Source organism: Oryctolagus cuniculus, chromosome 12 (genome assembly GCF_051225735.1).
Source record: "Oryctolagus cuniculus isolate XC-2025 breed Fujian yellow rabbit chromosome 12, ASM5122573v1, whole genome shotgun sequence".
NCBI classification, from domain to species: domain Eukaryota; kingdom Metazoa; phylum Chordata; class Mammalia; order Lagomorpha; family Leporidae; genus Oryctolagus; species Oryctolagus cuniculus.
In genome coordinates, this window is record NC_142878.1 from 41063001 (window position 1) to 41134507 (window position 71507).

Below are 71507 nucleotides of genomic sequence, written 5' to 3' on the forward strand. Positions count from 1 at the left end.
TCGGCCTGCACTACCGCGACGCAAGGCCGCAGAACCGGGACCCCAGCGGGCACCAACGGCCGGGCCCTGGCGCCCGCGCGGAGACCGTTCTCCGGGCTCGCGTGGGCGCGGCCCGGGGGGCCGCCGGGGAGGGGACCGGCAACGCGTGGCGGCGGCAGGGCCAATGAGCGCCGGCGGGCGGGGCTCGCGGCGGCGCCCGGGCGCGCGCGGGGCTGGGCGTGCCGCGGCTGACGCGCAGGGCCGGGAGGGCCAATGGGCGCGGGGTGGCGGGCGGGCGGGCCTGCAGGCCGGGGGCTGGAGGACGGCGAGCGGGCGGCGGGCCGGACAGACTGACGTGCGGCTGCATCGCGGAGGCGCATGGCGGGGATGGCGCTGGCGCGGGCCTGGAAGCAGATGTCCTGGTTCTACTACCAGTACCTGCTGGTCACGGCGCTCTACATGCTGGAGCCCTGGGAGCGCACTGTGTTCAGTATCCTGCCCGGGCAGCGGGCGCGGGGGGCCGGCGTGGGGGCGCGGGCCGCATCCTCAGGGCCCGGGGCCTGGGTCCGGGCGCGGCGGCGGCGGCGGCGGCGCTGCGGGGCACGGAGACTGCAGGTCTCGGGGCTGAGGACGGCGCTGGCGCGGTGAAGGGAGGCGAGGACCCTGGAGATCCGGGGTTGCTCGTGAAGTCACTGGACCCAAGGTAGAGGCGTCTTTATTTCTGGAGGAAATCCCCGAGGGCGATGTCTAACCGGGTGCGTCCTCGCCTCCACTGGGGCCGCGCCTGCCTTTGGTTCAGTCTCCGGTTCTGTGGGAGGCAGGGGCCGTGTTAAGTGGAGCAGATCGCTCCCGGCTTGGAAGCCTTTGACCTTTAACTGTCCCCGGTTTAGCTGGCTTTGGTCCCAAGGAGAATTCCAACCGGTTGGCCAGCTTTTTAACCACGTTGTGAATTTGTGGTCATGACACCGAAATCCAGTTTTGGAAAGCAGTCTTAAGTTATTGCACCGTTTGGGTCATCAAGATGGGTAGTTTAAAAAGTGTGTGTGTGTGTGTGTGTGTGTGTTTAATTTTCCCACGAAGTCTTTGCACCGTAGGTAGAAGCCATGCCTGAAAAGGAATTCGTGGTGAGCTGTGGATAGGGTTTGAAACTATTTGGGTGGGTAGTTAACAAATTCTTAGGAAGAACTCTTGAGTGATTACTATAAGCAAGGCAACTGTGCTAGGCACTTTGGCTGTACCTTACCTCCTCTAACTTTCACAACATTCCAGTTAATAACTCAAGGTTGTGGAGACTCCCTGAAGTCTGTGATTCCCCCCCTGCCCCGTCTCCAGTTGTTTTTATTGGCATCCTTTGATTGGCATCTTTTGAGGATATTGTTGTAGAATAAATGCTATTGATAAGATGTTACTTTTTTAAAAAAACTTCGGGTTCCAGCATGAAACAGATACTTCACACAGCCTGTTTCCCTCATCCAGGCTGTCTGCTTTCCCTTGTGGATTCCTTGGAGTAGCTTGCTTTAGAACAACTTGGTTAATGCACTGTTGCATTCCGGCGAATGAGTGAGTGGAGGTAGTTTTGTTCCTAGTCTATCAAGTGTGTTTGTGGTTAAATAGCAGAAGGTTGTACGCAAAGCTCTTTTTTGTTCCAGCACTTTTGAGGAATTTTGGCTGCTTACAAAGCAATTTATTTATTACTCTTGGTCTTTCTTCCCAAATCTGGAATTTAAGAACCAGAATACATGTTTTGGTTTTATGCTTTGAATATAAAATCTGCCTGATTTCCTGCAGTTTTTTTTTTTTTTTAAGCTAGAGTTTAGTCTCATTCTAGTGTCTATAGGTTAGGACTTGTGAGGTCAGGCCTTGTCAAATGTGTACTTTAATGGGTATGTGTTTGAAATTTCTCACTGGAAGCATGTAATCTTGACTCATTCAAAATCATCTTGAAGTTAATTTAAACAATGGAGGAATAAATTGAAACACTTTGAATCAGAGGTTGCATGTTGAGCCCACTTCTGGAGTCTCTGGTAGATTTTATACTTAGAAGCTTTTGTTGACATATGGATAAATGCTACAATGTCAGTCGTGTAAGAATTATTCCATATTATGGTGCAGTAATAAGAGTCTTATAAATACCAAGGCATTTTTGAGGTTGGAGAAATAAATTATGAAGTGAAATGTAGTACCTCTATTGATTTTTGCCTTTTTTAATGTCTCACTGTCTTATGTGACCAAGTGATTAAATTTTTTTAGGTTAGTGAGAAATGCAACCACTGGTATCTGGTGCTATAGAATATTATGATTTTTAAAAAATATTTATTTATTTATTTGAAAGAGTTACACAGAGAGAGGAGAGGCAGAGAGAGAAAGAGAGGGAGGGAGGGAGGTCTTCCATCCGATGGTTCACTCCCCGGATGGCCGCAACAGCCCCAGCTGTGCTGATCAGGAACCAGGAGCTTCTTCCAGGTCTCCCACGTGGGTGCAGGGGCCCAAGGACTTGGACCATCTTCTACTGCTTTCCCAGGCCATAGCAGAGAGCTGGACAGGAAGTGGAGCAGCTGGGTCTCGAACCGGCACCCATATGAGATGCTGGCGCTTCAGGCCAGGGTGTTAACCCACTGAGCCACAGCACTGGCCCCAGAATATGATTTTTAAAAATAGATTTATTTGCTTCTTTGAAGACAGAGTTAGAAGGAGAAGCAGAGAGATCCTCCATCTGTCATTTCACTCCCCAAAAGGCTGCAATAGCCAGGCTGGACCAGTCTAAGCCAGGAGCTTCTTCCCAGTCTCTGACTTGGGTGGCAGGGCCCCAAGCACTTGGACAATCTTCTGTTAATGTGGCTTTCAGAAAAGTCCTTTCACACAAGAGGCAGTTATCAGCTGGTGCACTGTGAGCAAAAGCTATGAAATCTAAAAAAACTGGAAATGAGTATTTCTACTCTTAGATTATTATCAACTGTTTATAGTATTTCACTTTGACTTCTAGTTATTTATTCATTTTTAGAAGATTTTATTTATTTATTTGAAAGGCAGAGTTATATATAAAGAGACACACAGAGAGATCTTCCATCTCTGGTTCACTCCCCAGATGGCTGCAATGGCCTGGATGGGGCCAGGCCAAAGCCAGGAGCCTGGAATTCCACAAGCACTTGCACCATCCTCTGCTGCTTTCCCAGGTGCATTAGCAGGGAGCTCAATTGGAAGTGGAGCAGCTGGGACCTGAATCAGCTCCCTTAAGGGAAGCTGGCATCATAGTGGCTAAACCTGCTACATCACAATACCAGCACCTAGTTATTTTTTTAATTTTTATTTTTAAATTAAATAATTTTTTAAAGATTTATTTTATTTATTTGAAAGGCAGAGAGAGAGAAAGAGAGAGAATGAGAGAGAATATCTTTCCTCTGCTGGTTTACTCCCCAAATGGCTGCAATGGCCAGTGCTGAAGCCAGGAGCCAGGAGCTTTTTTCCGAGTCTCCCATGTGGGTGCAGGGGCTCAAGCACTTGTGCTGTCTTCTGCTGCTTTCCTAGGCAATTAGCAGGGAGCTGGATGGGAATAGAGCAGCTGGGACTGGAACCAATGCCCATATAGGATGCTGGCATCACAGGCAGCAGCTTTACCCCCTTTGCCATAGTGCCAGCCCCAATTTTTAAAGTGTGTCATTTATCTATCCTGTAGTTTGGAACATCAGTTTGAGATTGAGTCCTTCTTCTAACTTGGAGGAAGAACTGGATGAGAAAGTTGCTTTTTTTTTTTTTTTTTTTAAATTATTTATCCGTTTGAAAGAGTTACAGAGAGGCAGAGGCGGAGGGAGGGAGGGAGGGAGAGAGGGAGAGAGAGAGAGAAGTCTTCTATCCACTGGTTCACTTCTCAGATGGCTGCAATGGCCTGAGCTGAGCTGAAGCCAGGAGCCAGGAGCTTCTTCTGGGTCTCCCACGCAGGTGCAGGGGCCCAAGCAGAGAGCTGGATTGGAAGTGGAGCAGGCAGGACTAGATGCTGGCACTGCAGGTGGTGACTTTACCTGCTACGCCACAGCGCCAGCCCCAAAGCTCCATTTTTTTTCCCTTGACTTATCAGATGCCTAACAGTGAAGTAATTTAGATTTTATAAGTTCATTAATAATTAATAAACTTTGCCCAGTACTGTTTTTGTGGCCAGTTATGTGGCTTTAGAAAGATACATACTTTCTCTAGCTTCAAAATTACATTGAATGTAATCAGCACTGCTGGAAACCTAAAATTTGGTGTAAGAGAAATTTGCGTCTTGTCATCTCAAAATTGGTCTGAGAACAGAGGAAGGCTTTATAGTAACATTAAATTTTTTAAAGCAGAAGGCAAGTGCTATAGATGTCATTTCACTTCTATCACTCCTTTAATCATTTGAAGTTTCTGTTTTCGGGAAGACTGATAGCCTGCTGTAACTATTTCTGCACATTTTCTCAGGACATCCTTGAACATGTACATGTATGTTTAGAGATTATTTGCTTCCTTGTTTCTTCCCAATTCAAATAGGTAGACATTAGTTAAAAACAGTTCTAAGTTGATGAATGTAAGTATTTTGAACTTGATAAAGAAATTGTTACTTAAAAATAGCATTTAAAATATTTCTAAGGAAATGCACCTGTTGTGTCAAGGCAGACAAGTTGTAAATAGTTCTTGAAATAGTAAGATTTACAAGTAGGTTTTTAAAATTCTTCCATGCTAGGGATTGTATCCTAATTTTTCTCTTATTTTCTGATATCTCATGTGAAATGATGTATTTGTTTTTGGTTTGTCAACCAGTATTTCAACTCCATGTGCAGACGTGATTTCTGTATTACAAAGCAAAGAAGGGGAATAGCACATTTGTTAAGACAGAAGGTAACAATAGAAAAATCTTTTATGTGTTAACTAGTATTACAATGTAAACAGAAGGAGGCCTACCATAGGATCTCTGGCCCTCTCTCAGGAAGGAAAGTTTTTCATTTTCAAACGTTTTAGTATGTTTCAAAGTCCCCCTTCCTCTCCTGGCAGCCAAGGATAGGAAAGGCAAAAACTTAGTTTTGTAACCAAGACAAGTTTTGTAACCAGTGAGACACTCCCCATAGTGCCTCACTGAATAACATTGTAACCATGCCTGTTGGGGAGAGGTGGACAAGTTAAAAATAGTTACTTAAAATAATTTGAATCCTAAGAATGTTATTTTAACTTTGTTAATTGAAAAATAAAGTCTGGTGAACATGTAATCACTGTGTTAAATTTGCCATCTCTCTGCTGCTGCTTATGTTTCCATGGCATTTTATATTTCAACTTATTTTAAGCAAAATGTGGGCAGTTTTTTGGTTTATATTAAGAATTAAATTCCCCTTAAAAGACAGTTCATGTTTCATCAAAAGATGTGTTTCTTCCTTCTAAGCCACAGTGCTGAGTACACACAGAATGCTTGAGAATATTTGTCTACATATTGTCATTTTAAAGTAATTGCAGAAGGATTTGGGGGTGGGAAAAGAGACATGGTAGCTTTGGAGCTTTGCTTTTTCTGATGAACAGAATTCAGTTCTCAAAAAAATTCAAATTTAAGGTAGTAGAAAATGCATAGATTGGATGAACTGCTTTAATTTGTCTTGGAGATGATAACAAAATTTATGTTGCCCTATTGTTTGTAAAATGTGCATGTTTGCTGAATTCTATATTCCATAAGTATTATGTCCCTTCCACATACCAGATACTAGCCTAGATACAGGGGCTATAACTTCTCATGCCACTAGATAAGTAGAACATACAAACTGTTGGATTGTTACAACTGTTATGGATAAAAATGAAACTGAAGTGGGTGGGAAGTGTTTTTCCAGTTTTAGCTGGAGTGGTCAGGAGGGTACATTTCGAAAGATTTAATCTGGGAGAGAATTCCAGAGGAATGAGCATTCCAGACAGAAGGCGCAGTGTGCAAATGCCCGTAGGCTGAGCAAGTCTGGCATGTTTCAGGAACAGCAGAGCGGCCAGTGCGGCTGGAGCCAAACGAAGAGAGGTTGTGAACAGTGCAAATGGCGGTCGGGGCCTCCTGGGCTGTTGGAGTGTGGAGTGTGGTTTGAGATGAAGGGAGGTGTTTGTACCTTTTGGATAGATTCAAGGGTTAAACTCCGTGTGCAATTCTCAAGGACATTTTAATGTTTAATAAAGTAAGACAGTCAGCCATAACAATATACAGTTGGCTCTTTGTGTCTGCGGGTTCTGCATTTGTGGATTCAACTGAGGATCAAAATACTAAAATTGTATCAATACTGAACATGCAGGAACTTTGTTCCCTGACAGTATTCCCTAAGCAGTATGCTATAGCAATGATTTTCATCATACTGGGGATTATAAATCATCTGGAGCTGATTTTTAGTATATGGCAGGATGTATGGTTACAGACCAATACTACACCATTTTATATAAGAGACTTGAACATCCACAGATTTTGGTATCTGGGAGCAGTCCTGGAATCAATCCTCCACAGATACTGGGCAACAACAGAACTGTTTTTTTCTTCATGGGATTCAAAGATATTTTCTTTTTTTTTAAACTTTTTTTTTTTTTTTAAGATTTATTTATCTATTTAAAAGGCAGAGTTACAGAGAAGCAGAGGCAGAGGCAGAGAGAGAGAGAGAGAGTCAGTCTTCCATCCACTATTCACTCCCCAAATGGCCACAATGGCTGGAGCTGGGCTGATCCAAAGCCAGGAGCTTCTTCCACATCTCCCACATGAATGCAGAGGCCCAAGGGCTTGGGCCATCTTCTACTACTTTCCTAGGCCATAGAAGAGAACTGGATTGGAAGTGGAGCAGCCAGGACTTGAACCAGTGCCCATATGGGATTCCAGCACTGCTGGTGGCAGCTTTACCTGCTATGCCACAGTGCTGGCCCCTGAACTTCTTATTTTAAATGAAGATTTATTTATTTGATAGGTGGAAGAGAGTCTTCCATCCACTGGTTCACTCCCTAAATGTCACAATAGCTGGAGTTGGAGCATCTGAAGCCAGGAACCAGGAGCTTCTTCTGGAACTCCCATGTGGGTTCAGGGGCCCAAGCACTTGGGCCATCCTCTGCTGTTTTCCCAGCCAATTGCAGAGAGCTGGATCAGAACAGGAGCAGCCAGAACCTGAACTGGAGCCCGTATGGGATTCTGGCACTGCAGGCAGAGGCTTAACTTATGCTACAGCACCAGCCCTGATAATTTCATTTTGAATGGAAAAAGATACAACCTCTGAGCTGGTGCTGTGGCATAGCGGATAAAGCCGCTGCCTGTGGTGCTGGCATCCCATATGGGCACCAGTTCTAGTCCTGGCTGTTCCATTTCCAATCCAGCTCTCTGCTGTGGCCTGGGAAAGCAGTAGAAGATGGCCCAAGTACTTGGGCCCCTGAACCCTTGTGGGAGACCCAGAGGAAGCTCCTAACTCCTGGCTTCGGATTGACTCAGCTTTGGCCATTGCAGCCATTTGGGGAGTGAACCAATGGATAGAAGACCTCTCTCTCTTTCTTCAAATAAATAATCTGCTGACACCGTGGCTCACTAGGCTAATCCTCCGCCTTGCGGCGCCGGCACACTGGGTTCTAGTCCCGGTCGGGGCGCTGGATTCTGTCCCAGTTGCCCCTCTTCCAGGCCAGCTCTCTGCTGTGGCCAGGGAGTGCAGTGGAGGATGGCCCAGGTGCTTGGGCCCTGCACCCGCATGGGAGACCAGGAGAAGCACCTGGCTCCTGCCATCGGATCAGCGCGGTGTGCCGACCGCAGCGGCCATTGGAGGGTGAACCAATGGCAAAAGGAAGACCTTTCTCTCTGTCTCTCTCTCACTGTCCACTCTGCCTGTCAAAAAATAAAAAAATTATAAAAAAATAAATATAAGGAAGACAGATAAAACCTTTGAACAGTATTTTCTCATGTTTTATGTAGTGTCTTAAGTTCCCAAGATGGTGGAGTTAATTCTGTCCTCAAAGAAACAAGAGACCAATTTGAAGGAGAGTTAGAATGTGCACAGGTTCTCAGCTGAGTTCCTCCCAAGTAGTTTCGGCTGAGGGAACATAGAGTGCCCTGGGAATTCTGAGTGTGGTGGACTGGGAGTGTGGAGAGGACTCTGGAAGTGGATTTGAATGGTTTTAAATTTCCCTCCCAGATAGAGAAGGTGCAGACCAGCATGTAAGGGTATTGAGATGGCAAGTGTGCAAATCTGGCAGGAACCACTCTTGAAGGCACACTAGGAGGAAAGTAAAGTTGAAAATGTAGCTTGAGGCCATCTACTCCCAGCCAAATACATTGGCCCTTCATGTCTAAGCGTTCTGCATCCTTGGCCTCACTGCATGTGGATCACAAAGGGTCATGGTGATGGTCTTCTTGCCCCCTGCCTGGGCCACCATGCTGACACCTGGGTCAGCAGTTTCTGTGTGTCTTTCCTGAGACACTCTGAATATGTGGTAAATATATCCTTAATTGATATTTTGATGTATATGGTTTGGTGGAATTAAAGTTTTTGGAAGCAAGAGATGTTTGAGGAATGTATTTGTTGTGCCACCTTAGCAGGTACTACTATTGATTGGCATGATTGTGTATGATTAGTGTCTCTGCCAGTATGTCATATATTTTATAAAGAGATCCAGCAAATAAAACACAGTTGCTGAAGAAAAACCCTGTATTTGGCTAGTGGGCACCTTCAGCTCATCTCTGTCCCTGTCTGGCGGAGGCTCCCCTGAACTAGTCTGTAAAGGAAATTATTTAAGCCTCTGTTCACTGGAGCCTGTTACTAGACCTTTTCCTTAATGAGCTTCCTTTTTGAAGAATGTGTGTGTGTGTGTGTGTGTATAATCTGAGACTTTAAATAGACTTCCAATAAAAATCTGTGATTTGATAATTAGGCAGAATTCTCAATGTCAGACAAAGTTGTTTCTCAAAGTATTCTCAGTAAGTAAGCCTAATGCCTTTTAGAAAGATTTCTACCAAGATACTTTGAAACAAAATGTAATTTCAGAATAACCTTGAAATAGCCTGAACATTTTGCACTACCTTCAAACTTATGTAGGAAAAGAACTCAGCAATCTTTAATCTTTCATCTGCATTTTCTGCTATTCCCTTTGACCTTCCCGTTGTAGAAATGAATGCAGGTTTCCATTACCACGGAGGGAAGTGGGAGAAATTGAGGCAGGGATAATTGTAACTGACAAATTCATAGATTGCAATCCTCCAGCCCAGTGGCCTTCAGACTTTGTGTACTCCCTGAGAGAAAGAGCAGCATGGTCTATGCAACCTTATGCTCATTTAGATTGATTGATATGTGAGTCTCTCAAAGTAAATTTAGATGGTTACAAAGGATTGAACTTCATGCTTTTTAGAATATACTTTAGTATGGTATATGTTTGTTGAAACTTAAAATTATGATTTTTTTTCTCATACAATCATGTTCATCTTATAACCTGACTGGCAAAGCCAATCTTCATTGTGAAGCCAAACAGGTAAAATCAGCCTGGATTGCTATCAGAAAAGGCTCAGTGCCATTTTTCTATTAAAAAATGTAATGTAAATACCTTTATTCCTGTCTTAATTCATTAGATGGATAGATGGATGAGGCTTGGTACTGTGCCAGAAGTTTGTTACCTGAATGAATTAAAGTATAACCCGAGTTAGTTATTATCCCTTTGTGTGGTATCCCAGAAGTTATTTTATACCCTAGAGAAATGCAAACTTGTAAGATTCAGGAAGTCACGTGGGAGACGAGATGGTCTGTGGGGGATGGGAAGGAGAACTAGCAGACCACATTCTTCATCTGGCTCAGCTTTAGAGAGTGCACAGTGGAGGCAGAGGATCTGTGAATGGCGTATCCTTAGACCATCCGGATCTCCCACAAAGCCCTCTTTACCTTCAGGACTCCTGCGTCCTAGTTTGCAGAGAGCTGCTCTCACTTGGTTTACACTGCCTTTATGGTTGGCTACATGAGAGTGTTAGAATACTCCTTATCTGTCCTCCTTGGAATATATAAATAAATAAATAAATAAATAAAATTCAGTAGCTTCCAGGAAAGGAAGAAGATACTGAAAACCATGCTTCCCAGGCACTGGGTCTGTACCAGGACAGGCAGGGAAAGGCATGGGTGGTTCGTGGCAGAAGAGGTCACACCACACATCAGTATTCTGCAGTGTTCCAGTGTGTGATACGGTGATGAGTCAGTACGGATGACCCTGGGTGTGTCTTTGTTGCTTCATTTGCTTAAACATTTTGATTCTTCCAGGCTTTGAGTATTGTAACTCACTCACTCACTTAGCTAAGCTAAGCTACATTCTTTTGATTTCTCATAAGAACAAGCCCCATATGCTCAAATTTAATAATTAAAACTATGTGTTCCAGAAGATCTACTTGATAGAGTGTATATACTTTTCATAAATTGGAATGCTTCAAAAATAGTAGTTATGGGATAGTAGAAAGTGAATGTTTATGATCAATATGAGAAGTAGAAGTTTTACTCTTTTTTAGAAATATATTTATTTATTTGAAAGGCAGAGATACAAGGAGAAAGAGATCTTCCATCCACTGGTTCACTCCTTGAATGGCTGCAATGGCTGGTGCTGGGCCAGGCTGAAGCCAGGAGCTTCATGTGAGTCTCTCATGTGGGTGCAGGGGCCCAAGCACTTGGGCCATTTTCCACTGCTTTTTCTGGTGTACTAGCAGGGAGCTAGATTGGAAGTGGAGCAACCGGGACTCAAACTGGCACCCATAGGGGATGCTGACACTAAAGGAGGAGGCTTAACTTTCTATGCCATGGTGCTGGCCCCAGAAGTTTTACTAGTACAAGAATTTTGACCAACTGTGTTGAAAATTTCCAGAATAATAGGGCTTATGGGGAAATAGTATGGAGGCAGACTGCTTAAAACTGATGCAACTTAATATGCAAGCACTAATAAAAACAGTAATTGGCATCTTGAGGCATGATTGGTACAACCTAGGTAGGCAGCTCTGCATGGCTGGAAGCTGCTCCAGGGGACATTAGCAATGCATGGACAAAGTGAATGGCTGTGCTGGCGGTAGGAGTTGATGTAATGCAGATAGCCAGAAGCTGAGAGCTCTGCCAGACTGGAGGTGTGCCTCTCTGGAAAAGGAGCTGGGGTGCACATGCTCATTTCTCATTTTAAAATAGAACCAAAAGAACTTCTGCCTATGCAGTGGCTGAGCTGAGAGATGTCTCCTGCTGAAGATTAAATTATTTTTTCACAAATCTGTCTCCCCTCATTGATGTAAAATCCTATATGAAACAAATAGCTCGTACCCTGTTTTGTCATATGTGAACTAACTGATGTTCCAGAAATGTGTGGGAGCAGAACAGATTATATTTGGGAGCACATTGTCCCCCCTTGACACCAGGACTTCAACTTTTCGTGAAGGTAATAGACACTGATGAACAGCGCTGCACATCCATTCATAACTATGGGGTCTTGAATCCTAGCTGCAAACCATTTCCAGGATTTCAGTTCCGACTGAAAAACTTCACAATTATTTCTGATTTCAGCAATGTGCTTTATTTTTATTGTATTCTTTAACATTTTTTAATTTATTTGAGGAAAGAGTATGAGAGAGTGAGCAAGAGAGAGAGAGCACGAAAACACTCCTGTCTGCTGGTTCAACCCCAAATTCCCACAGTGGCACTAGCTGGGCCAAAACTGGGAGCCAGGAATTTAATCCTGGTCTCCCATGTGTAGTTGAGCCATTACTACCAGGTTCTGCATTAGCAAGAACCTAGAATAAGGAACACAACTGGGCATTAAACCCAGGGACTCTGATATGGGATGTGGGCATCTAAACCAGAGTATTAACCACCAGGCCAAATGCCCAAACTGTTTATTTTTTTAAAAATGTATTTATTTGACAGGCAAAGTGAGAGAGAGAGAGACAGAGACAGAGACAGAAACAGATCATCTGTCTGCTGGGCCACAACAGCCAGGGTTGAGACAGGCTGGGACCAGAGCCCAGAACTCCATCCAGATCTCCCTGTGGGTGGCAAAGACCTAGGTACCTGGGCCTTCATGTGCCCCATTTGTAAGTGCATTTGCAAGAACCTGGGTCACAAGTGGAGTAGCTGGGACTCCAGACAGCACTCTGATATGGGATGTGGATGTCTCAAGTGGTGGCTTAAATCCTTGCACCACAAAGCCCACCCCAAGATTTTAGAGTTTGCCATGAAGTTAGTTTTTTTTTTTTTTTTAAGGTTTATTTATTTACTTGAAAGGCAGAATTACAGAGAGAGAGAGAGAGAGAGAGAGAGAGAGGAATTCCATCTCCTGTTTCACTCCAAATGGCCAAAATGGTTGGAGCTGGGCTGATCCAAAGCCAGGAGCCAGAAGCTTCTTCCAGGTTACCCATGTGGGTGCAGGGGCCCAAGCACTTGGGCCATCTTCTGCTTTCCCAGACCATAGCAGAGAGCTGGATCAGAAGTGGAGCAGCCGGGACTTGAACCAGTGCCCATATGGGATGCTGCCACCAAAAGTGATGGTCTTACCTGCTATACCACAGCACCAGCCCCTGAAAGTTATAGTTTTCTTTTTTTTATATATATATTTTTATTTTGTTTATTTTATTTTTTTTTGACAGGCAGAGTGGACAGTGAGAGAGAGAGACAGAGAGAAAGGTCTTCCTTTGCCGTTGGTTCACCCTCCAATGGCCGCCGCAGCCGGCGCTCTGGGGCCGGCGCACCGCGCTGATCCGATGGCAGGAGCCAGGTACTTCTCCTGGTCTCCCATGTGGTGCAGGGCCCAAGCACCTGGGCCATCCTCCACTGCACTCCCTGGCCACAGCAGAGAGCTGGCCTGGAAGAGGGGCAACCGGGACAGAATCTAGCGCCCCGACCAGGACTAGAACCCGATGTGCCGGCGCCACTAGGCGGAGGATTAGCCTAGTGAGCTGCGGCGCCGGCCTGAAAGTTATAGTTTTCTAAAAACAAATTTCCTTACCTAAGTATGTGTAATTGGCACACTGCAGAGAGCTCAGACATTGGATTTTGCTTGCTAAACAGTAACTTCTGATGCTCATGTGATACCCTGTGAAATGACTCAACAGTATCAGATTATTTAACTGTGACATTATCAGTATCCACTTGCTTTAATTTAAGGCAACTCGAAAAGTATCAAGAGATAGCTGATATATGAAGAAAATAAACTTTCTTGACATTTCTAATGGTGATAGTCTCCAGTTTTTAAATCAAGGGGAAAATACAACTATGGTAATAAAAATTTCTTGGGTCAGCCCTATGGTGTTGTAGACTAAGCCTCTACCTGTGGTGCCGGAATCTCATATGTTTGGTGGTTCAAGTCCCTGCTGCTCCTCTTCTGATCTATCTCTCTGCTATGGCCTGAGAAAGCAGTGGAGGATGGCCCAAGTGCTTGGGCCCCTGTGTGCCCTTGGGGGACCCAGAAGAAGCTTCTGGCTTCATATTGGCTCAGCTTTGGCCGTTATTGCCATCTGGGAAGTGAACCAGGGGATAGAGGACCTTTCTCTCTCTCCTCTGTAACTCTACCTCTCAAATAAATAAATAAAATCTTAAAAAAAAAATTCCTGTTCAGAGCTTCAATCATGAGCCAGCAACTGCTTTCACTTTGAGCTTTGATTGCTTTTCAGTGAATAGCCTCTGAAAGATTTTGTCAAATGCTGTTTTCTTTTTTGGTAATGTTCCTTTAAATAAACTAGACTTATTAAAACTTTTTGAGTATTTTTAAGGATGAATAGAATTTTATTTGTTGATTTTTAAAAAAAGACTTAAAAATTTATTTGAAAGACACACACACACCCAGAGCGAGAGAGCGAGAGCGAGAGAGAGAGAGATATCTTCTATCCACTGGTTCACTCCCCAAATGGCTGCAATAGCGAGGGCTAGGCAGGACTGATGCCAGGAGCCAGGAGCCTCTTCCAGGTCTCCCACATGGGTGCAGGGGCCCAAACACTTGGGCTGTCTTCCGCTGCTTTGCCAGGTGCACTGGGGAGCTGGATTGGAAATGGAGCAGCTGGGTCTTGAACTCGCGCCCATATAGGATGCCAGCATTGCTGGTGGAAGCTTTACATTCTATGCCAGAACTCTGGCCCCATGAGTAGCATTATAGAATTGATTTTATGAAAGGAAGCTGAAAAATATGAGATTGGATTGCTTTGAATGTCATTTTAGCTTTGCAAGTGACTGGTATGGAGACGTGAAGCATTGAACAGTGAGGAAGTTTAAGTTATATCCCCTGGAACAGAGGTTCCTGGCTTCTTCTTAGAGGCTCCAGGTTTTTTTTTTTTAATATCTTTTTATTTATTTATTTGAAAGTCAGAGTTACACAGAGAGAGGAGAGGCAGAGAGAGAGAGAGAGAGGTCTTCCATCCGATGGTTCACTCCCCAGATGGCCGCAACGGCCGGAGCTGCGCCGATCTGAAGCCAGGAGCCAGGAGCTTCCTCCAGGTCTCCCACATGGGTTCAGGGGCCCAAGCACTTGGGCCATCTTCTACTGCTATCCCAGGCCTTAGCAGAGAACTGGATGGGAAGTGGAACAGCCGGGACTAGAACTGGAGCCCATATGGGAGGCCGGCGCTTCAAGCCAGGGCATTAACCCGCTGCACCACAGCGCTGGCCCCGAGGCTCCAGTTGACCCTTGACCAACGTGGGTTTGAACTGTGCAGGTCTGCTTTATAGGAATGAGTCTTTGGAGATTTGTGACAATTTGAAAAACAAACAAACAAAACCTCACAATGAACCATGTAGCCTAGAATCACACACAAAAAAAGTAAGAAAAATGTATATCATGATAGTCTATCATTTACTAGTACATGATATACACAACTATTATATAAAATTTGTAATAGCCAAAATGAACACAAACACAGATTGTACACGGAGACCACTTGAGTAGACGGAAATGGAAAATCATAACTGTCTAAAATTAACTTGAGCACACATTCTGCTACCACAGTAATTCTGTTGCCACCTCCTTTTGGGGTTGCAGTGAGCTCAAGGGTTGTGAGTCTCCATGATGTCAATCATCTCCACCAAGCAGGTGTCTCCTGTAAATTGTATGTCACTGTAATAAAAGATCTTTTGAGGCTCTGCTGTATTTTCACTGTATAAAGTAATCCTCAAAAATGTGTTGTTCGATTGTGTGTTTGATGACTATGGCTTCTGGTCAACAGCAGACTGATTTGCTACATTTTGGGGAATCAAAAGTTACATGGGGATTTTTTGGCTGTACAGGAGTTAGTGCCCCTAACCCTTGTGTTGTTCAAGGGTCAACTGTACTTTGGAGTTTCCCGAAGACTTGTGAATTGGTTACTCAGGTGGCTGGTGAAGTGCAGAGGAGCTGCTGGGCAGGAAATGTTTGCTGCTATGGTCTTGTTTCTGAGGCAGTCTTCAAAGCATTTCCTCTGTTACAGGGATTTTTTTTTTTTTTTAAGTGGCTGGGATAGGGACAGAGATTGGGAATGGTGTCTATGGGGGAAAAGACAAAACACTTTCTTTTTATCTAGCTTGAAACTTATCAGCTCATGATTTGTTGGGAAACAGCAAACAAAACAAAGATCCCTGAGTGTATGGTTTCACCATCTGTTTGCTTTTACAGCCATTGAGCCCATAAAATATTTATGCTATGTCCTGGCTATAAACAACTTCTCATTGTTCATTCAGCCTTTGAACAAATGTTTATCTTCAGTGCCTGCACACATCCTGGCACATTATCTGCTCAGTTCTGGGATGATTTATGAAATACCTGCTTTATCAAACAGTGTGCTGCAGCTGGATACAAAGACGCTTGCTCACAAGTACTTAAAATTCCATGGTGGAGACAGGTCACACGCAGAACAGTCCATTTTTTTTTTTTAAACCTTATTTACTTGAAGAGTGGAGAGACTGAGAGAGAGAGAAAAGGGCAGATAGATAGATGCCTCACATCTACTGGTTCACTCCCCAGATACCCCCAGCAGCTGGGCTGGGCCAGGAACTCCATCTGGTTCTCCCATATGGGTAGCAGTGACCCAAGTATTTGGACCGTCAACTGCTGCTTTGCTGGGTGCATTAGCAGGGAGCTAGATCTCCAGTGGAGCAACTGGTCCTTGAATTGCCACACTGATATGGGATGCTGGCATTGGAGAGATGTGGCTTAACCTGCTGTGCCACAATACCCCACCCAGAACAGTTTTTTTAGTTTTGAGGTTTTTTTGATTACAGTCAACATGGAGCGCCCTCTAGAATATAGGTCTGATTAATTTGTATCCAGCTGCCCATACTTAATCAACATTAAGCATTGAGTAAGAAAATAGATTATTACTTTGCATTTTACTTCCCAATAGATGTGAATTGCATAATACTGATTGATTTTTTAAAACATTTTTCTTTCTATGTTTATGTGTGTCTCTAATACCAGCAGGGTACTTCATAAAATTCATGGGAAATGGAAATAAAACATATTTTTTGGTACAAAAATTTTTGAATCTGTGTAGTTTTTTTGGTAATACATATTTTCCATGACCTTTTTGGAGATCCCTTATATGTATGATTTCAAAATTTTTTGCCCCAAAATGAGCTTATCCTTTAATTCCATTTTCCCCTTGAACTATTTGAAGTGCCCACGTAGAGGATTGCTTTGAGGATGACTGAGAGGCGCTGCCTAAATGCCCTCTCCAAACAAATGGGACCCAAAAATCTCATGGTATGAAGAAACTCGGGCCCAAAGAAGTTGTAACATCCCAGGATTACATTACGAATTAAAAACAAATTAGTAGCCTGCCAGGTAATCTTGGGCGATTCCCAAACATCGGTCTGACTCAGAGTGTTAAATGCACAAACCCTCAAAGAATAGTTTTAATAAGGATTATATTACCATCTGTTGCAAAACAGACTTGATTCCAAATTTTCATGTCAATCTTGAAAGATAGGTGATTTGTGCCCATATTTTATAGATAAGGAGACTGGTGATCTGAGAGTTTCTGACACAGAGGGATGGTAGAGTTGATGACTCAAACCTAAGTCTCCAGTTCTGATCCGTGCTGTTTCTAGCGCCCAATCCTTGTGTGTCAAAGACACTTTAAACCTGGAGAGATGTGATACAGGATGAGATGGATTGAGAATTCCTCTTAAGGATGAGGTAGCAAATGGTAGCTGCAAACTCTAAGATGTAAATGTAGCTCTGTGAGAGTGCTTCTAGGGAGATAAAGATTGTATATTTTTGGGCCGGCGCTGTGGCATAGCAGATAAAGCTGCTGCCTGCAGGGCCAACATCCCATATGGGCGCTGGTTTGAGTCTTGGCTGCTCCACTTCCAATTCAGCTCTCTGCTTTAGCCTGGGAAAAGCAGTAGAATATAGCTCAAGTGCTTGGGCCCCTGCTCCCATGTGGGAGACCCAGATGAGGCTCTGGGCTCTTGGCTTCAGATCTACCCAGCTCTGGCTGTTGAGGGCATTTGGGGAATGAATCAGCAGATGGAAGACCTCTCTGTCTCTCTCTGCCTCAGCCTCTCTGTAACTCTGTCTTTCAAGTAAATAAATGAATCTTAAAAAAAAAAAAAAAAAAAAAAAAAAAGATTGCGTATTTCCCTCAGCCTTGGAACTCTTAAATGCCCAGGAATTTCAGTTAGAAATCACCTCTTCATGGAAAGCCAAGACACTGTGGCAAAAAATGGCCTACATGAAAGATCTCTGTGAGTGAGATCCTGGTGGAAAGAATGGGCCATCAAAGAAGGAGGTACCTTTCTCTGAAGGGAGGAGAGAACTTCTACTTTGCTTATGGCCTTGTCTAAATTATGATGGAGTTTGTGGGCTCAAAAGGCTTCCATAGCCTTGGCAGTTCATGACAAGAGCCTTGGGTGATTAGTGATATCATAAATAAGAGTGTTAATTGTTAAATCAATGACAGGAGTCACTGTGCACTTGCTCCCCGTGTAGGACCTCTGTCCTTAATGTGTTGTACTATGTGAATTAATGGTGAAACTAGTCTTCAAACAGTACTTTATACTTTGTGTGTCTGTGTGGGTACAAACTATTAAAAGCTTTACTTAGTATAGAGTTCATCTTTTGTATATAAAGGTAATTAAAAATGAATCTTAAGAAAGGGATGGGAGAGGGAGTAGGAGGTGGGACAGGAGTGAAGGTGGGAAAGTGGATATGGGGGGAAAAACCACTATATTCCAAAAGCTGCACCTATGAAATTTATATTTGTTAAATAATAAAAGCTTTCTAAAAAAAAAAAAAAAAAAGAAATCACCTCTTTACATGGTGCCAAGTGCTACCCCAGGGAGTTTTCAACTCAGTGCATTGGAGCTTTTTCAACTTCATGGATGAAATTGTATTAGTTGAATTTTCAGAAAGCTTCTTTTAAAAAAGTGCCTCCTTTTTGTATTTTCTTCAAGGGAGCCGTTCAACCTAGTAGAAGTTTCCCACTGCTCAGTTGTCTGCTTGTTCACTCAGTGGGCTTAGTGTGTAGTTAAATCAGCTTTAATATTTTCTATGCTTTAGAAGTTTAGGATGGCCGGCGCCGTGGCTCAGTAGGCTAATCCTCCGCCTTGCAGTGCCGGCATACCGAGTTCTAGTCCCGGTCGGGGCACCGGATTCTGTCCCGGTTGCCCCTCTTCCAGTCCAGCTCTCTGCTGTGGCCCGGGAGTGCAGTGGAGGATGGCCCAAGTGCTTGGGCCCTGCACCCCATGGGAGACCAGGAGAAGCACCTGGCTCCTGCCATTGGATCAGCGTGGTGTGCCGGCTGCGGCGGCCATTGGAGGGTGAACCAACGGCAAAAGGAAGACCTTTCTCTCTGTCTCTCTCTCACTGTCCACTCTGCCTGTAAAAAAAAAAAAAAAAAAAAAAAAATTTTAGGAAACATTTCTGGACTGTTTTAATTTTAATGTATAGAAAACTTGCTTTTTATCATAATTCTGGAAATAAGGGACAGGGGGTCAGAGTACAGAGGCATTTCTGGGTGGAGACATGGGGTAAAAGCTAACTCAGGGTGAAGTGTTAGGTTACAGTTGTTATTTTGTTTTCTTTTTAGCAGTTTATACTTGTAAGTTGGGATTTGCACCTAGGTCCAAGTTATTTTTGTAATTTTCTGCATAATTTGCTGGAATTGACATTTATTTTATTCCTGAGAGAAGATTTTCTATTTTTTTTTAAGAATGTTCTTTTTAAAAAATTTTTAAGAAATTTTATTTGAAAGGTAGGGTAACAGAGAGAGGGAGAGACATAGAAAGATCCTCTGTCCATTGGTTCACTCCCTAAATGGTGGCAACAGTTGGAAGCTGGGCCACGCTGAAGCCAGGAGCCAAGAACTCCACCTGGGTCTCCCATGGGGGTGGCAGGGATGCAAGTACTCGAGTCTCATCTGCTGCTTCCCAGGTACATCATCAGGGAGCTGGATCAAAAGTGGAGTAGCTGGATTGGGAGCAGGCTTTCTTATACAGGATGTGGGTGTCACAAGTGGTGGCCCCAAAGCTTTCTACTTATTCCTGGTAATGAATTAGGTACAGATATACTTAAATTTTGTAAAGGAGGCTCCTTCACACCAAACAATTTCTAGTCCAGGGTTATGTGCAGTTTTGTAAGGAATACAAAATTAATGCATTTCTTAAATACATACAGTTCTAATTTATGAAGAAAATAATTTATGTGTACAAAAAAGAGCTAAAATGAAAAATGTAATGAATGTACTGGGCTACCAAGCAGCTGAAGAAAAACACTGCAAATGGACCTGAAGCCTCCTTTGTTCCTCTTCTCGGCTGCTTCTCCCTCTCCCCATTCTGCTCCACCAAGTAACTACGGTCCTGAATTTACTGTGTAGTTCCCACTAGTTTTGCTTTGTATGTATGCATCCAAACACAATGCCATGAACAGTCTTGGAACTCTAGTATTCTGTATTTTAACCAAAAACCTTTTCAAGTTTTGATAAGTTCTTGTTTCACTTAGAAAAAAAATCATGATTTTATATCCATACACAAAATCCCAAAGCTTGAAAGTTTAGTTGTTCACACAATAGAACTTAAGTTTCAGATTTTTTAAAAGAGATTTATTTATTTATTTGAAAGTCAGAGTTACACAGAGAGAGAAGAAGCAGAGAGAGAGGTCTTCCATCCACTGGTTCACTCCCCAATTGGCTGCAATGACTGGAGTTGCACCGATCTGAAGCCAGGAGCTTCCTCAGGGTCTCCCATATGAGTGCAAGGTCCCAAGGACTTGGACCATCTTCTACTGCTTTCTCAGGCCATAGCAGAGAGCTGGATTGGAAGAAGAGCAGCCGGGACTTGAACCAGCACCCATATGGGATGTAGGCACAGCAGGTGGCGGCTTTACCCGCTATGCCACAGCACCAGCCCCAAGTTTCAGATTCTGACAGTAGCCTCTGTTAAGCTAATATATGCATGCTCTTTCACTGATATATTCTACATAATAAATTGAAAAATTATAGTGTCATAAAGGCTATAGAACATAGTTACTCAAATAACTGCAGTTACAGTGATCACTCCTCTCCTGAGTTGAACTTGAGCTAATGACATGAAGCTTATTACTATATCATTTTTATTTGCTTGGAATATATATAAAATTTTATGTAAAAGCCATGAAAAACCAAGAAGTGTTCTTCAGTGCAATATTGCGTGGTTTTGAAAATGACACTGACTTGTTTTTCTCTTTTGTTGTCCTTATCAAGTTTGTCTGTCACAATGATTTATGGAATACATAGAAAGTAATACAGTAAAGCTGGAATCAAATGAAATGTTTATTAATTAATTAATTTGAAAGAGAAATCTTACACCCACTGGTTCACTCCCCATATGGTTGCAATGGCTGAGACTGGGCCAGGCTGAAGCTGGGAGCCAGGAGCTCCATCCAGCTCTCCTACATGGGTGGCAAGCATCTTCCACTGCTTTCCCAGGTGCATTATCAGGGAGAAGGATTGGAAATGGAGCAGCTGGGACTCAGATTGGTACTCATAAGGGATGATGGCGTCACAGGTGACAGAACACTGGCTCTGAAGGTTTTTTCGAGGAAGTTCTCTCTATTCAGCAAATATCTATTGAACATATGCTGTGTCAGATGCTGGAGGTATAAAAATAATCAAACATTGTTCCCATGCTCAAGGAGTTGATCATGTGGGTGAGATAAATAAGTCCACACAAAGGTCAGGTCGGTCACAAGCATCATCTTCCGTGAATGAAGAGCTCTGTGAGTGTGAGGGGGTAATTATTTCTGCTGGAAGGTTGGAGTCAGATGGGAGAGAATGAGTGCTAGGAAGGCCTCAGACAAGAGGAGGTAGGTAACAAAACTCTAAGAATCACTAGGTTTTCTAGGGGAATAGGACTTTTCATGTATAGGGCCATGTTACCATATAGTGGTTAAGAACCTAGATGTTGGAGTTCAGCTGTCTCGGTCTGGGACTGGCTCCATTTGCATCCTTACTCTGACATTGAGGATGCTCCTTGAACCTGATTAAGTGTTTCATTAATGCAGTGCCAGGCACATTATTAGGCTTTCATAAAAGGAAAGCCAACGGTCCTTATTGTTCTACGTCACATTGCATTAAACTATGCAGAGCCAGAGCGGGACGAATGTCTAGAATGCTTTCTGAGACTTGGGCAGCACGCCTGCAGGCAGGATGTGCATCTACTGGGGGGATGGTTTGGAGTGTTGGGAAGTAGACAGTAGGTGAGTGGGTCCCACTTGGATCTGCCCTTTAGCTGACGTACCTGTCACTCGGCGCTGTGACCGCTGCTGCTAATGCCTCCTCCAGAGCAGTATTGCTCCCTGGCAAGGCATCTCTTACCCCATCCTGCAGCCAATTATTGATTGATAAGGGGATTCAGAAGGCCAGACCCCTTGTTTAAAAGCAGTGCCAACGGTGTGGAGCCAAGAAGCTTATTTCCCCTGCCCTGTTCTACTCATCCCCGCTCCATCTCCTAAAACTCCCTCAGGAAATAACGTGTACAAGAAACCTTGTCCCAGTCTCAATTCCTATCCACTTCTGTGGCCCCTGAGCTAAAACAGGTCTTGGAGCTGGATTGGAAAGATCTTTGGATGCTGGTCTTGGGATTCTAAGTGCTATCCTGTAGGCTTTGGAAAGCCTAATGTGTCCAAAAAGGGTCACAGTAGTCAAAAATAGCAGGGAAGTGGCTTTTACATGCTCTAAATAAGGAATGATAAATGCTCCAATCATTTGTCATTGATTAGGGTGGAAGAGATGAGACAAAGAGTTATTGTAGGAGCTGGGAAAGAACTGGGAAGTCTTAGATAATCACAGCCTGGGGAGAAGGAAATAAAGAAGCTTCCAGACTGGATGACTAGGCAATTAAGCATCCAAAGAATACTTTGTTAAGAAGAGGTAAAGTTAATGAGTTTAGTTTTGGCTTTGTTGTGGGTTTCTTGTGGAATATCATAGGTGGAAATGTTCAGTAAGTAGTAGGGAATATCCATCTGCAGGTACACTTATTTTTTTAAAAATTGATTTTATTTATTTGGAAGCCAGAGTGACAGAGACAAAGAGAAATGGATCTTCTGTCCACTGGTTCACTTCTGAAATGACCACAATGGCTGGGGCAAGCCAGGACAAAGCTAGGAGTCTAGATCTCCATCCGGGTCTCCCATGTGGATGGCAGGGGCCCAAGCATTTGGGCCATCTTTTGCTGCTTTCCCAAGTGCATTAGCAGGGAGCTAAATTAGAAGTAGAGCAGCTGGGGCTTGAACTGGCACTCATATGGGATGCTGGCATTGCAGGTGGAGGCTTAACCCACTGTGCTACAATGCTGGCCCAGTACAGATAAATATTTAAAATGTAAATTTAAAAAATGAGTAAGGGGGATTTTGCACCCGTGTTTGCCAAATGAGGTGAATGAATTTAGAGTTTGAATGAGACGCGCCTTAGTTTTACTTTCTCAAAGAAAGCTTCCTGCATGGCCCTTGACAAGCCTCTGAGTAGAAATAACCGTAATAAACATTTCATAGGAAACTATAAGCATAAAGCAAGATAATGGTATGTGAAAGAGATTTGCCACCTGAACTGTTGTACAAATATTGGTAGCACATTGTTTATTTAAGCCCTATCTTCTCGTAAAAGAATGTAAGATTATAGGAATAGTAGTATGTAGAGCTGAATGGCATGAAAGAGAGAGAGGGAGAGGGAGAGAGAGGGAGGGAGGGAGGGAGGGAGGAAGAAAAAGAGTGGTGGGGAGAGAGAATGTGAGTATAATGAGTTAATGAAACGTACCCTAGTTCAGAAGCATGTAGTTCTCTTAGCATGGTTATGTGACTCAGCAAAGTCAAAAGCCTTTAGATTTTATGTTAGCAGTGTTTTGTGTGGCCCTGTGTTTGGGGGGGTTCCTCTTGCATATAAGGGGACTTCAAGAAAGATTGTGGAAAAATGGAATTAAAAAATAAGTTTTTTTAAGACTTATTTATTTATTTGAAAGTCAGAGTTATGCAGAGAGAGAGAGAAAGAGGTCTTCCATCCAAAAGTTCACTCCCCAATTTGCCTCAATGGCCGGAGCTGCACCGATCCAAAGCCAGGAGCCAGGAGCTTCTTCCAGGTCTCCCACGTGGGTGCAGGGGCCCACTTTATGTACAGAAGACCAACTCTATACTTGGACCATACAAGGACTTGGACCATCTTCTACGACTTTCCTAGGCCATAGCAGAGAGCTGGATGGGAAGAGGAGCAGCTGGGTCTTGAACTGACGCCCATATGGGATGCTGGCGCTTCAGGCCAAGGGCGTTAACCCACTGCACCACAGCGCCAGCCCCTTATTTTGGTTTAAAACATTTTGAAGTCCATGTTTTTTTTTTTTTTTTTTTTTAAAGATTTATTTACTTATTTGAAAAGCAAAGTTAGGCAGAGAGAGAAAGAGAGAGGGAGGGAGGTAGGGAGGGAGGGAGGGAGAGAGAGAGAGAGAGAGATAGAGATATCTTGCATTCACTGGTTCATTCCCCAAACAGGGCTGAGCCAGGCCAAAGCCAGGAGCCAGGAGCCTCTTCTGGGGTTCCCATGTGTGTGCAGGGGCCAAAGAGCTTGGGTCATTTTCTGCTGCTTTCCCAGGCACGTTAGCAGGGAGCTGGATTGGAAGTGGAGTAGCTGGGACTTGAACTGGCACCCATGTAGGATGTTGGCATTGAAGGTAGTGGCTTTACCCACCATGCCACAGTACCAAGCCTCACATTTGCCTCGCCTCTCTTTTTCTTCCTTTCCCTCCCTCCCTCCCTCCCCCCTTTCTTCTGAGATTTATTTATCTGAAAGAGTTACACACAGAGAGAAGCAGAGGCAGAGAGAAGGGGGGGGGGAGAGAAGAGAGAGAGGTCTTCCATCCACTAGTTCACTCCCCAATTGGCTGCAATGGCCAGAGCTGTGCCAATCCAAAGCCAGGAGCCAGGAGCTTCTTCTGGGTCTCCCATGTAGGTTTAGGGACCCCAAGATTTGTGCTGTCTTCAACTGCTGTCCCAGGCCATAGCAGAGAGCTGAATTGGAAGTAGAGCAGTTGGTACTCAAACTGGCACCCATATGGGATTCTGGCACTGCAGGTGGCAGCTTTACCTTCTGTGCCACAGCGTCGGCCCCATATTTCTTTCATTATATGAATTTTCCATGAACTTTTGGAGGACCCTCAAATATAGTCCCTCCCTCCCTCCCTCCCTCCTCCCCTCCCTCCCTCCCTTCCTTCCAGAAAGCTTTTATTTAATGAATCTAATTTTCATAGGTACAGATTTAAGAATACAGTGGTTCTTCCTCCCACCCCCACTCTCGTCTCACCAGCTACTCCCTCTCCCATCCCATTCTTCATTAAGATTCATTTTTAATTAACTTTATGTACAAAAGACCAACTCTATACTAAGTAAAGATTTCAACAATTTGCACCCCCCACCCCACGCACACATACAAAGTATAAAGTACTGTTTGAAAACAAGTTTAGGGCCAGTGCTGTGGCGCAGCGGGTTAACGCCCTGGCCTGAAGTGCTAGTATCCCATATGGGCGTCCGTTTTAGTTATGGCTGCTCTTCTTCCAATCCAGCTCTCTGCTATGGCCTGGGATAGCAGTAGAAGATGGCCCAAGTGCTTGGGCCCCTGCACCCACATGGGAGACCCAGAAGAGGCTCCTGGCTCTTGGCTTCAGACCATCGCAGCTCTGGTCGTTGCGGCCATCTGGGGAGTGAATCAGCAGATGGAAGACCTCTTTCTCTGTATCTACCTCTCTCTGTAACTCTGTCTTTCAAATAAATAAAAAATAAATCTTAAAAAAAAAGATAACAAGTTTTACAATTTTCATAGTACAATTGATTAAGGACAGAGGTCCTACATGGGGAGTAAGTGCACACTGACTCTTGTTGATTTAACAATTAACACTCTTATTTATGATGTCAGTGATCACCCAAGGGTCTTGACATGAGTTGCCAAGGCTTTGGCAGCCTTTTGAGTCCACAAACTCATTATTTAGGCAGGGCCATAAGCAAAGTGGAAGTTCTCTCCTCCCTTTGGAGAAAAGTTCCTCCTTCTTTGATGGCCCCTTCTTTCCACTGGGGTTTCACTTATAGAGATCCTTCATGTGGAACATTTTTTGCCACAGTGTCTTGGCTTTCCATGCCTGAAATGCTCTCATAAGCTTTTTAGCCAGATTGAATGCCTTAAGGGCCAATTCTGAGGTCAGAGTACTGTTTAGGGTGTTTGTCATTCTATGAGTCTGCTGTGTGGACTGCTTCCCATGTTGGAACATTCTCTCCTTTTTAATTCTATCTGTTGTTATTACCAGACACTATGTCTTATTTATGTGATCCCTTTGAAACTTAATCCTATTTATATGATCAATTACACTCTTAATATGATAACTTTAACATGTAAGTTGGCATTCCTGCCAACTAGCTTAATGGGATTTGGAGTCCCATGACAAATTTTTAGCTTTACCCTTAGGAGTGAGTCTGTGGAAATTTGTGCTGAACTGTACAGTTCTTCCCTCTCTTATTCTCACTTTTATTTTTTACTGGGATCTATTTTTAAATTGGCTTTATACACCTATGATTAATTCTATGTTAAGTAAAGAGTTCAACCAATGGTATTAGGTAGAAAAAATATTAAAAAATTAAACTGTTTCTCTACAGTCAAGACAAGGGCTCTTCAAGTCGTTGCTTCTCATAGTGTCAATTTCGCTTCTACAGGTTTCCTTTTTTTTTTTTTTAAAGATTTATTTATTTATTTGAAAGAGTTACACAAAGAGAAGGAGAGGCAGAGAGAGAGAGAGAGAGAAGAGAGAGAGAGAGAGAGAGAGAGGTCTTCCATCCACTGGTTCACTCCCCTATTGGCTGCAATGGCCAGAGCTGCACCGATCTGAAGCCAGGAGCCAGGAGCTTCCTCAGGGTCTCCCATGTGGGTGCAGGGACCCAAGGACTTGGGCCATCTTTTACTGCTCTCCCAGGCCACAGCCAAGAGCTGGATTGGAAGTGGAGCAGCCGGGACTTGAACCAGTACCCATATGGGATGCCAGCACTGCAGGTGATGGCTTTACCCATTACGCAGTAGTGCCGGCCCCTACAGGTTTCCTTTTAGGTGCTCTGTTATTTGTTACAGATCAGGGAGAACAATGGTATTTGTCCCTTTGAAACTGGCTTGTTTCATTAAGTATGATGTTTTCCAGATACATCCATTTTGTTGCAAATGACTGGATTTTTTTTTTATTGCTGTGTAGTATTCCATAGAGTACATATCCCATAGTTTCTTTATCCAGTCTTCCATTGATGGGCTTTTAGATTTTTTTCTTTAAAGATTTATTTTATGTATTTGAAAGCCAGAGTTACAGAGACAGAGAGGTCTTCCATCCGCTGGTTCACTCCCCAGATGGCCGCCACGGCTGGAGCTGCACCGATCAGAAGCCAGGAGCTTCTCTATGAAAGTCAATCTGGCCGGCGCCGCGGCTCAGTAGGCTAATCCTCCGCCTTGCGGCGCTGGCACACCAGGTTCTAGTCCTGGTCGGGGCGCCGGATTCTGTCCCGGTTGCCCCTCTTCCAGGCCAGCTCTCTGCTGTGGCCAGGGAGTGCAGTGGAGGATGGCCCAAGTGCTTGGGCCCTGCACCCCATGGGAGACCAGGATAAATACCTGGCTCCTGCCATCGGATCAGCGCGGTGCTCCGGCTGCAGTGCGCTGGCCGCGGCGGCCATTGGATGGTGAACCAATGGCAAAGGAAGACCTTTCTGTCTCTCTCTCTCTCACTGTCCACTCTGCCAGTCAAAAAGAAAAAAAAAATGTCAATCTAACCAGAGTGAGGTGAAACCTCATTGTGATTTTGATTTGAATTTCCCTGACAGCTAGTGATCCTGAACATTTTTTTTTTTTTTAAATTTTTGGACAGGCAGAGTTATCAGTGAGAGAGAGAGAGACAGAGAGAAAGGTCTTCCTTTTCCGTTGGTTCACCCCCCAAATGGCTGCTATGGCCTGCGGGCTGCGCCTATCCGAAGCCAGGAGTCAGATGCTTCCTCCTGGTCTCCCACAGGTGCAGGGCCCAAGCACTTGGGCACTTGGGCCATCCTCCACTGCACTCCTGGGCCACAGCAGAGAGCTGGACTGGAAGAGGGGCAACCAGGACAGAATCTAGCTCCCCAACCGGGACTAGAACCCGGGGTTCCGGCGCCACAGGCAGAGGATTAGCCAAGTGAGCCGCGGTGCCAGCACTGAGCATTTTTTCGTATGTCTGTTGGCCATTTGGATTTCTTTTTTTGAAAAATGTCTGTTTAAGTCCTTGGTACATCTCTTAACTGGGTTCTTCGTTTTGTTGTTGTGGAGTTTCTTGATCTCTTTGTAGATTCTGTTTATTAATCCTTTATCAGTCGAATAATTTGCAAATAATTTCTCCCATTCTATGGATTGCCTCTTCACTTTCCTGTTTCTTTTGCCATACAGAAACTTCTCAATTTGAAGTAATCCCATTTGTTAATTTTGGCTTTGTCTGCCTGTGCCTCTGGGTTCTTTTCCAAGAATTCTTTTGCCTGTGCCAATGTCTTACAGGGTTTCCTCAATGTTCTCTAATAATTTTATGGTGTTGGATCATAGATTTAGATCTTTAATCCATGTTGAATAGATTTTTGGGTAAAGTGTAAGGTAGAGGTCTTGCTTCATACTTTTGTATGTGGAAATCCAGTTTTCCCAGCACCATTTGTTGAAGAGACTGTCCTTGCTCCAGGGTTTGGTTTTAGCTCTTTGATCAAATATAAGTTGGTTGTAGATGTTTGGATTGATTTCTGGTGTTTCTATTCTGTTCCATTGGTCTATCCTTCTATTTTTGTACCAGTACCAGGCTGTTTTGATTACAACTGCCTTGTAGTATGTCTTGAAATCTGGTATTGTGATGCCTCTGGCTTTGTTTTTGTTGTATAAGATTGCTTTAGCTATTCGAGGTCTTTTGTGACTCCATATGAATTTCAGCATCATTTTTTTGAGATCTAAGAATGTCTTTGGTATTTTGATTGGTATTGCATTGAATCTGTAAGTTGCTTTCAGAAGAATGGACATTTTGATGATATTGATTCTTCCAGTCCATGAACATGGAAGATTTTTCCATTTTCTTGTATCTTCTTCTATTTCTTTCTTTAATGTTTTGTAATTTTCATTGTAGAGATCTTTGACATCCTTGGTTAAATTTATTCCAAGGTATTTGATTGTTTTTGTAGTTATTGTGAATGGGATTGATTTTAGAAGTTCTTTCTCAGCCATGGCATTGTCTGTGTATACAAAGGCTGTTGATTTTTGTGTATTGATTTTGTATCCTGCTACTTTACCAAACTCTTTCATGAGTTCCAATAGTCTCTTAGTGGAGGCTTTTGGATTGCCTATATATAGAATCATCTCATCTGCAAATAGGGGTAGTTTGACTTCTTCCTCCCAAATTTGTATCTGTTTGATTTCTTTTCTTCTTTTTCTTGCCTAATGGCTCTGGTTAAAACCTCCAGCGCTATGCTGAATAGCAATGGTGAGAGTGGGTATCTCTGTCTGGTACCAGAATTCGGTGGGAATGTTTCCAACTTTTCCCCTTTCAATATGATGCTGGCCATGGATTTGTCATAAATTGCCTTGATTGTGTTGAGGAATGTTGCTTCTATACTTAATTTGCTTAGAGTTTTCATCATGAAAGAGTATTTTATCAAATGCTTTCTCTGCATCTATTGAGATAATCATATGATTTTTGTTCAGCAGTTTATTAATGTGATGTATCACATTGATTGATTTGTGAATGCTGAACCATCCTTGCATACAACGGATAAATCCCACTTGGTCTGGGTGGATGAGCTTGTTGGATTCTTTTTTTTTTTTTTTTTTTTTTTTTTTTTTTGACATGCAGAGTGGACAGTGAGAGAGAGAGACAGAGAGAAAGGTCTTCCTTTGCCGTTGGTTCACCCTCCAATGGCCGCCGCGGCTGGCGCGCTGCGGCTGGCGCACCACGCTGATCCGATGGCAGGAGCCAGGAGCCAGGTGCTTTTCCTGGTCTCCCATGGGGTGCAGGGCCCAAGCACCTGGGCCATCCTCCACTGCACTCCCTGGCCACAGCAGAGAGCTGGCCTGGAAGAGGGGCAACCGGGACAGAATCTGGCGCCCCAACTGGGATTAGAACCGGGTGTGCCGGCGCCGCTAGGCGGAGGATTAGCCTAGTGAGCCGTGGCGCCGGCCGAGCTTGTTGGATTCTAATGGCTAGAATTTTGTTGAGTATTTTTGCATCTATGTTCATCAGGGAAATTGGTCTGTAATTCTCTTTCTCTGTTGCATCTTTTTCAGGTTCAGGAATTAAGGTGATGCTATCATAGAAACAATTTGGGAGGATTCCCTCCCTTTCAATTGTTTTGAATAACTTGGGAAGAATTGGAGTTAGTTCATTTTTAATTGTCTGTTAGAATTCAGCAGTGAAGCCATCTGGTCGTGCCTTTTCTTTGTTGGGAGGGCCATTATAACTGATTCAATTTCCATCTTGGTTAATGGTATGTTTAGATTTTCTGTGTCTTATGGCTCAATTTAGGTAGGTTCTATGTGTCCAGGAATCTCTCCATTTCTTCAGGGTTCCCAGTTTGTTGGCATATAGCTGTTGTAGTAATTTCTGACGATTTTTTATTTCTGTGGTGTCTATTGTTACATTTCCTTTTTCATCTCTAATTTTATTGATTTGGGCTTTCTCTCCTTTTTTGTATAGTTGGGCCAATGCTGTGTCAATTTTGTTTATTTTTTCAAAAAACTAGCTCTTCCTTTTGCTGATCTTTTGTATTGCTTTTTTGAATTTAATTTTGTTGATTTATTCTTTAATTTTAATTATTCTTTTCTCCTACTTCTTTTGGGTTTGGTTTGCTCTTTTTTTTCTAGATCCTTGATGCATTGACAGCTCATTTATTTGGTGCCTTTACAATTTCTTGATGTAGACATCAGTTGCTATAAACTTTCTTCTTAACACTGCTTTTGCTATAGCCCATAAGTTTTGATGTGTTGTCATCTTCATTTGTTTCCAGAAAGTTTTTGATTTCTCTTTTGATTTCTTCTATGACCCACTGTTCATTTAGGAGCATGTTGTTTAGTCTCCATATGTTTGCATATGTTCTAGAGATTCCTCAGTTGCTGATTTCCAGCTTCATTCCACTGTGGTCCGAGAAGATGCATGGTATGATTTTGATTTTGTTGAATTTGCTGAGACTTGCTTTATGGCCTAGTATGTGGTCAATTCCAGAGAAAGTTCCATACACTGCTGAGAAGAATGTGTATTTTGCAACTGAAGGATGAAAAGTTCTGTAGACATCTGTTAGGTCCATTTGGTCTAATTTTTTTTTCTTTTTTAATTTTTTTTGACAGAGTGGACAGTGAAAGAGAGAGACAGAAAGAAAGGTCTTCCTTTTCCCGTTGGTTCATCCCCCAATTGCTGCTGCAGCCAGTGCGATGCAACCAGTGTACCACACTGATCTGAAGCCAGGAGCCAGGTGCTTCTCCTGGTCTCCCATGCTGGTGCAGGGCCCAAGGACCTGGGCCATCCTCCACTGCACTCCTGGGCCACAGCAGAGAGCTGGACTGGAAGAGGGGCAACCAGGACAGAATCTGGAGCCCTAACCAGGACTAGAACCAGGTGTGCTGGCGCCACAGGCAGAGGATTAGCCTAGTGAGCTGTGGCGCCAGCCCAGTTGGTCTATAGTGTCGATTAAATCTACTGTTTCCTTGCTGATTTTCTGTCTGGTTATTCTGTCTATTGCTGAATGTGTAGTATTGAAGTCCCCCATTACTATTGTATTGGAGTCTAAGTCTCCCTTTAAATCCCTTACCATTTTTTTAAAGATTATTTATTTTATTTATTTGAAAGAGTTACAGAGAGAGATAGAGACAGAGAGAGAGGTCTTCCATCCACTGGTGCACTCGCCAGATGGCCACAATGGCTGGAGCTGTGCTGATCTGAAGCCAGGAGCTTCTTCTCATCTCCCACATGGGTGCAGGGGCCCAAGAACTTGGCCATCTTCTACTGCTTTAGAGGAGCAGTGGGGACTTGAACCAGCACCCATATGGAATGCTGGCACTTCAGGCCAGGGCTTTAACCTGCTGCACCACAGCAGCGGCCCCTTACCATTTCTTTTAAATAGCTAGGTGCCCTGTAATTTGGTGCATATACATTTTTTTTTTTTTGACAGGCAGAGTTAGACAGTGAGAGAGAAAGAGACAGAGAGAAAGGTCTTCCTTTTTTCCATTGGTTCACTCCCCAAGTGGCCGCTATGGCCAGTGTGTTGCGTTTGGCATGCTGTGCCAATCTGAAGCCAGGAGCCAGGTGCTTCCTCCTGGTCTCCCATGCGGGTGCAGGGCCCAAGGACCTGGGCCATCCTCCACTGCCCTCCCGGGCCACAGCAGAGAGCTAGACTGGAAGAGGAGCAACTGGGACAGAATCCAGTGCCCCAACCGGGACTAGAACCTGGGGTGCCAGTGCTGCAGGCAGAGGATTAGCCTAGTGAGCTGTGGCACTGGCCTTGGTGAATGTGCATTTATAATAGTTACATCTTCCTGTTGAATTGATTCCTTAATCATTACATAGTGCCCTTCTTTGTTTATTTTAACAGTTTTTTTGTTAAAGTCTATTTTGTCTGATATTAGGATGGCTACACCAGCTCTTTTTTGATTTCTGTTGGCATGGAATATCTTCTTCCATCATTTCACTTTCAGTCTGCATGCATCTTTGTTGGTGAGATGTGATGTGTTTCTTGTAGGCAGCAAATAGTAGGTTTTTTTTTTTTTTTAATTTTTGACAGGCAGAGTGGACAGTGAGAGAGAGAGAGACAGAGAGGCCGCGGCCAGTGCATTGTGCTGATCCTAAGCCAGGAGCCAGGTATTTATCCTGGTCTCCCATGTGGGTGCAGGGCCCAAGCACTTTGGCCATCCTCCACTGCACTCCCTGGCCACAGCAGAGAGCTGGCCTGGAAGAGGGGCAACCAGGACAGAATCTGGCACCCCGACCGGGACTAGAACCCAGTGTGCCAGCACTGCAGGGCAGAGGATTAGCCTATTGAGCCATGGCGCCAGACTTAGGGTTTTGTTTTTTAATCCATTCAGCTAGTTTGTGTCTTTAACTCGGGAGTTGAGGCCATTTACATTCAAGGTGACTATTGATAAGTAATGCCTTTGCCCTGCCATTTTCCCAAAAATATTCCTATTTTTTTACTTTGAATTTCCTTTAAACTTTTGCTAAGAGTTTTTCTTCCTTTACGTTCTTTCATAGTGATGACCATGTTTCTGTGTTTCTGTGTACAACACATCCTTAAGCATCTTTTGTAGGGCTGATTGGGTGGTGACAAATTTTTTGAATTTCTGTTTGTTATGGGATGTCTTTATTTCACCTTCATTCATAAATATCTTTGCAAGGTATAATATTTTGGGGTAACAGTTTTTTTTCTCAGCCTGTAGGATTTCTGATGAGAAGTCTGCTGTGAGTCTAGTCAGGGATTCTGTGAAAGTAATCTGACATTTATCTCATGTACATTTCAGAATCTTCTCTGTATGTTTTACTGTGGTTAGTTTGAGTACAATGTGTTGTGGCGAGGATCTTTTCTGGTCATGTCTATTAGGAGTTCTGTGTGCTTCCTGTACTTGGATGTCCCTTTCTTTCTCCAAATTAGGGAAGTTTTCTGTTATTGTTTCACTAAAAAGGCCTTCTAATCCTTTCTGTCTTTCCATGCCTTCAGAATTCCTAGAACCTGTAACTTGGGTCATTTTATAGTATCCTGTAGATTCCCAACAGTGATTTTTAGTTTTCTAATTTCCTCTTCTTGCCTTTGGTTTGACTGTGTAATTTCCTATGCTTTGTCTTCTAAGTCTGATATTCTTTCTTTTGCTAAGGCTATCAACTGTAGTTTTTATTTGTTCTATTGAATTAATTTCTTTTTTTTTTTAAAGATTTATTTATTTATCTGAAAGAGTTACACAGAGAGAAGGAGAAGCAGAAAGAGAGGGAGGGAGGGAGGGAGGGAGGGAGAGAGAGAGAGAGGTCGGTCTTCTATCTGCTGGTTCACTCCTCAGCTGGCCACAACAGCTAGAACTGAGCTTTCCGAAGCCAGGAGCCAGGAGCTTCTTCCAGGTCTCCTGTGTAGGGGTGCAGGGGCCTAAAGAGTTGGACCATCTTCTGCTGCTTCTGCAAGGCCATAGCAAAGAGCTGGATTGTCGCTCCCCCTCTTCATGGAGGAACGACACTAAGCCCTGCCTAGGCTTCATATCCGAGTCATGGCACCATTATGTCGCTCCCCCTCTTCGCGGAGGAACGACACAGGACCCTGCGCTGTTCTTTCGTCTGCTCGGCCCTCCCCGGGTTTGCTGCTGGTTCTTCCCGGGTTGGCTACTATCCCTTCCACCTCCGTGGAAGGGCCGTTCCCCCTGGCCACATTCCCCACTTCCGCAGGGGAGTGGCACACCGCCGGCCGGCTCTCTGGGGGCTGCACAGGTGTTCCTTCAACTAGATGTTCCCCTTAGATGTTCCTCATAGATGTTCCCCGTGCATGCCGTCTCTCTCCTCCTTTATAGTCCTCCTCCGCCAATCCTAACTCGGCTGCCCACACGCCGAGTACGCTGCTCTCCTCCAATCAGGAGCAAGTCCTACAGTTTATTAGCTGAACTGGAGGCAGCTGTGCGGAAGCTGTTTACTTCTCTCCCAGCGCCATATTGTGGGAGAGCAGATGCATAGAATAAGTCTTAATTCCAGTAACTCAGTCTAGTCCGGTTTGCTCCCCACACTGGATCAGAAGTAGAGCAGCTGGGACTTGAACTGGCGCCCATATGGGATGCTGGCACTGTGAGCAGTGGCTTTACCTGCTATGCCCACAGTGCCAGCCCTTGATTTCATTTCATTTTGATTTCTCTCTAAGATCTCAATTTCGTGGGAGAAATTTATCTTTCATGTCCTATATGGATTTCAGTTGTTTGTGCATTTGCTTCTTATTACTTTTTTTTTTTTAAAGATTTATTTATTTATTTGAAATTCCAAGTTACACAGACAGAGAAGGAGAGGCAGAGAGAGATAGAGGTCTTCCATCTGCTGGTTCACTCCTCAATTGGCTGCAATGGCTGGAGCTGAGCTGATCTGAAGCCAAGAGCCTGGAACTTCTTCGAGTTCTCCCCTTGGGGTGCAGGGGCCCAAGGAGTTGAGCCGTCTTCTATTGTTTTCCCAGGCCATAGCAGAGAGCTGGATCAGAAGTAGAGCAGCTGGGACTTAAACCGGTGCCCATATGGGATGCCAGCACTGCAGGCGATGGTTTTACTCACTACGCAACAGCACCAGCCCCTCTGATTACTTCCGTGAAATCTTATGATCAATATTTTAAATTCCATGTCTTGCATTTCTTCCATCTCATCATCTTCACAATCTAATATTGAAGTGTTCTGCGCCGGCGCCGCGGCTCACTAGGCTAATCCTCCGCCTTGCGGCGCCGGCACACTGGGTTCTAGTCCCAGTTGGGGCGCCGGATTCTGTCCCGGTTGCCCCTCTTCCAGGCCAGCTCTCTGCTGTGGCCAGGGAGTGCAGTGGAGGATGGCCCAAGTACTTGGGCCCTGCACCCCATGGGAGACAGGATAAGTACCTGGCTCCTGCCATTGGATCAGCGCAGTGCACTGGCTGCAGTGCGCCGGCCGTGGCGGCCATTGGAGGGTGAACCAACGGCAAAAGGAAGACCTTTCTCTCTGTCTCTCTCTCTCAGTGTCCACTCTGCCAGTCAAAAAAAAAAATGTTCTTTTGGGGGCATCATGTTTTCTTCCTTATTCTTGTTTCTTGAATTTGTGCATTTGTTATTTGGCATTTGTGGAGATACTTGTTCCTCCCTCCCTCCCTTCCTCCCTTCTTCTCTCTCTCTCTCTCTCTCTCTTTCTTTCATTGTGGTGGCTTTTATCTTTGTACTGAGGCTCTATAGGTAAGTGGAACGTCTGCTTTCAGTGAATCTCTACAGGTTTGTAATGGGTGGGTGTGGCCAGGGAGCTCTGATCAGTTCTCCAAGGTTAAGGGCATGTTTGAGGTGACACACCCAGGTTTGGTGTGGTAAATCTTCCTCTCTCTTTTTTTTTAATCAGAAGTGAAATTTATTCTGCTCAGCTGAGCTCGTCTCCTCAAAGGAGACCAGTACCTGAATGCTACCCCGAGTGGGTATAATATTCATCCGCTCTGTCCCAAGGACCACACAAAGGATCTGTGCAGTCTATGGTGTAAGTTCAGAGTCCTCAGCAATGTCTTTCATCAGGTAACCAGGAAACCCTGAGCGTGTGGAGTCTCCCACTGTGGGTCCTCCCACACACCCTCAGTGTTTTTTTTTTTTTTTTTTTTTTTGACAGGCAGAGTGGAGAGTGAGAGAGAGAGACAGAGAGAAAGGTCTTCCTTTGCCGTTGGTTCACCCTCCAATGGCCGCCACGGCCGGTGCACTGCGGCCGGCGCACCGCGCTGATCCAATGGCAGGAGCCAGGTGCTTCTGGTCTCCCATGGGTGCAGGGCCCAAGCACTTGGGCCATCCTCCACTGCACTCCCTGGCCACAGCAGAGAACTGGCCTGGAAGAGGGGCAACCGGGACAGAATCTGGCGCCCCAACCGGGACTAGAACCCAGTGTGCCGGCGCCGCTAGGTGGAGGATTAGCCTATTGAGCCACGGCGCCGGAAGACTCACACTGTCATGAGCACCCAGCTCCCTGTTAGTTCTCCCTATCAAAGTCAGGAGTCTCCACTTGGCTGGTTGCTGGGCATGGACACGAGCTGGTGCAGCTGTTACGTATGTCCAAAGTGGTGCCTGCTCTATCGGCTTGTTGTAGGACATCATTGTAAAGCGATTGAAAAGAGAGAAATATGTCTGTCCTTTATTTAATTTAACTTAATTTAATTTAATTTTTTTCTTCTCTAGTTTGGCAGGTACACTATCTCCCACAGGACTCCAAGCTGGGTTCCCTCTAGGCTCTTCCTGCAACTTTATCGCCAGTGGCTGGGGATGCTGCAGTCTGGTCTCACCTCACTTTCCAGCACTGGTGCGTAGGCTCTCAGCTGCTGGGTAGGCTCTTGGCTGCTAGAATCCCAAGTTGTGGGTGTCCATGCCCTCCACATAGGCCCAACATGTCCCTCTAATTTTGGTAGAGTTTCCTCTGCCATTTTCTTTCTAACGCTTCTCTGAGATTACACTCTCTCCACTTTTTTAAAACTATCTTCTCCTAGACTAGAGCAGTAAGCTCCCTCCCTACTCCACCCTCTTGGAGTAAACTCCTAAATACAGTTTCAATTCCTTTTGGAAAGAAAAGGAAGGACAGTGTGGAGAATGATTATTGTTTATGTTTTCAGGATGTTTTTACTTGAAGTTGTTAGAAATAGTTCTGATATTAGTAATAAGATTTAATAGTGATAATAATATTTAATTGTAGAAAGTGCTATTATTTTATGTGTCACTAAACTAGGATATGGTTGATTTTAGCTTTGACCCTAAAGTGTATTCTTTTATCCACATTTGAGTCTAAATCTAAAATTCTTGGGTTATACATTTTTATTAAGTTGGTAGGCCTTTTACAGCCATTAAATAGAATTTTATTCTTATACATTTGTTTCTTAGACTGAACAGTCACTTTTTATGGTTAATTTTAAACAAATGATCTTTTCAACTGCATTAGGGAGAATGATTCCTGCTTTTTACAGTGGTGGTAAAGACAAAAGAACTTAGGGAAAAAAAAAAACAAACTGAGAATGGGGTTGGGCATTGTGATGCAGTGGGTAAAGCCACCTTCTGGGACACTCACACTGCATACTGCAGTGCCTGGGATAGAATTCTTAGCTCTGCTTCTGATCCAGCTTCTGCTAATGCATACCCTGGGAGGCAGCCTGTGATGGCTCAAGTTCTTGGGTCCCTGCCACCCACTTGGGAGACCCAGTCGGAATGCTTGGCTCTTAGTTTTGGCTTGGTCCAGACCTAGCTGTTACAGGCTTTTGAGGGAGTACACCAACCAGTAGATGGGAGAACATTTACTCTTTGTCTCTCTCTCTCTTGCTCTGTCTTCCAAGTAAATAAAAATAAATAGAACTTAAAAACTTGGAATGGTGCTAGCCATGGTTGTTAGTGGCTTGCATTGTCCTTCCTGTTGCTATCAGTCCTTTATAAATACTTGCTCTATGTGAGAAAAGACTGAGTGAATGGGTACTTCAACACGGAACAGTTGTTGAGGGGTGGACATTTGGCTCAGCAGTGCAGATGCTGCTTGGGACACCTGTACTCCATGTTGGAGTACTTGTGTCTCAGTCCCAGATCCACTCTCGATTCCAGCTTCCTGCTAATATGCACTCTAGCAGGTAGTAATGATGGCCTAAGTGGCCGGGTTCCTGCCACCCACATGGAAAATCTGGATTTAGTTTCTGGCTCTTGGCTTTGTTTTATCCTACTCTTGGCTGCTGATTGGCATTTGGGGGAATGAACCAGTGGATGGGAGAGGTCCTTCTCTGGCTCTGTGTCTGCTGTTCAGAGAAATAGAAATTAAAAAAAAGGTATTGTTGAAAAACTTTTGATTGAGTCAAGAAAAAATGATAAGTTTCCTTAACAAGATGACCTCAGATTCCATGCTGGTTTCCGTCGTGGGAATGGCCCTGTACACGGGATACGTCTTCATGCCCCAGCACATCATGGCGATATTGCACTACTTTGAAGTTGTACAGTGACCAGGATGTGAGCAGGATCCAGAAGACCCACCCTACGAAGCTGGCATGAGACTTCATCCGATGTCATAAGAAACTCTACTAGTTGTCAACATAACCAACCTTGTAAAGACTAAAATTCATGAGTAGAACAGGAAAATCATCCTGACTCATGTGTTGTGTTCTTTATTTTTAATTTTAAAAGAGGCTCTTGTATAGTAATTTTTGTCTATTTTAACATTGTAGTCATTTGTACTTTGATATCAGTATTTTCTTAACCTTTGTGACTGTTTCAATATTACCCCGTGAGAGCTTTTCTTAATGTAACTTTGAGTACATTTTAATTGCCTTCTATTTTTTAAAACCCAGAGTCATTAGTTGGGCTTTACTGTTCTTGCTATTGTATGGCATATACATCTGCCTGGACATATTTCTACTCTTGACCAAAGTTTTGTAAGAAACCATACCAGATTTGGGGCGGGGGAATGGGGCAGGGAGGATATTTTATTGGGAATTACTTACAAAAGACTTACCTGTAAGCTTGAACTCAGGAGTACAGTTTTAGCTATCTAGACTCTTAACAGCTTTTGCTTTAAAACTATTAAAGTGTTTCTTAACACTGAAAAAGAAAAGATCTTTCTAAAGTTAAGATAAGGAACATTTCACCTTTTAAATATTTAATGCTTATGTGGACTTGTTTCCAGAAAATGAGTGACGGTCCTCGTGACAGAAGTTGGTTAAGTAGCATTGGTATATAATGCTTATATACTGTAGAGTTTTTAACAGATGGTCAATCAGTTTCCTCTTGGGGCCACTATTAACAGTGTACTTCCTTAAGTTTAATTTTGTGATTGTAATGGGTGCTGCAAATGCATTTGCACATTGAAATAAGATATGATGCGATGATTTGTTGTTAAAAACCATAGTAAAAAGAAGTGTGAACTTGGTTAAAATCCTTTCACTCTTTGTATTGTTTTTTTTAAAGATTTTTATTCCTTAAATGTAAAATGACTAATTTTTTGGATGTAAACTCATTAAATTCAGAGAGAAAAAATCAGCTGATATAGCAGTATATTTTTTCCTTGGTGGTTAAATATTGATCTAGTGTTCATATTTCTGAATTGATTGCAGTAGAGGATCATGTAAACGGTAAGTATATCTTAAAAAGTTAATATTAAAAATAGCCGGCGCCGCGGCTCACTAGGCTAATCCTCCGCCTAGCGGCGCCGGCACACCAGGTTCTAGTCCCGGTCGGGGCACCGGATTCTGTCCCGGTTGCCCCTCTTCCAGGCCAGCCCTCTGCTGTGGCCAGGGAGTGCAGTGGAGGATGGCCCAGGTGCTTGGGCCCTGCACCCCATGGGAGACCAGGAAAAGCACCTGGCTCCTGGCTCCTGCCATCGGATCAGCGCGGTGCGCCGGCCGCGGCGGCCATTGGAGGGTGAACCAACGGCAAAGGAAGACCTTTCTCTCTGTCTCTCTCTCTCACTGTCCACTCTGCCTGCCAAAAAAAAAAAAAAAAAAAAAAAAGTTAATATTAAAAATAGTTGCTAATTAAGAAAAATCAACAACTTGAGCATATATTTTAACATGCCTTCCAGCATAAGTTTATTGATTTTTAAAAGTGTAGATATTTAGGGCTGGTGCTGTGGTGCAGTAGATTAATCCTCTGCCTTCGGCACCGTCATCCCATGTGGGTGCTGGTTCTAGTCCCGGCTGCTCCTCTTCTGATCCAGCTCTCTGCTGTGGCCTGGGAAAGAAGTGGCACATGGCCCAAGTGCTTGGTCTCCCTGCTTGGGAGATCCAAAAGAAGCTCTTGGCTTCGGATTGGTGTAGCTCTGGCCGTTGTGGCCACCTAGGGGTGACCCAGCGGATGGAAGACGTTTCTCTCTGCCTCTCTCTCTCACTGTCTGTAACTCTACCTGTCAAATAAATAAAATCTTAAAAAAAAAAAAAAAAGAAAAAATATATATTTTGGCCCCAAGTGTCCCCCCCCCCAAAAAAAAAGAATAATTGTTTAACATCTCTATAATACTTTAAAAAATGTTCTTTGGTGAAATAATCTTTCTCTTTTTTAAAGATTTATCTATCTTATTTGAAAGGCAGAGTTACAGAAAGGCAGAAGCAGAGAGAGAGATCAAGATCTTCCATCCACAGTTTCACTCCCCAAATGGCTGCAACAGCCGGAGATGCGCTGATGCAGAGGCCCCAGGACTTGGGCCATGTTCTACTGCTTTCCCAGGCCACAGCAGAGAGCTGGATCAGAAGTGGAGCAGTTGGGACTTGAACTGGCACCCATATGGGATGCCAGCACTGCAGGTGGTGGCTTTACCCAGTAAACCACAGCACCAGCCCTGGTGGTGTACTCTTTGAACATCTCTCTGTGTAACACTAATTACCTGATGGAATTTTCTACAGAAAGAATGTAAAGATGGATCCCTTTTTCCTTTAGCATGGTTGACAGATTTTTTAAAAAGTTTTTTTTTTTTTTTTGTGGTGAGGGTATTTTAAAAGGTATTTTTAGAATTTTATTTGACATTTAGTAATTGTACATATTTATGGGGTACAGCAGGACATCTTGAAACATATATACAGTGTGTGATGATGAGATCAGGGTAATTGACATACCTATCATCTCAGACATCTGCTGTTTTTTTATGTTGGGAACATTCAAAATCCTCTTTAGCTCTTTTGAGATAGTTGTTAGCCATTGTTGTCCTGCTGTAGGCTAGAACAGAGGTTACTGTACCTGTACCTGTTAGCCACCCTCTGACCACACCCCTCCCCACCACCCTTTCCAGGCTCTTGTAACCACTGCTGTTCTCTCTACTTCTGTGAGATCAGCTCTTTTATTTTTTTATTTTTTATTTTTGACAGGCAGAGTGGACAGTGAGAGAGGAGCCACGTCCTGTTTAGTTCATGACAGTATCTTTTTTTTTTTTTAAGATTATGTAGGGACTGATGCTGTGGTGTAGTGGGTAAAGCTACTGCCGGTAGCAGTGGCATCCCATATGGACACCGATTTGAGTCCTGGCTGCTCCACATCCTATCCAGCTCTCTGCTTATGGCCTGGGAACGCAGTGGAAGATAACCCAAGTTTGTGGGCCCCTGCACCCATGTGGGAGACCTGAAGAAGCTCCAGGCTTCTGGATTTGGATTCCAGCTCGCTCGCTTGCTCACTTGCTTGTTCGGTCTCTCTTTTTCTTTGCCTCTGCCTCTCTGTAGCTCTGCCTTTCAAATAAATAAATAAATAAATCTTAGAAAAAAGATTATTTGAAAGGCAGAGTTACAGAGAGGCAGAGGCAGAAGCAGAGAGAGAGAGGTCTTCCATGCTCTGGTTCACTCTTCAAATGTCCACAGTGGCTGGAGCTGGACTGATCCAAAGCCAGGTGCCAGGAGCCAGGAACTCCATCCAGGTCTCCCATGTAGGTGCAGGTGCCCAAGGATTTGGACCATCTTTTGCTGCTCTCCCAGGTGCATTATCAGGGAGCTGGATTGAAAGTGGAACAGCTGAGTCTCAAACCAGCATCCATATGGGATGCTGGCACTGCAGGTGGTGGCTTTACCCACTATGCCATAATACCTACCCCATAACAGTATGTTTAAAAGATTTCATATATCATCACAATTAGATAGGAGTGAGGGTATTGCTTGGTTTTGAAGTAGTTGAAAATGATTATGGTTATCTGAGCTGTATTTGTATTTCAAGCAAGATAATGAATATGAGGATTTAAGTTGGATTTTTTTTTCTCAAATTTATGTTTGAATTTGACCTTTCTTCCTTGTCCTCCATAGAGAACCACTGACAACTGGACGCCTGATATCCCTGAGGTGCATTGGAGACAGGAAAAGCTGAATACAGCTAGTGTAGATTGATGGAACAGGGACATAAGCCTCAGCCATTCTAGCTCCTTGCCTGAAAACAAACAAAAGTGGAATTTACCCCTTACCCCTGCATCCTTTCAAATCTGGAATTTCTCCAGCATCTTTTCAAGAGACTGATTAATCCAGTCTCACACCCTGAGTTGTTCCCTCCCCTGCCCTCTTCATTCTTCCCCAGGTTTGAAACCCACCTCTGTGCCTTGGCCTCCACTTCTCCTCCAGACCCCTGATCCACCCTGAGATATGAAAAGGCCCAGCGCACTGACGGTGCCTTCTGCCATGTGTCTCCATGGGCACACTGGCAGCTACTTCTGCAAGTAAATTTGTTTGGGTGTGCGTTTGTATTCTGTCTCCCCTCTGTTCTGCGCCATTCTCCTTACACAGATGGATGTCCAGATTACCTCTCCTGGCCCTCTGTTTGGGAATCTTTAATTTATCCTTGCTCTTTGCTGAAATTCATGAAATTGCTGCTGCGTAGCAGATGATTATAATGAGTACCGGCCTATGAAATATGAAGGGACTTCAAGAGGTGTGGCAAAATGGAATTAAACAATTTGAGTTTGGTGCAGAAATTTTTAAAAATCTATAATTTTTTTTTCTGTAATGTTTCCATGAACTTTTTGAAGTCCTTTCTTATGTAAAAGATTAGGGTAGCCTTTCAGGAAATCTTGAGAGTGAGAAAGAAATCAGAGCATGCCCGTAAGAGGTGATCAGGGAAGTATATTCTTTTTTTTTTTTTTTTTTTTTTTTTTAAGATTTATTTTATTTATTTGAACGATGGAGTTACAGAGAGGTAGAGACAGAGAGAGAGAGCGAGCAGCCTGGTCTTGAACCGGCGCCCATATGGGATGCTGGCGCTTCAGGCCAGGGCGTTAAGCCGCTGCGCCACAGCAACGGCCCCCAGGGAAGTATATTCTTACCAGCTATTCCAGGTGTCTATTTTTTTTTAAAGATTTATTTATTTGAAAGTTAGAGAGAAGGAGAGGCGGGGGGGGGGGGGTGTCTTCCATCCGCTTGTTCACTCCACAGATGGCCGCAATGGCTGGAGCTGTGCCAATCTGAAGCCAGGAGCCATGAGCTTCTTCTGGGTCTCCCACGTGGGTGCAGGGGCCCAAGGATTTGGGCCATGTTCTCTTGCTTTCCCAGGCCATAGCAGAGAGCTGGATCGGAAGTGGAGCAGCTGGGACTGGAGCCGGTGCCCATATGGGATGCGGGCACTGCAGGTGGCAGCCCTACCTGCCACACCACAGCCACTGTGCTGGCCCCTGGTCTATTTGTACTTGGGGGAAATCATTCCCACCTTACCTAATACACCCATGAGGCACTTTCTAGACAGTTCTCCGTTGTTTTTTCTGTATATCTTGTAAAAATTCTAGAATTTTTTTTCAATCATTCTAGAATGTTTTTGTTAGTGGAGATGAGTGTGGGATTCTTGTCTTTGTGCAAGAAAGAATTCAGGTGTGAGACAGTGAAGTAGCAAGGTTTATTGGTGATAAGGCATCCATCAGAATGGATGGGACAGAATCTGAGTGCCCAGTCACTCAGACTGGGGGAGAGCAAGGTTGTCACTGGAGAGGTGGTGGGATTTCTTGTCCTCATGGAAGAAAGAATTCAGGTGTGAGACAGAAAGCAAAGTAACAAGGTTTTATTGGGGACAGGGCATCCATCAGAGTGGAAGGGACAGAGAGAGCCAGAGTGCCCAGTTTCTCCGGCAGGGAGGCGGGGAAGTGAGGTTACCTGATTGAATGGAGAGAATACACCTGGAAGGTGTGGCGGGCTGCTCAGTGGAGAGCAGAGAGCTGAGCTTGCAGTCTTTGTTTAGACTCCCAGTTTTTGAGGGTGTCTGTTTACCCCCTCCCCCTTCTCCTCCAGGATAAAGGGTTTGTTGGGTGCAAATAAGACAGGGGGAGTCTTGCTGGCACCCTGCCTAGGGGCCTCCCCCAAGGGTGCCTGCCTTGGAGGAAGGATGTTTATCAGGCCAGGTAGCTTTCCCTTGGGGAAGGGGGACCACCTGCAGGTTATCAGGGTCTGGGCAGGACTTTGAAATGCAGATACTTGGCTGCTCCTTTTCCAATCCAGCTCTCTGCTATAGCCTGGGAAAGCAGTAGAAGATGGCCCAAGTTCTTGAACCTCTGTACCCACGGGGGAGACCTGGAAGAAGCTCCTGGCTCCTGGCTTCAGATCGGCGCAGCTCCGGCCGTTGCAGGCCATCTGTGGAGTGAACCAGCGGATGGAAGACCTCTCTCTCTGTCTCTACCTCTCTCTGTAATTCTTTCAAATAGATACAATAAATCTTAAAAAAAATCACTATTATAACCTCTATTTGAACTGTTTTGCAATGAACGTAAGTTAGTCAGTAATTAAAAAACTGTAATACTTTAGGATAGGTTGGAACATGGCAAAAGAGGGAAAAACTGGTCACATCTATGAAAAGGGGTCACCTGCTTAATCTTGATAAGTATTCTGGAAGTCAACAAGAAACAGAATTTTATGGCTCCTCTCAAAAACCCTTGGGATTATAGACATTTCAGAATCCAAATTTTTGAGGGGCATTAGAAGTGGATATGATATATATTATTTAACCTCCCTAGGGAGGCCCAGGGTAGTGCAGCTCATCAAGAAGTTTTTCAGTTCTGCATTCCAATGTATGAACAGTCACATCAAGTGAGATCAATAAGACTAGAAATAGCTTCATATCAGTTCAGGAAGAGTTTTACTGACAAATGAACTCATATAAAGACAGATCATGTTACCAAATGGGTCATGAGTGACTTAAGGTTTTCAGCATTTAAAAATTCTATTTGTTATTTTTGGAATTGCAATAAGACAGTTGATCTGTAGTAAATCTTGATTAGATATGGAGCAAGGAGTAGAAACCGATGAGTCGCATAAGAAGAAACAGAAAATATCCTGTATACACATATATATGGATGTTGCCTCACTGTTAATCAAAGAATGCCCATAAAAGCAAGGCATCTTCAATTATCTAGAGGTAGAGGTTAGTAACACTCAGGATAGGAATGGGGAGCTGGGTGCCTCCACTGTGGCGAGCAGAATCCTTGGGTGTTCCTATGACCTCTGCTACCTGCTAATAGGTCCTTTTCAGTCATGTGCCCTTGAGTTTGGGCAGGACCTGGGACTTGCTTACAAGCAACAGAATATTACAGAGGTGGTAGGATGTCATGCCCGTGATAATGTCATATTATTGAAGAGTCCATCTTAGCATATTAGCAAGACATCCTCTTGTTGACCTGGAGATGCCAAGAGCCATGCTGTGAGCTGCTTAGAGAGAGGGCCACATGTCAAGGGACTGATGGTGGCTTCTAGGGCTCAAGGGTAGTTTCCATATGACAACCAGTGAAAGGTCTGAACTTGTACAGCTTCCAGGAAAGAAGAGAGGTCTTCCAAAAATGTGCCTGGAAAATACACATTATGAAGACACTGCATGGATTTCAAAAATTTAGGCTAATCCTCCGCCTGCGGCGCCAGCACTCCGGATTCTAGTCCCGGTTGCTCCTCTTCCAGGCCAGCTCTCTGCTGTGGCCAGGGAGTGCAGTGGAGGATGGCCCAAGTGCTTGGGCCCTGCACCCGCATGGGACCCAGGGGACCCAGGAGAAGCACCTGGCTCCTGGCTTCGGATCAGCGTGGTGCGCCGGCCACAGTGGCCATTGTGGGGTGAACCAATGGAAAAGGAAGACTTTCTCTCTGTCTCTCTCACTGTCCACTCTGCCTGTAAAAAAAAAAATTTCTGTACCAAAATAAACTCATGCTAACCTGTTCAGTGTACAGGTAAGACATCAGTTTGAAAATACTCCCTATCACAGCAATGTGAATGCTGCTAAAATTGCAGCAAGAAAAAACATCAAATTTATAGTGAAGCTTGGGTGAAACAAATTTGAAAAAATTTTTTAAAGATTTTATTTATTTATTTGAGAGATAGAGTCACAGACAGAGAGAGGGAGAGACAGAGAGAAAAGTCTTTCATCTGCAGGTTCACTTCCCAAATCTAAGCTGATCCAAAGCCAAGATCCAGGAGCTTCTTCCAGGTCTCCCATATGGGGTGCAGGGGCCCAAGGGCTTGGACCATCTTCCACTGCTTTCCCAGGCCATAAGTAGAGAGCTGGATTGGAAATGGAGCAGCTGGGACATGAACTGGTACCCATATGGGATGCTGACACTATAGGCAGAGTCTTAGCCCACTGTGCCACAACACTGGCTCTGAAAATATTTGTTTTATGAAAAGTTTATGAGAATAATACTCCAAAGAAATCAGCAGTTTATAAGTGGATGACTAGTTTTAGGAGGGGGCAGGATGATGTTGATACTGAATCCCACAGTGGCAGACCATCCACATCAATTTGTGAGGAAAACATTCACCTTGCTCATACCCTAATGGAAGAGGACCAATGATTGGTGGCAGAAGCAAGAATCAATGCCACAGAAGCCTCAGTTGGTTTAGTTTACATAATCCTCATTGAAAAATTAAAGTGAGGCCAACATTCCACTCCATGGGCACTGTATCTGTTACGCTCAGATGAGCTGAAGACAAGAACAGAGTCGTCAGCAGAGATTCTAAACAAGTAGGAGCAAGATCTGGAGGGATATCTTTGGAGAACGGTCACGAGGGGTGAAACATGGCTCTACCTGTACAATTGTGAGGGCAAAGTGCAGCCAAAACAGTGCTCCCAAGAGATGGAAATGATTCCGTCAAAACAGAGCTGGACCAGTCCTGAGCTTTGGGATGCTCATGGCATTTTGCCTGTTGACTTCCTAGACAGCCAAAGAATGATAACTGCTTCTTACTAGGGTGTTTTGACAAAGATAGCCAAAGCTTTAGCAGAAAAATGCCCAGGAGAGTCCTCCACCAGGACAGTGCTTCTCATTCCTCTCATTAAACAAGGTTCATTTTGTGTGAGTTTTGATGAAAAATCATTGGGCATCCACCTTAAAGTCCTGATCTGACTTTCAATGATTTTTTTTCTCTTTTTATCTTAAAAAGAAATGTTTAAAGGGCACCCATTTTTCTTTAGTTAATAATGTAGAAAAGACTGCATATATTTTCTCAGGTACCATAAATTGGTAGAGAGAAGAGGAAAATGGACTTAGATTCCCATTATTTGTATTCCTCTGGGTAAAATAATATCAAATGAAAGGAAATTAAATGAACATTACTTTATCTAATAATGCACGGAGAATAGAGAATCTGAAGTATTATTTTTTAAAAAATGGCATATAGGATTTTTCTTTCCATTATTTTCCTATTAGTTTAATGTGGACTTAAGCATGTTTTGAAAATCAAATACCTTTTATCTCTGAATCCTATTTATGCTTCTTTAAGCTCTGTTGTTTTTATAATAAAATTGAGAATAATCACTTTGAAAAGTAGGGAAGTCAATGATGTATAAAAGTCACAAAGTTTTTATTTAATCATCATTAGTATGTGACTTGTTTTTGTAGAAAAAAATGAACAAATAAATCTTTTGGTTTTACATAACAAAAGGAGACTGCATTTACATGGTTAAATTCCCAGGATCCTCGGTTTGCTGACTGTACTAAATGGCTGGGGTCCTCACTTACAAAAGTGTCTTAAACTTAACAGACATTATGTTGAGAAAAATAAAGTTTATTTTAAAATATGTGTATATTTTAAGTTCATTTTCCAATGGAAGTTGAAATTCCCTCATAAATTCTGAAAACTTGAATCAGGTGGGGTGGGAAGAACATTCCTTTTTTTTTTTTTTTTTTTGACAGGCAGAATGGATAGTGAGAGAGAGAGACAGAGAGAAAAAGTCTTCCTTTTCCATTGGTTCACCCCACAATGGCCACTGTGGCCGGCCAGCGCACTGCACTGATCCAAAGCCAGGAGCCAAGCACTTTTCCTGGTCTCCCATGTGGGTGCAGGGCCCAAGCACTTGGGCCATCCTCCACTGCACTCCCTGGCCACAGCAGAGAGCTGGCCTGGAAGAGGAGCAACCGGGACTAGAACCCAGAGTGCTGGCGCTGCAGGCGGAGGATTAGCCTATTGAGCCACAGCGCCCACCCCGAACATTCTTCTTCAGTTGAACCTACAGTGAGAATGTGCTCTGGATGACATCACAAGTGCAGCTTTGTGAGACCTTGAGCAGAGGACTCAGTTAAGCCCTGCCCCGACTTAAAGAAATGGTTTGAAGCCTTAAATTTGTAGTAATTTGTTATGCATGGAAGAAGGCTAACACTCACGCCCCACAGGTGGAAGTGCATGTCACTCTAAACAAGTTGTATCAATATTTAAGCTATGCCTATGCCTTTTGATCCAGCAGTCCACTCTTATGCTATAGACAGTTGTATAAAATTGTGTATTCAAGGATATTCATTGGATTGTGGCTGAAAGTAGTGGAAAAATGGCAGCAAAATACACGTGCTTTCTTAGACGACTGCTTAAATTTTGGTGTAATTGTACTGAGTGTGACAGCATAAAGCAACTCTTAACAAAGATGTATACATCTAGTGTTTGGTATTTGTATATAATGTTTATTATTATAATGAAAATAGAAGTAACTTGATTTTTCTCGATTATGAAGTAAGTAATATGAGCTTATTATAAAATAATTTCAGGCAGATTGGATGACAATAACTGTCAAAACCATCTCATAATTATTGTAATAACTATTTGTTGTGGAGGACCATTACGTGTGAGTGGTCTACATCCAGAATTTAGTCCAATGTGGTAGGTGTCATTTCTTTTATTCATTCATTAACTTTTTTTTTTGACAGGCAGAATGGACTGTGAGAGAGAGAGAGAGAAAGGTCTTCCTTTGCCGTTTGTTCACCCTCCAATGGCCGCCACAGCCGGTGCGCCGGCGCACCGTGTTGATCCGATGGCAGGAGCCAGGTGCTTCTCCTGGTCTCCCATGAGGTGCAGGGCCCAAGCACTTGGGCCATCCACCGCTGCACTCCCTGGCCACAGCAGAGAGCTGGCCTGGAAGAGGGGCAACCGGGACAGACTCTGGCGCCCCGACTGGGACTAGAACCCAGTATGCTGGCACCGCAAGGCGGAGGATTAGCCTAGTGAGCTGCAGCGCCGGCCCATTCATTAACATTTATTTGAGGGGCCGGCGCCGTGGCTCACTTGTTTAATCCTCTGCCTGCGGTGCTGGCATCCCATATAGGCACTGGGTTCTAGTCCCGGTTGCTCCTCTTCCAGTCCAGCTCTCTGCTGTGGCCCAGAAGGGCAGTGGAGGATGGCCCAAGTCCTTGGGCCCTGCGCCTGCATGGAAGACCAGGAGGAGGCACCTGGCTCCTGGCTTCGGATCGGTGTACCTCTGTCTATAGCGGCCATTTGGGGGGTGAACCAATAGAAGGAAGACCTTTCTCTTTGTCTCTCTTTCTGTCTGTAACTCTACCTGTCAAATAAATAAAACAAAATAAATCTTTAAAAAAAAAAAACAAAAAAACACACATTTATTTGAAAGGTACAGTTACAGAGAGGGAGAGGCAGAGGCAGAGGCAGAGGCAGAGGCAGAGAGAGATCTTCCAATCCTCTGGGTCAGTTCCCAAATGGCTGCAACGGCCAGGACTGGGCCAGCCCCAAGCCAGGGGTTTCATCCAGGTCTCCCATGTGGGTGCAGGGGCCCAAGCACTTGGGCCATTCTCTGCTGCTTTTCCAGGCACATTTGTAGGGAGCTGGATTGGAAGTGGAGCAGCTGGAACATGAAATGGTGCCTACATGGGTGCCAGTGCTTCAGGTGGCGGCTTTCCCGGCAATACCACGATGCCTGCCCCAGGAGGTATCATTTCTATCTTACAGATAGAGAAAGTAAGGCTCATAGCAACTTCCCAAAGATCACATACAAATAAGCGATGTGTGCAGATTTATACCGAGGGTTTGTGATTGCCCCTCTGCCATCCTCTGGCTTGCCAGATGCCTGGACCAGGGGGGCTACTCAGTCTTGGATTATGGAGCTCCAAACCGAAAGGCAAAATAAATCCTCTTCTCTTCGAAGTTGTTACTCAGATGTTTTAGTTAAAGTAATGAAAAGTTGATTAGTACCGGAGGGGGACTGGAGATGCTACAAAGAATCCACACCAGGGCCATGCCTAGTGGAGCTGCAGAGATGAGGCTCCAGCCTGGGAGAACTGGAGCATGCGCTGTGACCAGCAAAGCTGCAGGGGAGCCCACCATCGGACTCCCAGTCCCCACTGCAGTGTGCTCATCAGGCTAGAAGTGGGTCTTTAGGATTTAATGTTCGCCTTCCTCGTTTTCAGACTTGTTTTGGTCTGATTAATCCTTTCTATTTTGCTGGCTCTTCCTTTTGGGATGGAAATCTATACATTGTGCTTCTCCTGCCACAGTATCTTCAAAGTATGCAACTTATTTTTGATTGCACGGGGATTCACAGCTAAGAGAGTTTGTCTTGAGTCTCATATGAGACTTTGCACTTTGGGTGTTTGAGAAATACTGCAACATTGAGGCTTTGGGGCTTTTTTTTTTTTTTAAGATTTATTTTATTTATTTGAAAAACAGAGTAAGAGAGGTAGAGACAGAGAAAGAGGTCTTCCATCCGCTGGTTCAGTCCCCAGATGGCCACAACGGCCAGAGCTGTGCTGATCCGAAGCCAGGAGCCAGGAGTTTCTTCTGGGTCTCCCACGTGGGTACAGGGGCCCAAGGACTTGGGCCATCTTCTGCTTTCCCAGACCACAGCAGAGAGCTGGATCGGAAGTGGAGCAGCTGGGACTGGAGCCGGTGCCCATATGGGATGCTGGCGCTTTGGGCCAGGGCTTTAGCCCTCTGTGCCACAGCGCTGGCCCCAAAGGCTTTTGGGGATGAAATGAATGTGTTTTGCATTATGAGATTGACATGAACCTTTGGGAACCAGGAGCAGAATGTCATGGTTTGGGTAAAAATTTAGATGTCGCCAAAAGTCCATGTATTGGAAACTTGGTCCCCAAAGTCTTATTTTAATAGTTAATGGATTAAGGCCGGCGCCGCGGCTCACTAGGCTAATCCTCCGCCTAGCAGCGCCGGCACACCGGGTTCTAGTCCCGGTCGGGGCGCCGGATTCTGTCCCGGTTGCCCCTCTTCCAGGCCAGCTCTCTGCTGTGGCCAGGGAGTGCAGTGGAGGATGGCCCAGGTGCTTGGGCCCTGCACCCGCATGGGAGACCAGGAAAAGCACCTGGCTCCTGGCTCCTGCCATCGGATCAGCGCGGTGTGCCGGCCGCAGCGCGCCGGCCGTGGCGGCCATTGGAGAGTGAACCAACGGCAAAAGGAAGACCTTTCTCTCTGTCTCTCCCTCTCACTGTCCACTCTGCCTGTCAAAAAAAAAAAAAAATAGTTAATGGATTAATGTTGGTTAATGTATTAGAGGAAGAAATTTTTTTTTAAGATTTATTTATTCATTTGAAATTCAGAGTTACAGAGAGAGAGAAGGGGAGGCAGTGGCAGAGGCAAGGGGAGTGAGAGAGGAGAGAGAGAGGTCTTCCATTCACTGGTCCACTTTCCAATTGGCTGGAACAGCCAGGAGCCAGGAACTTCCTCCAAGTCTCCCAAATAGATACAGGGGCCCAAGGACTTGGGCCATCTTCTACTGCTTTCCCAGGCCATAGCAGAGAGCTGGATCAGAAGTGGAGCAGCTGGGACTGGAACCAGCGTCCATATGGGATGCCGGCACTGCAGGCAGCAGATTTACCTGCTATGCCACAGTGCTGGCTCCAGGGGAAGAGTCTTGATCTACTTATGCCATCTAGGAGGTGGGTCTAATGGGAGATATTTAGGTCATTAGAAAGCTTGTCAAAGAAAGTAGTACTTTGAGAGGGTTGGTTGTTTAAATCAATTTTGGCCCACCTGTTCTCTCTTTGCTTCCTGGCTTGCCATCTGATCATTCCTCTAAATGCAGACGACAATATGAGATGTGTGAGTCCCAAGCACTGTCTTAAGCATTGCACAAAACACCCACTTCCATCCTTGATGCTTCATATTCACAAGATCTAGCATGGGACCTGAGAATCCCTCAGTGGTTGACTATACATGTGGGAACATGAGACTGAGTAACTTAATAAAGAATAGACGTTTGTTTTGGTTCATGGTTCTGGAGATTGGGAAGTCCAAGGGCATGGCACTCACTGGCAACTGCTCAGCTTCTGGTGAGGGCCTTGTGCTGCTTCAACCCATGGTGGAAATCACAAGGGCAAGTGCGTGCGTGTGGAAGAGTGAAGACAAGAGGCAGATTGATTTTACAAGCATGGATTCGCACAGCAATGAACTCAGTCATGTGAGGAACACACTAAACCCTCTTAGTTATCTGATCACCTCTTTTTTTATTTTTTATTTTTTGACAGGCAGAGTGGACAGTAAGAGAGAGAGACAGAGAGAAAGGTCTTCCTTTGCTGTTGGTTCACCCTCCAATGGCCACCGCGGCTGGCACGCTGCGGCCGGCGCACCGCGCTGATCCGATGGCAGGAGCCAGGTACTTATCCTGGTCTCCCATGGGGTGCAGGGCCCAAGCACTTGGGCCATCCTCCACTGCACTCCCTGGCCACAGCAGAGAGCTGGCCTGGAAGAGGGGCAGTCAGGACAGAATCCGGTGCTCCGACCGGGACTAGAACCCGATGTGCTGGCGCCGCAAGGCGGAGGATTAGCCTAGTGAGCTGCGGCGCCGGCCCTGATTACCTCTTAAAGCCCCACTACCTCTCACCACTGCAGTCACGTTTCCGTGTGAGTTTTGGAGGGGACAAACCCTAGCAGGACCTAGAGCTCCTGTTTTTGACTTCCACCAGCAAACAGGCACTGAACATGTAAGCTTAACTCCATAGACCAGCTTGCTAATACTCTGGATAAGTCCTTCTGTGTCTCCAGGGTTCCTTACTCCTCCATGGCACACTTTCCAGAGGTGTGGGGGCATCTTGGTAGTGGAGTCTCTGCGTACTCAGGGTGTGGGCTCAGGTTGAAGAGGAAGGAAAGAGAACTAAGCTAAGCAAATCAGGAAAAATGAGGATAAAGAGAATAAGGAGAGAAAGTTGGGGTAGAGAATCTGACAAAAGACAGAAAATTTTGTGATAATACAGTAATGAAACCCATTTTTCTTGTGTGGGTGATAATTCATCTCTGAAGGCAGTTTTATTAAGGGGAGTTCCAAGCATCTATTTTAAACATTTTAATGTGTCATATAAAAAGAAACAGGACTATAACACTTTAGAGGAGAAAAGTGGGACTACTGCCTACATGAAAAGAGTTTGCATTTTATGGAGTGAGAGTGACCTTTGCTTTCGAGAGGCCTTTGCATTTGACCACTGCTCAAGTCCAAGGTCGACAGTGAGCAGCCCGAGGTTAAGGCTCACAGGCTGAAGCATTACTATGTGGGTTGGTGGATGCATTTTGAAGAGAAGGCTCTTCACACATTATCTAGCTACTGGGTGAGGTTGCTGGTGCAGAACAAAGGCAGCCCAAGAATGCGGGTGCCCCATCTATTTCAGAGGCATGAGAAGGACCAACCAGCTGACAATTAATGCCCACACAGGCAAAAGGAGAACTTGCAATGACAGGAATATTTTGTAATAGCTTGAAACAGTCATGGAATAATCCTAACTCGTCAAGTGTCTTCTTACATATGATTGTTAAAAGTGTCCCAAAGGTGATGAAATCTGTCATTGAGGGGGCAGGCATTTTGCAGTTAATAAGATGCTGCTTGGGATGCCTGTATCCCATATCAGAGAGCCGGGCTCAAGTCCAGACTCTGCTGCTGCTTCTGCTCCTCCTTCTTTTTCTTTTTCTTCTTCTCCTTCTGATTATTTATTTATTTGAAAGGCAGAGTTACAGAGAGGCAGAGAGGAGAGAGAGAGAGAGAGAGAGAGAGAGAGAGAGAGATGTGTCTTCTACCCATTGGTTCACTCCCTATGTGAAATATGTTAGTCTGAACTAACATGTGAGATGTGCCATAGTGACAAATTCACACTGGATTTTGAAGATTTAGTATTTTAAAAAAAGAATGTAAGGGCCAGCTCTGTGGCACAGTGAGTTAAGCCATGGCTTGCAGTGCTGGCATTCCATATGGGCACCTGTTTGAGTCCTGGTTGCTCCACTTCTGATCCTACTCCTGGCTAACATGCCTGGGAAAGCAGTGGAAGATGGCCCAAGTTCCTTGGGTCCATGCCACACATGTGGGAGACCTGGAAGGTGCTCCTGGCTCCTGGCTTCAGCCTAGCTCAGCCCCAGCCAGCATGGCCATTTGTGAAGTGAACCAGTAAATGGAAGATCTCTCTCTCTCTCTGTGTCTCTCCTTTTCTCTCTGTAGCTCTACCTTTCAAATAAATAAACAAATCTTTCAAAAAATGCAAAGCATCTCATTAATGCTTTAAAAATATAGAATACATGTTGAAATGATGATATTTTGAATATATTGGGTTAAATAAAATGTGTTACTATATTGTTTCTTTTTGCTTCTTTTAGTGTAACTATGACAAAATTTAAAATTGCATTTCTAGCTTGCTTTTGTAACTCAGATTGTGTTTATATTGTGCAGCATTGTACAGTGGGTCACCAGCATCTTAATTTTTTTAAAAAAGATTTATTTAATTATTTGAAAGGCAGAGTTAGAGAGAGAGAGAGAGAGAATCTTCCATTCACTGGTTCACTGCCCCAATGGCTGCAATGGCTGTGGCTGATCCAGACTGAAAACAGGAACCAGGAGCTTCTTTCCGACTCCCACGTGGGTGACAGGGGCCCCCTGACCATCTGTAGCTTCTTTCCTTGGTGGGGAGCTGGATCAGAAGTGGAGCAGCAGGGACAGGAACTTGTGCCCATGTGGGATGCTGGCTTTGCAGGCTGGGGCTTAACCCTCTATGCCACAACGCTGCCCTTCCCACGATCTTAATTTTGGATAATGATTTTCTTCCTTTTATTTAGATTTTTTAACCACCTGTGTATACATCCATGAAATAATATAGTTCAGTTTTGCATATTTTTGGAATTTATGTAAATGTAATGTGCTTTAAGTATTGTTTCATATTTTGCTTCTTATGTTTGTGGTTGTGTTATTGTATTTGATCTTAGCCAAAAGGCTAAGTGATTGTGTTTGTGTTATTAGGCCTTCTGTTAAACACAGGTGTCTTTCATTCATTTTAGTTGCTTATGTATCCCATTCCACTCTGTGAACTTCTGTAGCTATTTGTTTACTCAGTTGGCTGTGCTAATTTGTACTCTTGTCAGTAGTGTCTGAGTTACAGCCTTGCTTTTGATAATGAAAAGTTAGAAACATCAAAATGCCCATGCGTAGGGATTGATAAGTAAATTATAGTATGTCCATGCAATGATATGTCATATAATTATTGAAAAAAATGAGCTGGCTGTAGCTCTTGGAAGAATTTCCATAATATATTGTAAGATTTAAAAAATTTATTAGCATATAATTATTCATAGTAGTTTCTTATGAGCCTTTGTGTTCCTTTGGTATCTATTGTAATGTTTCCTCTGCATCTGATTTAATTTGAGTGTTCTCTCCTTTTTTATTCTTAGTCTAGTTTGTCAATATAGTTTATCTTTTCAAAAAACTATCTCTTAGATTTACTGATTTTTCATTGCCTTTCTAGTTTTTAATTCCTTTATGTTCTGATTTTTATGATTTCCTTTTCTGACTTTGGGCTTAGTTTGCTGCCTTCTAGTTCTTTTAAGTGTGCAGACATGTTGTTTATCTGAGGTCTTTCTTTTTCTAAACTTTATCTCTTGGAACTACCTTTACTGCATCCCTTAAGTGTTGGTATGGTGTGTTTCCATTGTTGTTTATCTCAATATGCTTTAAAATTTTTTTATTTATTTTCTTTTTATTTGAAAGGGAATGAGATAAAGAGAAACAGCACACAAACACACACACAGACATAGAGAAATCCTTCATTCCCTTGTTCGCCCCAGAAGTGCTGCAGCTACAGTTGCAGCTGGGACAGGGTGAAGCCAGGAGTGTGGAAGTCAGTCCAGGTCTCCCACATGTGCGTAGTAGTGATCTGAGCACTTGAGCCACCATCTGCTGCTTTCCAGTGAGCGCATTAGCAGGAACTGGCCTGGAGGAGCCAGGACCTGGATCACACACTCTGATATGGGTGAGTTCTAAGCAGCAACTTAGCTGGTGTGCCAAATATTTTGTGTGTTGATTTTTTCTATCTGGTTTTTTTTTCTTCTTTGACTTACTGGTTGTTCAGGGAATTGTCTTCTGGGCCTCTTCAATGTATCTCTTCTTGTAACCATCCCTTCTATGTTCTGAAGTGGCTCACCTGGAATAGGCAGCTCTGGTGACGGCTTTTTCATGTGGGGATGATTAATCAAATTGATGCTTCAGGGGCTGGTGTTGTGGCCTAGCGGGTTAAGCCTCTGCCTGCCACCCATGTGGGTGCCGGTTCAAGTCCTGGCTGCTCCACTTCCGATTCAGCTCCCTGCTAATGGGCCTGGGAAAGTAGCAGAAGGTGGCCCAAGTCCCTGGGCCCCTGTACCCGTGTGGGAGACCTGGGTGAAGTTCCTAGTTCCTGGCTTTGGCCTGGCCCGTCCCTGGCTGTTGAGATCTCTCTCTCTCTTTCTCTCTCTCTCTCTCTGTCTTTCTCTCTCTCTCCTCCTCCTCTGTAACTCTGTTTCAAAAAAATTTTTTTAAAAAATTGATGTTTCTTCAATTTGAACAACCTGTGAGGGCACAATTCTGAGAGAGAATGAATGCTGGAAACCCCTGTTTTCCCGTTTTGACTTCCTAGAAGTCAAAGGAATACATTTCCTGTAGTGTATTTTACCACTTTAAGAAAAATTTTAAAAATTGATGATATTTTAAAGAAATTTAAGTAGGAAACATAATTTAAAAGTAGTAAATTTTCTTTTAATCTCTTCCAGATAATTCACCCTCTTGCTTTTCATTTCTTTCTGCGGTGGTGAATTCACAACAGATTTTTATTTCCCTTTCCTGAAGAACTACCAGCCATATTTCTCTTGGTTTGTTTCCCTTTGGAGATTTATCCTGAAGAATGTCTTTCACATTGCTCGCAGTAAAGAGTTGTGGAGACAGATTCTCTCAGCTTTCATCTTTAAAAGATTTTTATTTTATTTTATTTGTTTGAAAGTCAAAGTTATAGAGAAAGAGGGAGAGACAGAGAGAGGTCTTCCATCCACTAGTTCACTCCACAAAAGGCCTCAATTACCAGAACTGGGCCAGGACGAAGCCAGGAGCCAGGAGCTTCTTCTGGGTCTCCCACATGGGTGTCAGGGGCTCAAGCACTTGGGCCATCTTCTGCTACTTTCCCAGGTGCATTAGTAGGGAGTTAGATTGGAAGTGGAGCAACCAAGACTCGAACAGTGTCCACTGCAGGCCATGGCTTAACACACTGTGCCACAGTGTTGTCCCCTACATTCTTTATCTGGTGCCCATATGGGATGCCGGCATCACAGGTCGGGGTTTTACCCACGACACCACAGTGCCAGCCCTCCAGCTTTTTCTTTCTCTCGTCCTTCCTTCCTTCCTTCCTTCCTTCCTTCCTTCCTTCCTTCCTTCCTTCCTTCCTTCCTTCCTTCCTTCCTTCCTTCCTTCCTTCCTTTGTCTTTCTTTCTTTCTTCCTCTCTTTCTTTTTCTTTCTTCTTCTTCTTTTTTTTTTTAAAGATTTATTTATTTATTTGAAAGTCAGAGTTACAGAGAGAGAAGGAGAGGCAGAGAGATGGAGGTCTTCCATCTGCTGGTTCACTCCCCAATTGGCCACAATGGCTGGAGCTGTGCCGATCTGAAGCCAAGAGCCGGGAGGCTCTTCCAGGTCTCCCATGCGGGTGCAGGGGCCCAAGGAGTTGGGCCATCTTCTACTGCTATTCCAGGCCATAGCAGAGAGCTGGATCGGAAGTGGAGCAGCTGGTACTCGAACTAGTGCCCAAATGGGATGCCGGCACTGCAGGTGGCCGTCTTCACCAGCTACGCCACAGTGTGGGCCCCAGGAACTGCCCTATTAATTCCCAGTGGCTACACTATTTTAAACTCCTACCAAGAATGCACAAGAGTTCTGGTTTCTCCACATCCTCACCGACATCTCTAATTTTTTGTTTGGTAGTAGCCTATATCTTCTTGTAGTTTTGATTTGTGCTTCCCTAATGATTAGTGGTGCTGAGCATCTTTTTATGAATTGCCCATTGGTGTTTTTAAATGAATATCTAATTTCCATTTTATTTTCTTCTGGAGGATCATTTTTCTTTAGTCCTTATGGACACAGCTCCTTACATGGGCTTTGGCAGAGGTCAGGAGGTAGAATCCACAGGTGCAAAATGGGTGGGAGTGTTTGGTTCTTTTTGGCTTCATGTGAATGAATGATTCCTGACTCCCTTACTGTGATTGGCACAGCTCATACAGGAATGTAGTTTCAAATACAGCTTGGGAAGCACGTAGGTATTGAGGACACTTCAGAAATGTCCCAGATGGGCCGGCGCCGCGGCTCAATAGGCTAATCCTCCGCCTAGCGGCGCCGGCACACTGGGTTCTAGTCCCGGTCGGGGCGCCGGATTCTGTCCCGGTTGCCCCTCTTCCAGGCCAGCCCTCTGCTGTGGCCAGGGAGTGCAGTGGAGGATGGCTCAGGTGCTTGGGCCCTGCACCCCATGGGAGACCAGGAAAAGCACCTGGCTCCTGGCTCCTGCCATCGGATCAGCGCGGTGCGCCGGCCGCGGCGGCCATTGGAGGGTGAACCAACGGCAAAGGAAGACCTTTCTCTCTGTCTCTCTCTCTCACTGTCCACTCTGCCTGTCAAAAAAAAAAAAAAAAAAAAAAAGTCCCAGATGGCTACGGTGTCTCTGCTTCCCATGACGAACTTCTTAATGACCTTGTCCTTGGGCACACATTGGAGACAGTTCTTTCAGTGAACAGGCTGCATGAATGGCTCTGTTTGGCTCTCTGTTCCTTCTGTTATTCCTTCTTTTCTTTATTACCTTGTGCATTAGGACCCGGGAGAACTTATCTATTGAATTTTAAGGACAATCTTTAACTTCTGAATTCTTTTTTTAAAAAGATTTTGTTTATTTGTTTGAAAATCAGAGTTACAGAGAGAGAAGAAGGGAGAGATCTTCCATCTACTGCTTTGCTTCCCAGATGGCTGCAATGGCTAGAGCTGGGCCAGGCCAAAGCCAGTAGCCTGGGGTTTCATCTGGGTCTCTCATATGGGTGGCAGAGGTCCAAACATTTGGGCCATCTTCTGCTGCTTTTTCTCAGACCATTAGTAGGGAGCTGGGTCAGAAGTGGAAGAGCCAGGACATGAACTGGCTCCCATATGGGATGCCAATGTCACAGGAGGTGGCCTTACCTACTATGCCACAATGCTGGCCCCAACTTCTGACATTTCTAAGCAAGAATAATTTTGGGAGTGGGTGTTGTAGTGTAGTGGTTAAGCCGCTGCTTAGAATGTCTGCATTTGATATTGGCAAGCTGGTTCCAGTCTGGTTGCTCCGCTTTCAATCCAGCTTCTTGCTAATGTATCCTGGGAGACCCAGATGGAATTTCAGGCTCCTGGCTTCTGCCTGGCTCAGCCATGGTTACTGTGGACATTTGGGGAGTAAGTGGATGAAAGATCTCTTTCTAGCTGCCTTTCAAGTACATGAAAATAAATTAATAGGTGATTATTTTAAAATATTCATTGTAGAAATATCCATCATTTTTCATGGACTTAATCAAAACTGCTTTTTCAGCTGTGTAAAGTTTAGAAAATTGATTTTCTTTTATTATTTGATTCAACTATGTTAAAGTCATCAGAGATGACATTAAATTTTGCCTCTTTCAGAGTTGTTTGAAATTGTTAAGCAGCGACAGGTGGGTCATTGATCACAAAAATATCATTGATATTGATATGTTTGTGATTGGTTTAAAATGCTGATATATAGATATTTCTGGTTGTACAGTTTTAGTTATAAAAACGTTAGCATACATAAAATAGAAACCCTTTGTTATGTCAATGGAAATGCAAATAACTGGAGCAGGTATTTAGCTTACTGGTTAAGAAATCAGTTAAGATGCTCACATCCCACACTGGCTCCTGACTCCAGATTCCTGCTAATAATGCAGACACTGCAAAAATAGTAGTGATGGCTCAGGCCGTTACATCTCTGCCACTCACAGGGGAGACCTGGGTTGAGTTTCTACCTCCCAGCTTTGGCTCTGCCCAGCCATGACCATTGTGGGCATTTGTTGAGTGGACTTGTGGTAGGAAGCTCTCTGTATCCTTCTCTGTTTCTCTATCTCTCACATAAATAAATACAATCTTGAAAAAGGAAAGAAAGATTGCAAATAACCATTCTATAAGAAAAGTATGGACACTATGAGAAACAGTGACTTGATCAGCCCTTGCCCTGACTGTTGAGGAACAACTTAATACTTTATCCCTTTTAGTATTTTTTTTTTTTTGGTTTGTTCTACTTAATACTATTGGTTGAACTCTATAATTAATACACAATTATTCTTAAGTGTTGAAACTTAACTGAAAAGTGATCCCTGTTAAATATAAGAGTGGGAATAAGAGAGGGAAGAGATGTACAATTTGGGACATGCTCAATTGGACTTGCCCCAAATGGTAGAGTTAGAAACATACCAGGGGATTCCAATTCAATCCCATCAAGGTGGCATGTACCAATGCCATCTCACTAGTCCCAGTGATCAATTTCTATTCACAATTGATCATAATGATAGGACTAAAAGGCAAAGGGATCACATAAACAAGACTAGTGTCTGCAAATACTAACTGATAGAATAAAAAAGGAGAGAACGATCCAACATGGGAAGCAGGATACACAGCAGACTCATAGAATGGCAAATGTCCTAAACAGCACTCTGGCCTCAGAATCAGCCCTTAAGGCATTCGGATCCGGCTGAAAAGCCCATGAGAGTATTTCAGGTATGGAAAGCCAAGACACTCTGGCAAAAAAACAAAACAAACAAACAAAAACACAAAACACCTAAATGAAAGATCTCTGTGAGTGAGATCCCAGTGGAAAGAACAGGTCATCAAAGAAGGAGGTACCTTTCTCTGAAGGGAGGAGAGAACTTCCACTTTGACTATCACCTTGTCTAAATATGATCAGAGTCGGTGAACTCAAAAGGCTTCCATAGCCTTGGCAACTCATGGCAAGAGCCTAGGGTGATTACTGACGCCATAAACAAGAGTGTCAATTGTTAAGTTAACAACAGGAGTCACTGTGCACTTATTCTCCATGTAGGATCTCTGTGTTTAATGTGCTGTACATTGTGATTTAATGCTATAACTAGTACTCAAACAGCATTTTTCACTTTGTGTTTCTGTGTGGGTGCAAACTGTTGAAAGCTTTACTTAATATATGCTAAACTGATCTTCTGTATATAAAGAGAATTGAAAATGAATCTTCTGGGCTGGCACCGTGGCTCACTAGGCTAATCCCCTGTCTAGCGGCGCTGGCAAACCGGGTTCTATTCTCTGTCGGGACCGGATTCTGTCCCGGTTGCCCCTCTTCCAGGCCAGCTCTCTGCGGTGGCTTGGGAGTGCAGTGGAGGATGGCCCAAGTACTTGGGCCCTGCACCCCATGAGAGACCAGGAGAAGCACCTGGCTCCTGCCATCGGATTAGCGCAGTGCGCCGGCCGCAGCACGCTGGCCGTGGCGGCCATTGGAGGGTGAACCAGCGGCAAAGGAAGACCTTTCTCTCTGTCTCTCTCTCTCACTGTCCACTCTGCCTGTAAAAAAAAAAAAAGAAAAAAAAAAAGAAAATGAATCTTCTCCATCTTGTGGCGCCGGCACACCGGGTTCGAGTCCCGGTCGGGACGCCGGATTCTGTCCAGGTTGCCCCTCTTCCAGACCACCTCTCTGCTGTGGCCAGGGAGTGCACTGGAGGATGGCCCAAGTGCTTGGGCCCTGCACCCCATGGTAGACCAGGAGAAGCACCTATCTCCTGCCTTCGGATCAGCGCGGTGCGCCGGCCGCAGCGCGCCGGCCGCAGCGTGCCAGCTGCGGCAGCCATTGGAGGGTGAACCAACGGCAAAGGAAGACCCTTTTCTCTGTCTCTCTCTCTCTCACTGTCCACTCTGCCTGTCAAAAAAAAAAAAAAAAAAAAAAGAAAGAAAGAAATAAGAAAATGAATCTTGATTCGAATGGAAGGGGAGAGGGAGTGGGAGAGGGGAGGGTTGTGTGTGGGAGGGAAGTTATTGGGGGGAAAAAGCCATTGTAATCCATAAGCTGTACTTTGGAAATTTATATTCATTAAATAAAAGTTAAAAAAAAGAAATATAGGGAGTATGCAAAATTGCTCATGAATTAAATCAAAATGACTTTTATTGTAGTACCAACTATGACAAGAATTCCCTGCCTCCTGCTGCCAACTTTTAAATTGGAATATTTTCATTCATTCAGAAAAGCCAAAAAATGGTACAAGAAGCATTGTGGTAGCTTTTACCTAGATTTACTAATTGTCAATATTTTCTGACAATTCTAAAAGGTTATGACATATCTTTTGCTTAGGGAGTTGAGGATTATATTTTGTCCCCCCCCCCCCTTTTTTTGGGTAGTTTCCTTTTTGACAATTCATTGATGAGACAAAAAAGACACTGTGCCAACCTCGTAGTATCTGCTGCTTGTGAGCCCGTCTCCCTTCATTTAGGGCATGGGTTCTTTTGGATCACTGCAAGAGGAGACAAGGAGGAGAAATGAGAGACTATCTGTGGGAAATTAGGCACAGGAGGCAATTCAAAGATGGCGCCCAAAGGAAGTAAGGTGGGCAGTATCCAAAGCTGTCTACCACCAAAGCTGATTGCCTGCACAGCATCAGGGGAGGTGACGACAACTGATGACGAGTGTACAGACATGTGGCTGGTCCTATGGAAAATTGCCCCATAAAATGACCTTTTAAGTAATTGGTTGATCATTATGCCCTGCCCCAGTAATCCTGCGGTCTTGTGCTTTAAAAGGCTTTGCTATGTACACAACAAACTGGGTTCTTGCTTGCTTGACTTGACTCCTCACTGCGTCTGACTGTCTCCGGGATCAGGAGGCTGGGGAATGGGTGAGCAGCGTACTCACCTTTCTTCGGACCCAGTCCATCCTCGTTCGGGTGGACTAAGACCCAGCAACTCTCTCTTCTCTCCAGTGTTTTTTCCTCCTTTTTGATGAGTACTTGCTGCTCTGAAGAATTAGCCATGTGCACCAAAGCAAGGTGGTTTCAATTTTCTTTTCTTCTTATCAAGTGAAGAAAGTTCAATCTTTCTGGGTTGTGCTGGCACACTGTGTTATCCATCAGAAAGTTTGCTATGATTTTGGATTCTGTTATATTTTGCGCAAACCTGTCTTTGGGGTTAATAGTTTACAGCACTCTTGTTCAGAAAAGAAGGATTGGCACTGGGGGATTTATGATATCTAACCTAATTTTCCATCACCATACCTTGACCTTGGCCTTATAAATTTGTTGCCCAGACAAAGCAATTGATTGTTACCCTATAAAGGCAAATGACCCTCTTTAACTCTAGGGCAATCACTAATAAGGTCTTGGTAATTGTGATTTATCCACTATCAGGTGTGATTGCATATGCCTCTCTGGGGCTGCCTTGGATTGATGGATGCAACTCATATGATGGGGAGCCAGTTCCAGTGGCTTTCTCCTTTATTCTTAGCCTCACCAGGGCTCCTAGAATGGGATTGATGAAGTCATTTTTCTTTCACTGTGGTCTTCTATAATGAAATATGGTAAAAATTCATCTTCTCTTGAGCATGCCATTTTTTCCTTGTCAGATCTGCAGTCTTTTCTTGACTGAACCAATTTGTTACCTACAAACGCAGTTGGCCTTGTACTTCTCTTTTGATTCAAGGAACTCTGGGTTGCCCAAAAGGAACTTTCTTCAATAAATTTAGTCGGGGGTCAGCTCTTTCCTTAGCCAAGACATTTGGTCTCCCTTTCGATGAATTTGAGAGAAAGATAAGTATCTGTTATTGGTGACCTCCTAGAATACTTCACATTGTCTCATCTTTTGAGCATAGTTGGCCAAACCTATAGGTGAGCTGTGTTAGAAGAAACTAAAGCTAGATTTTCTGTGTATCCCAGGACTGATAGACAATTCAGTCATCAGTAGAAATGAGGATGGAATAGTTTGGATCCCCTTCACTTAAATGAATCAGAAAGATCTCTTTCTAGCTGCCTTTCAAGTACATGAAAATAAATTAATAGGTGATTATTTTAAAATATTCATTGTAGAAATATGAGTTTGTGGGTTCCTTACAGTTAAGATTTTTGTGCTTTTGCTTGTCCCAAATGAGAATCTTCTAGGATATACTCCATTGTATTGGATCATGAACAGTACTGAATTTAATAGGAACAGGTGAAAATATCTGGGACAAAAAGAGATCTTATTTCCCGATGTCCAGCCCTGCCACAACTATACTTATTTATTATGTTATACACACACATATGTATGTATGTTATGTTTCCCACAGGTTTTTGCTTGTGAATTCTTGAAATAGTGCAATATGAACTCATAATTGTTTTTGTGTTTGGGCAGAAATATTGCCTAAATAAAACTGTATTAAATGTTTCTTGGACACAGGAACTGAAGACTCCTTATATTCAAGCAAGGGAGCCTGCTTTTGTTGTCAGATTTATATGGTGTTCCTTATCAAAGATGATGTTGATTGCAACATGATGATAATTGCTTCTTAGGTAATATCTCACAGGTGATCCAAGATACCTATTAGTACAAACAGAATTCTATCAATCATAATGATTCAAATTCCATTGGCTTTTATCCCACCCATGCAGGACTTCAGCTTGTAAAATATTCTGGGAGTTTCTGGGAGGCATGTGTGCTTAGATGAACAGTCTCCAGCCTGGTACTGAGATTACTTTGCCACCTTTGCAGATTGTTCTTGGGGCCCTGCTGTCTCAGGGTCCCAGTGCCGAATGCGAGTCCTCAGATTGCTCCAGCTCTCTAGAGTCAAAGCCATGGCCATGTGGCATCTGTGAGCTGGGGAAGGATGCCTGCTCTCCTTGAAGCTTGGTGTTGCTCAGCTAGACGGGTCACTAAGTACTTTGAGCCCAAGCTTCCCATCAGAGCGTTTTTCTTTTTATGGCACCTGCTGTCCATCTCTCTCAGCTTTGGGTCCTCTGGGGGCTCTGGGTCTGGGGAGTATTATGATTATTGTCATCTTACAGTTATTCAACATTTAATATGTGCTTGGCAGTAGGATAAGCCCTTTGACAATTCCTTCCAGCTTACTCTGTAAGCCCATTAGCAGAGTTCTTTGATTCTGTACAAAGTGGACTCAATGCTGTTTTCCATTTTACAGAGGAGGAGACTGAACTTCAGAGGTGAAACCATCTGCCCCGTGTTACCCACCTGCCCTGCAGTCTGATCTCAGAGCCCACTATTTACATCACTAAATCAAAGTGGCTGACACGGTGCTGTTCTCAGAATCACTCCTAGCCTCCAGTAAGCCAAGTTTCTTCATTACAGTATTTCATGGTGCCTAGTTCCTTTCTTTTAGGCCAAAATTTCTTGTAGGTCTATCTTTAGCCTCCGAGCACTAAATTTCACTTTAGTTAATTATATATGTATGTATATATATACACACACATACATATATAATTTTACATGAATTTAACAATAAAATAAAGTTTTATTTACTTGAGAGGCAAAAAGAGAGAGAGAGTGAGCACAAGAGCTCTCGTTTGTTGGTTCACTTCCAAATGCCTGCAAAGGCCAGGACTAGACGGAGCTGAAGCTGGTAGCCAGAGTTCAATCCAGGTCTCCCATGTGGGCGGCGGGGACCTAATTATTTGAGCCATCACCTCTGCCTCCCAGGAACCAGGAGCTAGAACTGTGCTGTAAACCCAGCACTGTGATGTAGGATACAGGCATTCAAACAGGCACCTTAACCGTGAGGCTCATGCCTGCCCCTTGCAGTGTGATTTTTCCCCTTCATATTGCACTTCAGTCTTTTGTGCAAATTGGCCTATTTCACTGCCGATTCCCTGCGTGGGTTCAGGTCGGGCCTTTGACCATTGCCACCTTTACGCACAGTGCTTTATCATCGGGATTGGTATTTTCAAAGATCGGCAGTATTTGTAACTCAGTGTTCCAGACTCAGAGTGGATCTGTTTCTTATCCATGGAATAGTTTTACCTGGGTCTTGTACTTTCACCTCATATAATATGTATAAAGTGGACCTCATACCAATATTGTTTTTGGTGGGTAAGACTGTCTCCTTTTTCCCAAAAATGAAGTCTTTGACTCTCTCCTCACCCTATTCTGTCCAGTTAATCACCTAGCCTTCTGCACAGTCTCTGTCCCCACCCTAACCTATGGCATTTCCCAGCAGTGTTTAAGGCCATGGAAGCGATCACTCAGCATCCTCGCTTGAAAAATCTTTGACATCATCTCGGGTCTAGTGGGCTTGCCTTTACTGCTCTAGCCGCTCACTCCATGCCGCCTCTGGACCCGTCAGCGCATGGAAATGCTCCGTCGTGGAAGTCTTAAGCGCTGCGGCACCTTCTTCCTGTCCCTTCGTGCTCTCCCAGGCCCTCTCCTTGCCACACAAAGCACCTGCTGTACCATTGTGATACAGGCTGTTCCTTCCTTCTCATATCCGCTTCCTCCTTCTTCAGTGAAGATGAGTCTTCTAAATTTGAGGTCAGTCCATGGTTGTTGTTTGTCTTCCCCCTTGGACTGAAGCTCCTTGAGGATGGTTACCATGTTAGTCTAATTCAGAACTGAAGTGTTAGTTCTGGAAACAGATTCATTTTCTTCTTCCAAATGAAGGACCTTTATGATGAGACACAAATACACAAGGTAAAACACGAATAAACGTAAGAGTTGCCTGCTGCCTTCCTCAAACCCAGCGGTGAGGGGAGAGGAGGGTCCCTGGGCAAGGAAGGTCATAAAGGACAAGGCTCCACCCCTACTGGCAGCAGAGGAGGGCAGATGGTGATGTCCCAGGGGACACAGGTACTTGACAAAGCCCTGCTGTTTATTATCCTGTCTGTGGAATGAGAGGCCCAGTCAGCTGACTGAAACTAGCACAATAACCAAGTGTGTGTTCTGTTGCCTGGGGCTGTTCCAGTGGGCTCTCCTCTGAGTGGGGCCCAGTGGGCGGGGCCTGGACTCTGGGTGTGGGTGGGCTGAGCAGCCTAATTACACCAAGAATGCACTTGAGGGGTTGAGCTGCACAACACATTAAGGGTGGCCAGACATTCAGGAGCTGGGGTGCCCCCAGGTGAAAATGAGTCCTACAAAATGCACCCTACAAAATGCATGGATAATAGCCAATTGTACACAATGTCCAATCAGGACACAGAAGTCATAACAGTTTTGAACAGAGAATTTCATGGACTTGTTAACTGGATAGAATGTTGGTAGCTAGGCAATTGGAAAAGGCAGGAAAGGAACACCCAGGTATCCCAGAGACAGGCATTGTCAGAAGCAGCTGCCACCCACTGGGCTTGGGAACAAAGGTTGGAATCATTAAAACTTGAAAAGATGGAGGAGGAGCATGGTGGAGCAGGCCCGCACCTCTGTGGAGGAGGTGCAGCTCTGTAGGACCTGTGTCTCTGAGCTTCTAGAAGACATTCTATGGGCTTTAGAACCAGACCTCCAGGAAGGAGGCACCAGCTGGATGAGGACAAGCACTACAAACATTGGAACACGCTTCTTGGTGCAGTCTAACAGGGGGACTGTTGACCAAGCAGAAATTCCTCCAGCACCTTAGGACAAAAAACAGAAAGATGGCTTTGGGGCTGAGAGATTATAGATTAGTAACCTCTGAACATTTCAATGGCGTTCAAACTCAGAATGGTTCAAGTTGCATCAGCCAGCATTCTAGGTAAGGCCTACCTGTGCGCCTCAGCCACTTAAGGGGCAATCTGGTGACCGCTGGGAGACCACCTTGTTACAAGGTGGTATTTATTGTTCAAAACAAAACCTCACAGTGTTGGTCAAAGGAAGTGTCCTGAAGCATGACAAGGAGTTCATTAGGCAAACCAGCAGAAGAATGTGTGCCGGTCAGAGTGCATAGTAGGTTCAAAGGCCAATAAAATGGGCCCAAACCCATAAGTGGGCCAAGTCGCTCAGTGCAAAGAAAAAGTGTGAGCTACTCAGGTCTTTGGGCTCCCCAAGAGCAAGATTGGAGTTGAGGGGTGGGTGACTGGAGAGAGCAGAAGGCTCCCCAGGCACTTGTGGCCGCCTAGGGATCTCACCCTTATAGGGATCAGAGTGATTAGAACCCTTTATCTCTTCGTTCTGTTTAAGGATTACATTTGATGCTGGGTGGACTTGGACAAGTTAATCAAAATCTCTGAGAAGAGCCCATGATTCCCATTTGCCAAATAAGGGGTCTGAGGCTCTAAGTTGAGTGACATGCCCATGATTACAGACACAGTGACCCAACGCCCCAGCCTCTGCCTGGGCATCCATGCAGGTTTTCTAACTGAGCACATTCCAGCATGAACTCCTTCCTTCTGCTCCTAGCTCAAGACCTTCTTTCAGAACCCCTGTAGTCAGTCGGTGACTGTAAGGCTTGGGTTCCCTCCTCCTTGTTGCCTGTACAACCTCGCATCTCCCACACAATCAGTCACCAAGACAGCTCTAAGATTACACCTAAGCTCAGAGGCACGGGAGTGGGGCTCTCTCGCAATAGCTCTCTGTAAAATCCTGGCACAGGCTGCTCTGCTTATCCTGCGTCCTCCCTGTCCCTTCCACTTCCTTTTCCTGACCCCTAGGACCCGAGGAAGGGGAGCAATGATTACAATGGCTTAGATCAGAAGCCCATCCCAATGGCCAAGGGTGTGGGGCACTGTGATTGGCAGTGCCCCCCAAACCACGGAGAACTGGCAGCAGTTACTCAAAGAAAAGGAAGGGGCACCATTGTTAGAATATGGACAGAAGGCATGTTGGCCGACTAAGCAAAAAGACAACCACAGAGAAAACTATACCACCAGCACCATTCTCACCATTACCATTACTACTATTATTGCTATTAACTGAGCACCTACCCTGTTCTGGGCATAGGGTGACTGTTTTACATACACAGCCTCTTTCAGAAAAGGCCCCGTGACACTCACCACTTTATAGAAATGGAAGCAGAAGCTTAGAAAATTTAACACACTTGAGTGAAATCCCAGAGTGGTTCCGTCTGAGTACTCGAGGCCATGACCTTTGCACTTTGCACTGTTACACTTCATGCCCCGCTATGCTTTTTCTTGTTTGTTGGGGAATCTTTTTGTCTGCTGTTATCCACACATGATTTTAATAAGGAGGGTCGGGTGAGTGCATGACTTAACACTGACATTGACCGACTTACGTTTCTGTAATATTGAAGGTATATTTTTGTGAGCCAATCTGTGGAATGAGGTTAATGAACCAGTGCTTTCCACACCTGGGGCTGAGTGTGATTACTGAGGTGATGATGAGGAAGGCTGAATTGTTTCATGGGTACAGGCCAGCACAAGCGCCTGCTAGGAAGATCAGTGTTGCAAATGAGCATTTTTAAAAAACAAAAGCCTATAAAATATTTTTGCATATATTCTTTCACTTTGGATTAAATTTAGAAATCATTTACTGTTGGTTTTCAATGACCTGTTAAAGACTTTGAGCAGATAGATAAATAGCAAACAAACAAAAACAATGAAATAGGACTGGCATTTAGCCTCGTGGTCAAGAAACCCCTTTCCTGTATCAGAATGTGTGGATTCAGTTCCTGGCTTTAGCTCTCAAATCCAGATTCCTGCCAGTGTGGACCTTGGGAGGCACCTGGGTTCCGGCCATCTGTGTGGGGGGCTTGGATCATGCTCCTGTCTCTTGGCTCCATCCCCCAGACATTGTGAGCATTTGGGGAGGGAACCGGTGGATGAGAGTTTTTTCTCTCTCCTTTACCTCTCCCTCTCTCAATCTCTCTGCTTCTCAATAAAAACCAAACAAACAAACAAAAAACAAAACAAAACAAAAACAAAAACAAAAACAAAGAAACAAACCCACTGGGATAAAACTTAGCCTTGATAGATGAGCTACATAGTAGGTTGAGGGAAGAAGTTAATGTGTCTGCTGTATATGCTTGAAATGTGACTCACCTATTCGGTGAGGAAACTCAGCAAAGTTAATTCAGATCCTGGACTGATTTTGATCACGGGCTGAGGGGACTCACAAGGCACTTGAAAGACATTTCTTTGACTTAAACTTCCCCGTTACACATGATTGTACTCCTCCAGGGTTGTCAACCAAGTGAGGGAGCTTTCAGGATTTCGGAATTTCAGAGGCACAGGGACAGGTATCTTTGCATTCTGTGTGCAGCCTGTCACAGAGAGACTACCGTGACCAATCACGGGGCTGCTCCTTTCAGAGTCTCCTGCTAAGGGGGGAGGATCGCATTTTGTCCCACCCTCCTGGTCAGGGGGCATCCAGTCCAAAGCTAGTCAGGCCTTGGGCTGGTCAGTAGCTTATAGGATGGCTTGATCCCAAGAATCTCCCAGATTGTTATGATGGTCACTTTTTTCATCGTAAATCAAGAAATACAGCTAGTTACTTGATGGTGGGAGTAGGAGCTAAAAATTCTTACAGAAAGAGGACAGTCTGCAGATACCAGAAGCCCTCCAAGCCACAGGTGAGCTGATGCCAGGGTGGAGAAAGGGCATGTGGAGCTCCCAGTGGTGCAGCCTGGGCCGTGTCTCAGGTTAACAGGTGGTTAACAGGTGTTCCTTACGTGAGGTTTCCTAGGCCAGCCCATTTAGGAAAAACATCTCTGTCCACTTCTGGAGAGGTCCATGGTGCTCCAGGATAATAAAGATGGGAATCCTGCAGAAAAAAACTCTGCTAACACAGTGTTTCCCAGACCTAGTGAATGACAGAACTCTCACTTGTTAACAGCTTTCGTGCACTTACATTCCATGGGGTGGGTAAGTAGGAAGGAGCTGGTCTTTGTGGTGAAAGCAAAAGGAGGGTGACGTTCAGCAAGAGAGAGGCAGCTCCGTCCCCATGTGCGAGGAGTCTGGGAACTCCTTTGCCATGGGGTGACTAGAGCTCCTGGTCTGCAGATCTGTCCTGCACTCTAACTGCCTCTGGTCATTGTCAAGTGCAGGGCTGCCATAACATGGTAGCATTCCTTGTTATTTTTTAAGTATGTATTTATGAGAGAGAGAGAGAGACAGAGAGAGAGAGAACAAATATCTTACCACTGGTTCACTGCCCACATGGCTGCAACAGCCGGTCCTGGGCTGGTGCCATGAAATGGAAATGCAACCCAGGTCTGCCCCGTGGCAGCCAGGATCCCAATCACTTGATCCACACCACTGCCTCCCAGGGTCTGCATCGGCAGGCAGCTACAGTTGGAGCCAGGGATTTTTTTTTTACATTTTTAAACTTAGAAATATACAATGAACAGATTTCATGAATTTCATAGATACAATTACAAGAATACACAATACTTTCCTCTCCGTTCTCTCCTCCTTCCTCTCTTTCATTTTTTTCTTTTAATTTTTTTGTGATGGCACATTTTCAATTTAGTTTATAATCACAGACTTAATGATTTTCTTTCTTTCTTTCTTTCTTTCTTTCTTTCTTTCTTTCTTTCTTTCTTTCTTTCTTTCTTTCTTTTTTTTTTTGACAGGCAGAGTTAGACAGAGA

At 44.3% G+C, this 71507-nt stretch overlaps 1 protein-coding gene and 1 pseudogene across 1 annotated transcript; both read left to right on the plus strand.

Annotated features, from left to right (window-relative positions):
• The first annotated feature begins 326 nt into the window (after positions 1–326).
• SPTSSA (serine palmitoyltransferase small subunit A) lies at positions 327–39007 on the plus strand. The gene is made up of 2 exons (XM_002717941.6): positions 327–469; positions 37975–39007. The coding sequence occupies exons 1-2, from the start codon at positions 358–360 to the stop codon at positions 38076–38078; spliced, it is 216 nt and encodes a 71-aa protein (XP_002717987.2). The 5' UTR covers positions 327–357; the 3' UTR covers positions 38079–39007.
• A 31852-nt stretch (positions 39008–70859) lies between these two features.
• The window catches only part of LOC138844796 (ATP synthase F(1) complex subunit alpha, mitochondrial-like), a 7851-nt pseudogene continuing 7203 nt past the window's right edge, over positions 70860–71507 (plus strand).

Excerpts from the sequence above, each read along its gene's own strand:
- SPTSSA (XM_002717941.6), top strand. The coding sequence starts at position 358 with ATGGCGGGGATGGCGCTGGCGCGGGCCTGGAAGCAGATGTCCTGGTTC. Across the intron at positions 470-37,974 it reads CTGGGAGCGCACTGTGTTCA|ATTCCATGCTGGTTTCCGTC; the intron begins GTATCCTGCCCG and ends AGATGACCTCAG.